Source organism: Pelobates fuscus, chromosome 9 (genome assembly GCF_036172605.1).
Source record: "Pelobates fuscus isolate aPelFus1 chromosome 9, aPelFus1.pri, whole genome shotgun sequence".
NCBI lineage: Eukaryota > Metazoa > Chordata > Amphibia > Anura > Pelobatidae > Pelobates > Pelobates fuscus.
In genome coordinates this window covers 169,027,892-169,099,980 of record NC_086325.1, presented here as the reverse complement: position 1 = coordinate 169,099,980, position 72,089 = coordinate 169,027,892, and the positions used below count along the sequence as shown (strand labels likewise).

General features: G+C 44.3%; 2 protein-coding genes across 3 annotated transcripts in view; one reads left to right on the top strand and one right to left on the bottom strand.

The window, feature by feature from the left end:
• The window catches only part of LOC134573366 (tubulin alpha chain, testis-specific), a 21,038-nt gene extending 1,836 nt beyond the window's left edge, over positions 1 to 19,202 (bottom strand). Inside the window, exons 1-4 of the mRNA XM_063433072.1 lie at positions 19,093 to 19,202; positions 14,948 to 15,170; positions 10,535 to 10,683; positions 1 to 250 (exon numbers count right to left, since the gene is read on the bottom strand). The exon at positions 1 to 250 is cut by the window's left edge and continues 431 nt beyond it. Coding sequence (XP_063289142.1) covers positions 1 to 250; positions 10,535 to 10,683; positions 14,948 to 15,170; positions 19,093 to 19,095 — 625 coding nt within the window. The 5' untranslated portion in view covers positions 19,096 to 19,202. The remainder of the gene's footprint in view (positions 251 to 10,534; positions 10,684 to 14,947; positions 15,171 to 19,092) is intronic.
• A 17,189-nt stretch (positions 19,203 to 36,391) lies between these two features.
• LOC134573364 (leucine-rich repeat neuronal protein 1-like) lies at positions 36,392 to 56,742 on the top strand. 2 transcript variants are annotated; one of them, XM_063433070.1, is made up of 2 exons: positions 36,392 to 36,594; positions 51,767 to 56,742. In XM_063433070.1, the coding sequence occupies exon 2, from the start codon at positions 51,815 to 51,817 to the stop codon at positions 53,990 to 53,992; it is 2,178 nt and encodes a 725-aa protein (XP_063289140.1). In that variant the 5' UTR covers positions 36,392 to 36,594; positions 51,767 to 51,814; the 3' UTR covers positions 53,993 to 56,742. The 2 variants fall into 2 exon arrangements, with proteins under 2 accessions (XP_063289140.1, XP_063289141.1); XM_063433071.1 differs by lacking the exon at positions 36,392 to 36,594 and adding an exon at positions 51,009 to 51,056.
• The last annotated feature ends 15,347 nt before the right edge of the window (positions 56,743 to 72,089 follow it).

Below are 72,089 nucleotides of genomic sequence, written 5' to 3'. Positions count from 1 at the left end.
TTGCTTCATTGTCCACCATAAAAGCACAATCGGAATGCTCCAGAGTTGTGTGTGTTGTAAGGATAGAGTTATATGGCTCCACTACAGCTGTTGATACTTGCGGGGCTGGGTAGATGGCAAATTCCAGCTTCGATTTTTTACCATAGTCAACAGAAAGTCTTTCCATCAGGAGAGAAGAAAATCCAGACCCAGTACCACCACCAAAGCTGTGGAAAATGAGGAAGCCCTGTAGACCTGTGCACTGATCAGCCTAAAAAATACATTGGGAAGGGATGAACAATCAAATTTTAAATGAATGATTGTAGAGTACCAAGTTTTATATTTTTTACAAGTGTATTTACTCTGAGATGTTTAGCGTTGCACATAATGTAATGTGTAAATACATTTTATTTGTGTCAAGTCACCAGTTAAAGACAAACTCTCACTTTTTTTCTTATTATGATCTCTTTTCTTTCAAATTAATATTAAAGGGTTACTCGAACCTTTCTGCCTTTAGAAAGGAACCTGTATGTGCAGTATTTCTGTTAGAAGCTTGGCACATACAGATATGTGCACCCCCAGCACACGTGACTTAGGCAGTCTGTTCTCTGTTCTGCACTATGTAATGTTAAATTAGGGCACTGGCAATGTCCCTCAATTCACCTCTTTCTGTAATGCCAACACTGTTTACCTCCAATTCCACCTCCCTCCCTAATTCCGCCTCCTTACAACAAATTAAATGTATCCATTTAAGGCTGCTTCCCCTCCCATGTTAGCAAACTGGTCCACGCTTTTGGCACTCCACACTCGCTTCCTCATTCTGCTACCGTGCTTTAAATGGCGCAATAGTGGTGTTTGCAGAACATGCGCTAAGATCCATCAATGTTTCTCTCCGAGAAGCATTTGATTGAACCTCGACCCCAAAAACGATGAATTGGGATTGACGATAAAGATGGAGGGGAAACAATCAAGAAAACCTTGTACCGGTGCTAGGGTGCTAGGGTGTTAATCCTTTTAACTTGGAGTTGTGGATAAAAGGCATATTGCACAGTCTGTTGCTCTACATAATTAATTTTCTGCACTTTCAGAGTGTAGTGGTGTCGTGCAGAGAGGCACTGAGGCTAGTGGTGTCGTGCAGAGAGGCACTGAGGCTAGTGGTGTCGTGCAGAGAGGCACTGAGGCTAGTGGTGTCGTGCAGAGAGGCACTGAGGCTAGTGGTGTCGTGCAGAGAGGCACTGAGGCTAGTGGTGTCGTGCAGAGAGGCACTGAGGCTAGTGGTGTCGTGCAGAGAGGCACTGAGGCTAGTGGTGTCGTGCAGAGAGGCACTGAGGCTAGTGGTGTCGTGCAGAGAGGCACTGAGGCTAGTGGTGTCGTGCAGAGAGGCACTGAGGCTAGTGGTGTCGTGCAGAGAGGCACTGAGGCTAGTGGTGTCGTGCAGAGAGGCACTGAGGCTAGTGGTGTCGTGCAGAGAGGCACTGAGGCTAGTGGTGTCGTGCAGAGAGGCACTGAGGCTAGTGGTGTCGTGCAGAGAGGCACTGAGGCTAGTGGTGTTGTGCAGAGAGGCACTGAGGCTAGTGGTGTTGTGCAGAGAGGCACTGAGGCTAGTGGTGTTGTGCAGAGAGGCACTGAGGCTAGTGGTGTTGTGCAGAGAGGCACTGAGGCTAGTGGTGTTGTGCAGAGAGGCACTGAGGCTAGTGGTGTTGTGCAGAGAGGCACTGAGGCTAGTGGTGTTGTGCAGAGAGGCACTGAGGCTAGTGGTGTTGTGCAGAGAGGCACTGAGGCTAGTGGTGTTGTGAAGAGAGGCATTGAGGCTAGTGGTGTTGTGCAGAGAGGCACTGAGGCTAGTGGTGTTGTGCAGAGAGGCACTGAGGCTAGTGGTGTTGTGCAGAGAGGCTTGAAGACTATGGTGAGGCTTAATAGAAAGCAGTTGGTGGGGGATTCCATCATAAGAGGTGTGTAGATGGACAATGGTGGTCTTGTGAGGTGTCTTCCCGGAGCTACTGCTCACAGAGACAGGAGACGTATCTGTAATATTGTTAAGCAAGCAAAGCAGGAAGGGGAATTGGATGTACTTGTCCATTTAGGGACAAATGACTTGGCTTGCAATGAGGTTTCAGAGGTTAAGGAAGTTTTTAATGTTTTTGCCAATGATATACGGCAGGTTGCTTCCACACTGTCATTCTCTGAAGTTCTGCCTGTGCATAACACTCAGAATGACAGGCGGATGCGTATTAGGGACTTTAACTTGTGGCTTGGTGAATGGTGTCGGGAGCAAGGATTTGGCTTTATTGCTCATGGTAGCTCTGTTTGGAATGGAAATAAACTGTACAAAAAAGATGGTTTGCATCTTTCTCAAAAGGGAACAAATGTTCTCAGTGAGCAGTTCAGAGGTTTTGCTAGGATGTATTTAAACTAGGAGGGGGGGGCAAAAGGGTGATAAAACATCAATCCAATTGTCCCCCAAAACAAGGACAGAAGGTGCCTGTAGCAAGTGTGTTAAAAAATGATAAGCTTAGAGTCATGTCTACAAATGCTCGCAGTTTAGGGAATAAGATCCATGAACTTGTGGCAATAATGGCAACTGATAGTGTAGATTTAGTCGCTGTTACTGAGACATGGTATAATGAGAAAAATGACTGGGACATAGCAATACCAGGGTACTCTTTATATAGAAAAGACAGGGAAGGCAAGAAAGGGGGAGGGGTGGCCCTGTATGTAAAGAATAGCATAAAATCTAGCCTAATAAAGGTTAGTGAGGCGAACATAGAGTCCGTTTGGGTTACGTTAGAATTTGGTAATCACACAGTAACTCGTGTAGGTGTGATTTATAGGCCCCCAGGACAAATTGAAGAGTTAGATAATCTACTAGTTGAAGAAATAGCTAAAATGACAATGAAGGGGGAAGTTATCATCATGGGTGACTTTAATCTTCCTGATGTAAATTGGAAAACAAAAATAGCTACTTGTGCCAGGAGCACACATATTCTAAACTCCCTACTGGGATTGTCTCTAAAACAAGTCGTTGAGGAGCCAACTCGTAAAGAGGCCATACTAGATTTAGTGTTAACAAATGGAGATTTGGTATCAGATATTACTGTAGGTGAAAGTTTAGGATCCAGTGATCATCAGTCAGTGTGGTTTAATATAAGAACAGTGACTGAGTCACACCACACAAAAACAAAAGTTTTAGACTTTAGAAAAACAGACTTTTCTAAAATTAGAATATGTGTAAAGGAGTCATTATCAGACTGGAGCAATTTAAATGGAGTCCAAAAGAAATGGGATTTAAAAGTTGCACTACTGAAGGCAACAGAAAATTGCATTAGGCTTGTCAGTAAAAGCAAAAAATTCAAGAAACCACTGTGGTACTCCACAGATGTAGCCAAAATAGTAAAAAACAAAAAGTTAGCATTTAGTAATTATAAAAAAACCCAGAGTGAGGAAGACAGAATGACCTATAAGATTAGGCAGAAAGAGGCTAAGCAAGTTATAAGAGCTTCCAAATCACACACAGAAGAGAAAATAGCACAGTCAGTAAAAAAAGGGGGACAAAACCTTTTTTAGATACATAAATGAGAAAAGAAAAGTAAAACAAGGATTAGTTAGATTAAAAACAAAAGAAGGAAGGTATGTAGATGAGGATAAAGGTCTAGCTGACTGCCTCAATGAATATTTTTGTTCGGTATTTACAGATGAAAATGAAGGAAAGGGACCTCAGTTAAGAAAAAGGATAAATGAGTCATTTATTACACGTGAGTTTACAGAGGAAGAGGTTCTATTTCAACTGTCAAAAGTAAAGACAAATAAGTCAATGGGACCTGATGGAATACACCCAAAGCTATTAAAAGAGCTTAGTGGTGTACTAGCAAAACAATTAACAGATTTATTTAACCAATCATTGATAACAGGAGTAGTCCCAGAAGATTGGAAGTTAGCGAATGTTGTGCCCATTCACAAGAAAGGTAATAGGGAGGAGTCGGGTGTAACGGATCGCCTGGCACCCCGACTGAGTACCTCCGTTAATGGATGCTCCTAGTGCTTCCTGAGGACTCCAAGCACTCTGGCAGACACCACAATCACCGAATCCGAGAAAACCTTTAAATTCTCCCAAGCATATGAATGCTGTAGACCATTGAATAGGAACCATATGAATAGGCTTGTACTCCTAGCAGTCAACTGGAACAGCATGCAATAAATCCTTCCCCCCAATAATGAGACGACACATCACTTTGAGGGTAAAACAGGAACTCTGGACTGGCTCATCCAGCCTAGCTTTTATTACACTTGTACACTTACAGGCCACACCCAGGGGGAGGCATAAAATAACCAATCACATACATGGTTCAGCCCACACATCCCCTCCCCTCAGATAACATTAAACCCAATTATCCGGTACACTTTTCCAGCCAAGTTCTGGATGTACCCCAAAAACAGGGGGTACACCTTTAAATCCAGCATCGCTGGATAGCCCTTATTCAGGGGGACAACATATCCAAAATTCAAGTCATTCGGATGAACAGTTCGGGAGATATGAGGTTCCAAAGATTTGACCGACCGCATGGGTAAAGTATCCGAAAACAGTTCCATGCATTTTGGCCCTGCGGTTGGTCACAAACAAGGGAATGAAAACAGACGAATTGCCTGTGTTATAGAGCCTAGAGAGGGTTTGAATGAATTCCCTTGTTTGTGGGGTTCTTTCTACCGAACGGCTGGTCATTCGGTAGTTTCTATACGAATTTCTGGAAGTATGGAGGTCTCAGCGGTGTTTGCCTAGTCAAGTGTCCGATTTTAGTTCCAGACACTCGACGGCAAAACACCGCTGTTCGGTAGTTTAAGATGGCCGCCGCCACGTGTTTGTTTCCCGAATGGCGGCCACCCAGAGGACACAGAATATATTACACTGATTGCCAATTACCCGTTTGCAACATTGTTGCAAACTGTAATTGGAGGCACACTTATTCCTGGGTGGTCTGGTTGTTCGGTAGTTTCACTCAATATAATGAATGGAGTGATTCTACCGAACAATCAGGTGAATGCTGCATACATATCCCAGGTTAAACTCAACACATAAATACATATGTAATATTAAAGGCAGTATACTGGAATATGCTCCACAGTCTTAAAGGGACAGTAGTCCCAAAAGTCCCAATATGTCCATCGCTGATTTTAAAGGGCCAGTAGCAGCAATATAAAGTACAATATGCCCCAAATAACCCAGGGGCCATAGTCAGCAGGTAGGAGGCTAGCAAACAGGCTTCTCCAGGGCCCAGTGGCGAGGTTGGTTTCGCCACATTTCTCCCCTTTTCCAAACAGACTAACAGGGTACCTGACCTCTTGCCGGTCAGTGCCCTTGTTAGTCCAGCAGCCCACCCACAAAACAGAAACAGCAGTACAGCCCACCCACAATAAATGGTTACTACACCTGAGTAATGGAAAAACTTGTCCAGGTCCAGGTGCCTCACCCCGGCTGTGTGGGGGACTGGTAGGCTGTTTTGGTGGGTTGCTGAGTGGGCAGAGACCAGCGGTACTCTGCCCTGGTGCCAGCACTACTACAGGAGTAGTCTGGTTGGAGCCTGGTTGCTGGAGACCGACTGTCTCCCCTTTAGCTGCGCAGCTCTGCTGCTGGAGACCGACTGTCTCCCCTTTAGCTGCGCAGCTCTGCTGCTGGAGACCGACTGTCTCCCCTTGAGTTACACAGCTCTGCTGCTGGAGACAGACTGTCTCCCCTTTAGTTACACAGCTCTGCTGCTGGAGACAGACTGTCTCCCCTTTGGCTAAACAGCCCTGTTGTGGGGGGGCAGGACCGACCGTCCCTACCCCCTGTGCTGGAAGTGCAGAGACCACGGTCCCATCTGCACAGGTGTGGGGCTTACAGTCTCCCCCTGGTACATTAAGCTGTCGCTGGGGAGAGGTGGTAACCAGCTCCTCTCCCATTAGAACACTCTGCCCATCGATGATCCGTCGCTGGGGAGAGGTGGTAACAATCTCCTCTCCCATGCCTACTTTCAGTCTTTGTGGAGGGAGACCGACTGTCTCTCCTCCCAATTCAGTGTCCTGTTGCTGGGGAATAGAGACTGGGCTCTCTATTCCCAAAAAATCATGCTGCTGCTGGGGGGTAGGACCAACTACCTCTGCCCCCTGTAACTCAGCCTTCCGCTGGGGAGGGAGGACGCTGCTCTCCTCTCCCTGCACTTCACACTGCCTTCCCGGCATATCACTCTGCTGCTGGGGGGAAGGACCAACTACCTCTGCCCCCTGTAACTCAGCCTGCCGCTGGGGAATGGAGACTGGGCTCCCAATTCCCTGTGATTCACACTGCCGCTGGGGAATGGAGACTGGGCTCCCAATTCCCAACAAATCACACTGCCGCTGGGGAGGGAGGACGGCCCCTTCAGCTCCCTGTAACTTGGGCGCAGAGACCACGGTCCCATCTGCGCTGGTGAGGGGTTTTCTGTCTCCCCTTGGTGGGTTAGGTTGTCGGTGGGGAGAGGGGGTATCAGGCGCCTCTCCCTGCACTGTAGACTGCCGCTGGGGATCAGGGCTGACCCTCTGTACTCCCTGTAGGCAGGGCGCAGAGACCACAGTCCCATCTGCGCTGGTGAGGGGCTTACTGTCTCCCCTTGGTGAGCTGTGCTGCCGCTGGGGAGAGGTAATAACAGGCTCCTCTCCCTGAACCGTAGACTGCCGCTGGGGATCTGGGCCAACTGCCCAGCATCCCTGTAGGGCCGGTAGAGAGATCTCGGTCCCATCTTCACCTGCCATCTGTGGGTCTCTCCAGGACCATTCTATGAGGTCCCCAACTTCTGCAGCTGGTAGTGAAGCAGGGGGTACCTCAGCCACCTTTTCCCAGCTGTAGGCTAGCAGGTCTGGGTCTGCCACCCAGTTTTCCCGGTCTGCGTCCCTGCTCTGCGGCTGGCAGGAATTTAATAGTTCTACATAGTCCATCTCCAGCTCTCGTTCCATGGCAGCGAAACGGCGGAGGTCTTGTCCCAGTCCAATAGATCTCGGGCCCTGTATCATCTCACCTCGGTAATGAAAGATAGCCCAGTACCGTGACTCTGCTGGACTGCCGAAGTCGACATCCTCCACTAAGGCTTTCCACAACAGGCCAGGGCTCGTGTAGTTCTCCCCCTCTGGCTGGATGCCCTCTGCCCTCCACGTCTCTGGCTGGACAGTGCACCACCACAGTGCCCGGTATGAGGTGTCCAAGCTCAGTTCCCTTTCCACGAGGTACTCGAGTTGTCTTACCCGCTGCCCTCCAGGTTGGTCTCCCAGAAGCGGCATCCGCCAGGCCATTTGTTCCTCCAACCGGTATGCGACACCAGGAAGGCGCTGCTGCCGTTGATACTGGACTTCCTCCAGGGCATCGTACCATAATTCTATCCGGGCATTATCTCTCCATTCTAATTCACTCTCTTCCTCAGGTGTGTGTGTTGCCCAGGGGTCTACGAACCCCATTTTCCCAAATCTTTATGTAAACAGGGACGCTGTATGCACACCAGCGTCGCCCTCAATTGTAAATCCAAACGCACTGTGTCTCCGAGCTGCTTTACCTCGCACTAGGACGCCATCCCACCGCTTGCCACCAATGTAACGGATCGCCTGGCACCCCGACTGAGTACCTCTGTTAATGGATGCTCCTAGTGCTTCCTGAGGACTCCAAGCACTCTGGCAGACACCACAATCACCGAATCCGAGAAAACCTTTAAATTCTCCCAAGCATATGAATGCTGTAGACCATTGAATAGGAACCATATGAATAGGCTTGTACTCCTAGCAGTCAACTGGAACAGCATGCAATAAATCCTTCCCCCCAATAATGAGACGACACATCACTTTGAGGGTAAAACAGGAACTCTGGACTGGCTCATCCAGCCTAGCTTTTATTACACTTGTACACTTACAGGCCACACCCAGGGGGAGGCATAAAATAACCAATCACATACATGGTTCAGCCCACACATCCCCTCCCCTCAGATAACATTAAACCCAATTATCCGGTACACTTTTCCAGCCAAGTTCTGGATGTACCCCAAAAACAGGGGGTACACCTTTAAATCCAGCATCGCTGGATAGCCCTTATTCAGGGGGACAACATATCCAAAATTCAAGTCATTCGGATGAACAGTTCGGGAGATATGAGGTTCCAAAGATTTGACCGACCGCATGGGTAAAGTATCCGAAATCAGTTCCATGCATTTTGGCCCTGCGGTCGGTCACAAACAAGGGAATGAAAACAGACGAATTGCCTGTGTTATAGAGCCTAGAGAGGGTTTGAATGAATTCCCTTGTTTGTGGGGTTCTTTCTACCGAACGGCTGGTCATTCGGTAGTTTCTATACGAATTTCTGGAAGTATGGAGGTCTCAGCGGTGTTTGCCTAGTCAAGTGTCCGATTTTAGTTCCAGACACTCGACGGCAAAACACTGCTGTTCGGTAGTTTAAGATGGCCGCCGCCACGTGTTTGTTTCCCGAATGGCGGCCACCCAGAGGACAAAGAATATATTACACTGATTGCCAATTACCCGTTTGCAACATTGTTGCAAACTGTAATTGGAGGCACACTTATTCCTGGGTGGTCTGGTTGTTCGGTAGTTTCACTCAATATAATGAATGGAGTGATTCTACCGAACAATCAGGTGAATGCTGCATACATATCCCAGGTTAAACTCAACACATAAATACATATGTAATATTAAAGGCAGTATACTGGAATATGCTCCAGTCTTAAAGGGACAGTAGTCCCAAAATGTCCATCGCTGATTTTAAAGGGCCAGTAGCAGCAATATAAAGTACAATATGCCCCAAATAACCCAGGGGCCATAGTCAGCAGGTAGGAGGCTAGCAAACAGGCTTCTCCAGGGCCCAGTGGCGAGGTTGGTTTCGCCACATCGGGCAACTATAGGCCAGTAAGCCTAACTTCAGTAGTGGGGAAAGTGATGGAAACCATGTTAAAGGATAGGATTGTTGAACATCTAAAAACACATGGATTTCAAGATCAGAGACAACATGGGTTTACTTCAGGGAGATCATGCCAAACTAATCTTATTGATTTTTTTGATTGGGTAACTAAAATTATAGATCAGGGTGGTGCAGTAGACATTGCTTACCTCGATTTCAGTAAGGCTTTTGACACTGTTGCACATAGAAGGCTTAACAAACTACAATCTTTGAGTTTGGATTCCAATATTGTTGAATGGGTAAGGCAGTGGCTGAGTGACAGGCAACAGAGGGTTGTAGTCAATGGAGTATATTCAAAGCTTGGGCTTGTCACCAGTGGGGTACCTCAGGGATCTGTACTTGGACCCATTCTCTTTAATATTTTTATTAGTGATATTGCAGAAGGTCTTGATGGTAAGGTGTGTCTTTTTGCGGATGATACTAAGATATGTAACAGGGTTGATGTTCCAGGAGGGATAAGCCAAATGGAAAAGGATTTAGGTAAACTAGAAAAATGGTCAGAGTTGTGGCAACTGACATTTAATGTGGATAAGTGCAAGATAATGCATCTTGGACGTAAAAACCCAAGGGCAGAGTACAGAATATTTGATGGAGTCCTAACCTCAACATCTGAGGAAAGGGATTTAGGGGTGATTATTTCTGATGACTTAAAGGTAGGCAGACAATGTAATAGAGCAGCAGGAAATGCTAGCAGAATGCTTGGTTGTATAGGGAGAGGTATTAGCAGTAGAAAGAGGGAAGTGCTCATGCCATTGTACAGAACACTGGTGAGACCTCACTTGGAGTACTGTACACAGTACTGGAGACCCTATCTTCAGAAGGATATTGATACCTTAGAGAGAGTTCAAAGAAGGGCTACTAAACTGGTTCATGGATTGCAGGATAAAACTTACCAGGAAAGGTTAAAGGATCTTAACATGTATAGCATGGAGGAAAGACGAGACAGGGGGGATATGATAGAAACATTTAAATACATAAAGGGAATCAACACAGTAAAGGAGGAGACTATATTTAAAAGAAGAAAAACTACCACAACAAGAGGACATAGTCTTAAATTAGAGGGACAAAGGTTTAAAAATAATATCAGGAAGTATTACTTTACTGAGAGGGTAGTGGATGCATGGAATAGCCTTCCAGCTGAAGTGGTAGAGGTTAACACAGTAAAGGAGTTTAAGCATGCGTGGGATAGGCATAAGGCTATCCTAACTATAAGATAAGGCCAGGGACTAATGAAAGTATTTAGAAAACTGGGCAGACTAGATGGGCCGAATGGTTCTTATCTGCCGTCACATTCTATGTAACTTTTTGCAAATAACATTAAAATCCAGTTCAGGAAACGCGCACATTGCAAATGAACATGTTTCATTTCTCATCTTCTGTCTATGCTGACTGCCAAGTGTGAAGGACAGAGTTTATAACAATCACTGGCAGGGAGCTAAGTTTGATGTGCCCAGTAACAGGGAAGTGGATTTCTACTTTTAATTTTATTTTTCCCGCCTCACAAATACATGTTTGTTAAATATAGGGATCAGTAAATATAATATTAAAAATCCTGGGACATGAGAGTTCCCTGCTGAGAAATGTTTGCATACTAACCAATTTTCGGATACGGTCCAAAACAAGATCAACTATTTCCTTTCCAATAGTGTAATGACCACGAGCGTAGTTATTGGCGGCATCTTCCTTCCCAGTGATCAGCTGCTCAGGATGAAATAGTTGGCGATATGTCCCAGTGCGCACTTCATCTGTTTGTAGAAGGAATTGTGTGAGACTAGAAACTATACATTGCAATAATGTTTAGTGTGCGTGGACACTAACTGCCACTGTCTCATCCATCACATTCAGGTTCTGAACAACTGCTATGTGTAAATACAATCCAGTGGAAGTAACTAATCAAACTGGTTTTACAGTGTGCCATAGACAGGGTTATTCACAGACTTCAGCCATGTCTGTTAAATTCTCTAATATTAAGTGCTTTTTACGTACCAAGCAGATAATCTTTTTCAAATGCATCTGCATTAAAGGAATTCTATAGTTTAAGGAATACAAAGTTGTACACTATAGTTCCCGCTGGTTCCCTACTTTCCCCAGCATGGCATGGATAAAAAAAAAAAAACCTTTAAACACTTACACGATTCCAGTGCATTAGGCCCTCCCCATAGGAAAGCACCGACTCATTGCTTTCCTATGGGGATTTAACATACACTGGATGTCCTCATGCAGAGGGGTACGTCTGTCCAGTGTGAGTTAGGTGAAAGTCACTTAACAACCAGGAAGTGCCTCTAGTGCAATAGTTTTCAAACCAGTCCTCAAGGCATGCCTACCAGTCCAGGATTTAGGGATTACCCAGTTGTTAGAAAGAAAGAAAAGAAGCACCTTGACACAACTGGATAATCCCTACATCCTGGACTGGTTTGGAAACCACTGCTCATGGCAGTCTTAGTCCTGAAATGTAAATATTGCAGTTTCTAAAAAACTGTAATAATTACTGCAATGATTTACATTGCAGGACTAAATGGGACTGAGGCACTGCAGCCAGTCCACTTCAATGAGCTGAAGTGGTCTGGGTGCCTATAGTATCCCTTTAATGGCAGAAAAAAGGCACATTGTCAACACACACAATAATAAACCATCCCTTGGCTTCTGTTCAGGGTGAATAAAAATCATTGATCATTGAAGTGGTCTGTGTGCACTGTCCCTGTCCTCTTAGTCCTGCAGTGTAAAACATTGCAGTTTTTGATAAACCCCTATCAGGCAGCCACTAGAGGAGCTTCCAGGGATTTACAGGACTCTAGGTCACCTGTCGCTGGACGTCTTCACACTCTGCATGAGGACATTCAGCGTCTGTAAAATCCCCATAGGAAACATTTATTTAATTACATTTATTTCATTTGGGGAGGGCCTAATGCGCTCACTGCACATGGGCATAAGGTCTCCCCCCCCCATCGGATGAAATTGGAAAAGGCTGAGTAAATAAAGGAATTTATACCCCTTTAAGTACTGCAGGGAGGGCTGCGAGGAGGGTGTTGGTTGGAACAGAGCTTTCTATTGTGTTAGGAATACAACTTTATATTTCTAACACTATAGAATTCCTTTAAGAAAATAAAATTATTTAAATAAATGTTTTAAATAAACTGCATTTTGAGGAAACGGCTTTACGAAGAAAGTTTTCTTTAAACGATACGTCATAGTCTAAATGTCATTCATTGTGAACCAAAGGTTAGTTTCTAGCTATGTAACATTAGACTATATATTCACACCATGTTTAATTTTTTTCTGTAAATTAACTCCACAAATCCATTTACAATGTCACGCTCTCCCAGAGGTTTGTGTAAGATTATTTTGGGCAGTTTTTGTATTTAGAACACATGATGCTTTGATTTTCAGTTCTGAAAACTGGGAATTTGTGTTCACACCAAAAATGTTATAGAATAAAAAAAACATGCAGGGGTCTATTCACTAAACTCCAACGTTTGTACAGATGGTCAAATTTATGTGAAAACTGAATAATTCCAACCAGACTGCCATTCCCATATTTACTAAAGTCAATTTCTGTTGGAATTCAGTCAAGTCGCCCAAATCTGTACCTTTCTGGCGGATTCATTCTGTGGCTAGTTTAAAATAAGTGCAAAGCATCGACAAAGTGAAAAATAATTTTAAATACTATTTGCCAGCACCCCAAAAAAAAAACCAAATCTCCCCGTGTAGCAATGGTTATCAATGTGGCGGCTAGCTATCAAGCTGCATTAAATGGAAAAAACCCTCACTTCGAAGCAATGGTTATCAATGTGGCGGCTGGCTATCAAGCTGCATTAAATGGAAAAAACCCTCACTTCGAAGCAATGGTTATCATTGTGGCAGCTGGCTATCAAGCTGCATTAAATGGAAAAAAACCCTCCCTGCGAAGCAATGGTTATCAATGTGGTGGCTGGCTATCAAGCTGCATTAAATGGAAAAAACCCTCACTTCGAAGCAATGGTTATCATTGTGGCAGCTGGCTATCAAGCTGCATTAAATGGAAAAAAACCCTCCCTGCGAAGCAATGGTTATCAATGTGGTGGCTGGCTATCAAGCTGCATTAAATGGAAAAAACCCTCACTTCGAAGCAATGGTTATCAATGTGGCGGCTGGCTATCAAGCTGCATTAAATGGAAAAAACCCTCACTTCGAAGCAATGGTTATCATTGTGGCAGCTGGCTATCAAGCTGCATTAAATGGAAAAAAACCCTCCCTGCGAAGCAATGGTTATCAATGTGGTGGCTGGCTATCAAGCTGCATTAAATGGAAAAAACCCTCACTTCGAAGCAATGGTTATCATTGTGGCAGCTGGCTATCAAGCTGCATTAAATGGAAAAAACCCTCACTTCGAAGCAATGGTTATCATTGTGGCAGCTGGCTATCAAGCTGCATTAAATGGAAAAAAAACCTCCCTGCGAAGCAATGGTTATCAATGTGGTGGCTGGCTATCAAGCTGCATTAAATGGAAAAAACCCTCACTTCGAAGCAATGGTTATCAATGTGGCGGCTGGCTATCAAGCTGCATTAAATGGAAAAAACCCTCACTTCGAAGCAATGGTTATCATTGTGGCAGCTGGCTATCAAGCTGCATTAAATGGAAAAAAAACCTCCCTGTGAAGCAATGGTTATCAATGTGGCGGCTGGCTATCAAGCTGCATTAAATGGAAAAAACCCTCACTTCGAAGCAATGGTTATCATTGTGGCAGCTGGCTATCAAGCTGCATTAAATGGAAAAAAACCCTCCCTGCGAAGCAATGGTTATCAATGTGGTGGCTGGCTAGCAAGCTGCATTAAATGGGGAAAAAAACCTCACTTCAAAGCAATGGTTATCAATGTGGTGGCTGGCTAGCAAGCTGCATTAAAAGGGAGGTAAAAAAGTAAAAAACCTATGGTGTTCAATATGACCCAGATTAAAGAGTTTTAAAACACATCCAGCCCCCACCCATAGGTGGTGGCCCTAAAAGACAAATGGTGTATTCCCAGGCTAGTCTTGTCTGTCAGAGAGCTCTGATTGGTTGGCTTGGAAGTTCTATCACTCACATTACAAAGTATGACAAAGCCTTTCCTGCCTTCAAATGGCAGTCAGCACAGAGCCCTTGAAGGGCCAACATTGATTGTTTTTATTGCGCTAAAATGTTTTCATTTTTCCATCAAGTTTTTTTTGAGATTCCGGTTTTGTAGGGCTGAAATATTGTAGCTTAAAACTTATTATTCTCTCCCTAAGGAGAAAATTTATAATGGTAGGCCATAAATGAAACCCAGTCTGAAAATATTTTAATAAAGCTCTATCTATAGGTAAGGCAAGCATGCAAAAGCCAAGGACTAGTGAAAAGATATTGTTCTAAAAATAAAACATTCATCTGGTTCTAAATTTTAAAGCGGCTCTGTCAATCTCATATTCAAAATTCATAACGATAAAATCTTGAAATACTCACATTGACTGTCAAAAGATATGACAAAATAGGAGCTTACTTTGTCTCAGTAAAACGCTGAGCTACCCTTTGTCAAGCCATCAGTGGTGGCTGAAGGGAAAAGACCTCTATCTATGGAGCGTCCCACAGAAACCTTCACAGACCTCAGTGTTGCATTCCCGCACAGACCTCAGTGTGGCATTCTCATACAATGCTGATGTAATGTCCTGGTAACTGAAATGCCAGGAGCTGAAGAGGACCGTCAGGAAGAAGATGGTTGTGGTCATGAGGGACACTTTCGAGTTAGTATAACTAACCTTCCCCTACACCCCTCGGTCACAGAACTAACAACTAGTTCTGTAATGACAGTAAAGTTTTATAGTTAAATACATTAAATACATTTAGCAACTAACAGGTGAGTATGAAACATTGTAAATCTAATCCATGTACCGAAACCTCTGATAACGGTCCCATAATGTTTTTATATACTTTAGGTTTGAATAGGATCATCAGTAACAACCAACAACGTTACAGCATATCTATAGCTTAGTGTGCCAATCTCCAAGTGCAGTGCACTTACCCACCACAGTAGGCTCTAAGTCCACAAAGACTGCTCGGGGGACATGTTTCCCAGCTCCGGTCTCACTGAAGAAGGTGTTGAAGGAATCATCTCCCCCTCCAATTGTTTTGTCACTCGGCATCTGCCCATCAGGCTGAATTCCATGTTCCAAGCAATACAGCTCCCAACATGCATTGCCAATCTGAACTCCAGCCTGCCCGACGTGAATAGACAAACACTCTCTCTATATAAACAATGGAAATATTTTAAAATGCACCCATTAATGAAGCTTTGCATAAAAATAAATATATATAAATATTGTTTTAAATAGATGTCAGTGCTCATGTAATTTGTTGTGGCATTAAATATATGACAGAATATGTGGGCTCTGCCCATGAGCTGAGATCTAGCCAATGACGATCATTCATATTAAGTACTTAGCTAGATAGCCCATGAGCTTGCAATATAAAAGTTAAAATAGGGAGTGTTGACAAAAGGTAGCAGGAGGAATTTGGACTTGATGGCCAGGGAGAATTAAATGATAATTGCAGCTTCTAGTAACATAAAAAGAGGTGAATTCTGTGAAATACTGACCCTTACGACGTATTTGTGCCCTTGAGAAAGGCGAATTTTATCGCCGAAACGCACGTTGGGCTATGGGTGTATGTTTTTCCACTACCTTGCATTCTGCCTTTAGGTAATCAGTTACCTTAATTACGTTGTATCTAAGCAGGGACTCTTACTTTTTTCTGCCGGCGGAATCCCTGCGGTTTACTTTTCAGTTTGCATGGATCAGTAAGAACCTTTATTTACTATATTTTTTCAATACCCTTTGGTTTCCAGTATACTTATTTCTTTCTGTCCTTTCGATTTCTTACAATTTGAGATACCTATAGAACTAGTTTAATTTGTATACGTATATTTAGGCACATGATCCTGATTTTTACCTAGGATCAGGCTTTATTAGGGGTACTTTAGGTTCTTATACGTTATTTATCCCATTCATTTGGAATATTTTATATATATTCCGGCTTCTCCTCTATATATGATCAGTTGATACTTTTTGTTGCTACACTCTTAGCCACTTGGTTATTACTTCTAGTGTCAACTGTATCAATTTAATCTAGTTACATCATATTAAGCTGGAGTTTATATCTCTTTTTGTGTTTTGTCCACAATGACTGTTTGATCAGTCCAATGTATTTGAGGCAAGTGGTGCTGCCTTTAAATAATATTATAATCAATAAACTTTTTTATTATTTTCTTTTTGTGGTTTGCACCGTGTCCGAGATACATTTTTCATGAGATTTATATATAGCGCTCCACTGAGGTACTGGTCTTGCTGGGATTTACTTTCTGTTGAGGAAAGTTTCTCCCTCATCTCCTTTAATTTGTATCCTCTGGAGAATTAAATGATAATTGCAGCTTCTAGTAACATAAAAAGAGTAGAATTCTGTGAAATACTGACAATTAATCAAATGCCATAGATGAGAAAACACTATCTTAACCTCCCTATCACTGGGAGCTCTGGGATCCAGTCACAGAATGGCTGTCTTGTCACTGGGAGCTCTGGGATCCAGTCACAGAATGGCTGTCTTGTCACTGGGAGCTCTGGGATCCAGTCACAGAATGGCTGTCTTGTCACTGGGAGCTCTGGGATCCAGTCACAGAATGGCTGTCTTGTCACTGGGAGCTCTGGGATCCAGTCACAGAATGGCTGTCTTGTCACTGGGAGCTCTGGGATCCAGTCACAGAATGGCTGTCTTGTCACTGGGAGCTCTGGGATCCAGTCACAGAATGGCTGTCTTGTCACTGGGAGCTCTGGGATCCAGTCACAGAATGGCTGTCTTGTCACTGGGAGCTCTGGGATCCAGTCACAGCCTGGCTGTCTTGTCACTGGGAGCTCTGGGATCCAGTCACAGCCTGGCTGTCCTGTCACTGGGAGCTCTGGGATCCAGTCTCACAGAATGGCTGTCCTATCACTGGGAGCTCTGGGATCCAGTCACAGCCTGACTGTCCTATCACTGGGAGCTCTGAGATCCAGTCACAGCCTGGCTGTCCTGTCACTGGGAGCTCTGGGATCCAGTATCACAGAATGGCTGTCCTATCACTGGGAGCTCTGGGATCCAGTCACAGCCTGACTGTCCTATCACTGGGAGCTCTGAGATCCAGTCACAGCCTGGCTGTCCTATCACTGGGAGCTCTGGGATCCAGTATCACAGAATGGCTGTCCTATCACTGGGAGCTCTGGGATCCAGTCACAGCCTGACTGTCCTATCACTGGGAGCTCTGGGATCCAGTCACAGCCTGGCTGTCCTGTCACTGGGAGCTCTGGGATCCAGTATCACAGAATGGCTGTCCTATCACTGGGAGCTCTGGGATCCAGTCACAGCCTGACTGTCCTATCACTGGGAGCTCTGAGATCCAGTCACAGAATGGCTTTCCTATAACTGGGAGCTCTGAGATCCAGTCACACAGCCTGGCTGTCCTATCACTGGGAGCTCTGGGATCCAGTCACACAGAATAGCTGTCCTATCACTGGGAGCTCTTGGATCCAGTCACAGCCTGGCTGTCCTATCACTGGGAGCTCTGGGATCCAGTCACAGCCTGGCTGTCCTATCACTGGGAGCTCTGGGATCCAGGCACACAGAATGGCTGTAGTCACTGGGAGCTCTGGGATCCAGTCACAGAATGGCTGTCCTAGCACTGGGAGCTCTGGGATCCAGTCACAGAATGGCTGTCCTAGCACTGGGAGCTCTGGGATCCAGTCACAGAATGGCTGTCCTAGCACTGGGAGCTCTGGGATCCAGTCACAGAATGGCTGTCCTAGCACTGGGAGCTCTGGGATCCAGTCACAGAATGGCTGTCCTAGCACTGGGAGCTCTGGGATCCAGTCACAGAATGGCTGTCCTAGCACTGGGAGCTCTGGGATCCAGTCACAGAATGGCTGTCCTAGCACTGGGAGCTCTGGGATCCAGTCACATAGAATGGCTGTCCTATCAATGGGAGCTCTGGGATCCAGTCACAGAATTGCTGTCCTGTCACTGGGAGCTCTGGGATCCAGGCACACAGAATGGCTGTCCTGTCACTGGGAGCTCTGGGATCCAGTCACAGAATGGCTGTAGTCACTGGGAGCTCTGGGATCCAGTCACAGAATTGCTGTCCTAGCACTGGGAGCTCTGGGATCCAGTCACAGAATGGCTGTCCTAGCACTGGGAGCTCTGGGATCCAGTCACAGAATGGCTGTCCTAGCACTGGGAGCTCTGGGATCCAGTCACATAGAATGGCTGTCCTAGCACTGGGAGCTCTGGGATCCAGTCACATAGAATGGCTGTCCTAGCACTGGGAGCTCTGGGATCCAGTCACAGAATGGCTGTCCTATCACTGGGAGCTCTGGGATCCAGTCACATAGAATGGCTGTCCTATCAATGGGAGCTCTGGGATCCAGTCACAGAATTGCTGTCCTGTCACTGGGAGCTCTGGGATCCAGGCACACAGAATGGCTGTCCTGTCACTGGGAGCTCTTGGATTCGGTCACAGAATGGCTGTCCTATCACTGGGAGCTCTGGAAACCAGTCACAGAATGGCTGTCCATCAGTGGGAGCTCTGGGATCCAGTCACAGAATGGCTGTCCTATCACTGGGAGCTCTGGGATCCAGTCACAGAATGGCTGTCCTATCACTGGGAGCTCTGGGATCCAGTCACAGAATGGCTGTCCTATCACTGGGAGCTCTGGGATCCAGTCACAGAATGGCTGTCCTATCACTGGGAGCTCTGGGATCCAGTCACAGAATGGCCGTCCTATCACTGGGAGCTCTGGATCCAGTCACAGAATGGCTGTCCATCACTGGGAGCTCTGGGATCCAGTCACAGAATGGCTGTCCATCACTGGGAGCTCTGGGATCCAGTCACAGAATGGCTGTCCTAGCACTGGGAGCTCTGGAAACCAGTCACAGAATGGCTGTCCATCACTTGGAGCTCTGGATCCAGTCACAGAATGGCTGTCCATCACTAGGAGCTCTGGGATCCAGTCACAGAATGGCTGTCCTATCACTGGGAGTGTGTTCTCAGTATAGGAAATGAATTCCATTTTAGTGTGTGGCTGTGAGTGCTAGGAGTGTGTGGCTGTCGGGCATTGTTAATCACAGTCTCCCCTCAGTTCTCACCATAGTGAAGGTTCAGTACTGCTCTCGGGGTGCTGTCTCAGTCTCGGGGTGCGGTCTCAATGTGGGCGATCGGTGTCAGGGTGTGGTCTCGGTGTCTCCTGAAGAGATTCCCGCCCTTTTCAAGCCGAACAGCAACCTTGCGCGCGCGCATCTAAATCCTCCTTGCTGATTGGATGAACCAGTGAATGGGCGGGAAAACAGAGTGAATACTCGGAGGGTGGAGCCACATCAATAGCGCGACTTTTAACTGGCTGCTCACATCACTGCGCGGGAAAATTACATGCGGGATGTGGTTATAAGGCTCCACAGCCCTGAGGGAGATCAGAAGGAGAGGTCATTGGAGGGAGATTATAGGGAGAGGTCATTGGAGGGAGATTATAGGGAGAGGTCATTGGAGGGAGATTATAGAGAGAGATAATAGGAGGGAGATTATAGAGAGAGATAATAGGAGGGAGATTATAGAGAGAGATAATAGGATGGAGATTATAGAGAGAGATAATAGGATGGAGATTATAGGGAGAGATCATAGAATGGAGATTATAGGGAGAGATAATAGGATGGAGATTATAGGGAGAGATTATAGGGAGAGATAATAGGATGGAGATTATAGGGAGAGATAATAGGATGGAGATTATAGGGAGAGATCATAGAATGGAGATTATAGGGAGAGATCATTGGATGGAGATTATAGGGAGAGATCCTATAGGGAGAGATCATAGGAGGGAGATTATAGGGAGAGATCATTGGAGGGAGATTATAAGGAGAGATAATAGGAGAGAGATTATAGGGAGAGATCGTGGATGGTGATTATAGGGAGAGATCGTGGATGGTGATTATAGGGAGAGATCGTGGATGGTGATTATAGGGAGAGATCATAGGAGGGAGATTAAAGGGAGAGATCATTGGATGGAGATTATAGGGAGAGATCATTGGATGGAGATTATAGGGAGAGATCATTGGATGGAGATTATAGGGAGAGATCGTAGGACGGAGATTATAGGGAGAGATCGTGGATGGTGATTATAGGGAGAGATCGTGGATGGTGATTATAGGGAGAGATCGTGGATGGTGATTATAGGGAGAGATCGTGGATGGTGATTATAGGGAGAGATCGTGGATGGTGATTATAGGGAGAGATCGTGGATGGTGATTATAGGGAGAGATCATTGGATGGAGATTATAGGGAGAGATCGTGGATGGTGATTATAGGGAGAGATCATTGGATGGAGATTATAGGGAGAGATCATTGGAGGGAGAGATCATAGGAGTGAGATTAAAGGGAGAGATCATAGGAGTGAGATTATGAGAGATGATAGGATGGAGTTTATAGGGAGAGATCATTGGATGGAGATTATACGGAGAGATCATAGGAGTGAGATTATGAGAGATGATAGGATGGAGTTTATAGGGAGAGATCATTGGATGGAGATTATACGGAGAGATCGTAGGACGGAGATTATAGGGAGAGATCGTAGGACGGAGATTATAGGGAGAGATCATTATAGGGAGAGAGCATAGGATGGAGATTAGTAAAGTGGGACTTATTTTATATTTTATATATTTTATCCTTCACTATTTTTTTGTAATATTAAAGTATACTTTTTTAAGTTACTTTTTATAGTTTAACATTTTATTTGGTTTCCTGGATCCTGTATATCCTTGATGGGGATCATACCACCTATGCTGTTTATACCACATTTGCTCTAGATAGTGTAAGTACAATACTATTCACCATTTAATACAATATTAGTACTTACTTCACCATATTGCTGCTATCTTTCTTTCTTTTTTATATCTACCAAGCACATTGCACTTTGAAAACATCTGTGACAACCACTACAAATCCAGAGACGGGGATTGTACCGTCCAAGCGCTTCACAGTAGAGCTCTGTTATAGCTCATTTAAATGTGAGTGGACTGTACAAAGCCATATAACTAGCTGTCTTTAAAATAACATGTACTGTATTGCACTATGATTTTTTATCTTAATTTTTTTCCGAGGTTTTGATTTATCAGAATATTCAAGGATACATGTATGTATTTTTCTGCATATATATATAAATCACTAGGCGCGGTATACGCCACTTCTGTTTTTTCTATTACTCATTCACAAGGTTGGGGAATCCTTGTCTGGTATACTGCTGCCCGATCACTATAGTGAGCGCCTATTATTTCTCTTTTCTTTTCTAGATCATTGGATGGAGATTATAGGGAGAGATCGTAGGACGGAGATTATAGGGAGAGATCATAGGAGGGAGATTATTGGGAGAGGTCCAAGGAGGGAGATTATGAGAGATGATAGGATGGAGATTATTGGGAGAGATCATAGGATGGAGATTATAGGGAGAGATCATAGGAGGGAGATTATAGGGAGAGATCGTAGGATGGAGATTATAGGGAGAGATCGTAGGACGGAGAGATCATAGGGAGATTATTGGGAGAGATCATTGGAGGGAGATTATAGGGAGAGATCGTAGGACGGAGATTATAGGGAGAGATCGTAGGACGGAGATTATAGGGAGAGATCGTAGGACGGAGATTATAGGGAGAGATCGTAGGACGGAGATTATAGGGAGAGATCATAGGAGGCAGATTATAGGGAGAGATCATAGGAGGCAGATTATAGGGAGAGATCATAGGAGGCAGATTATAGGGAGAGATCATAGGAGGCAGATTATTGGGAGAGATCATAGGAGTGAGATTATGAGAGATGATAGGATGGAGATTATAGGAAGAGATCGTAGGATGGAGATTATAGGGAGAGATCATAGGTTGGAGATTACAGGGAGAGATCGTAGGACGGAGATTATAGGGAGAGATCATTGGAGGGAGATTATAGGGAAAGATCATTGGATGGAGATTATAGGGAGAGATCGTAGGACGGAGATTATAGGGAGAGATCGTAGGACGGAGATTATAGGGAGAGATCATAGGAGGCAGATTATAGGGAGAGATCATAGGAGGCAGATTATAGGGAGAGATCATAGGAGGCAGATTATAGGGAGAGATCATAGGAGGCAGATTATAGGGAGAGATCATAGGAGGCAGATTATAGGGAGAGATCATAGGAGGCAGATTATAGGGAGAGATCATAGGAGGCAGATTATTGGGAGAGATCATAGGAGTGAGATTATGAGAGATGATAGGATGGAGATTATAGGAAGAGATCGTAGGATGGAGATTATAGGGAGAGATCATAGGTTGGAGATTATAGGGAGAGATCATAGGTTGGAGATTACAGGGAGAGATCATAGGACGGAGATTATAGGGAGAGATCGAAGGAGGGAGATTATAGGGAAAGATCATTGGAGGGAGATTATAGGGAGAGATCGTAGGACGGAGATTATAGGGAGAGATCGTAGGACGGAGATTATAGGGAGAGATCGTAGGACGGAGATTATAGGGAGAGATCGTAGGACGGAGATTATGAGAGATGATAGGATGGAGATTATAGGATGGAGATTATAGGGAGAGATCATAGAATGGAGATTATAGGGAGAGATCATAGAATGGAGATTATAGGGAGAGATCATAGAATGGAGATTATAGGGAGAGATCATAGAATGGAGATTATAGGGAAAGATCATTGGAGGGAGATTATAGACTAGACGACTGGGTCAGAGCATCGCCAAAATGACAAGTCTTGTGGTGTGTTCCAGGTATACAGTAGTTAGATTCTTATTTTTCGATTTTGGTAATTGAACAAAAATAATCTTGAGATAATATGGTACATATAAGTAGCACAAAGTCGTTAACATCCAGTTAAACTACCAGCAGTAATAAACATCTGTTTTCTGACGTACACTGCTTCCAGTTGTACAAGCAAAAGTGCAGAGTTTAGCAAACAGCGATAGGTTTATTGGACCTAATATGAACAACAGTACTGTGGTGAATTTATCTTTAGGTTATTCATAGCTTATACAAGTCTCCTGGCCCCCAGATTTACAGTAGTTAGTAGCTACAAAACATTGTGCAAGGAAGGACAACCAATGAATCGGCATCAGGGTCACGGGTGCACAAGGCTTATTGATGCATGTGAGGAGCAAAGGCTAGCCATCTGGTCCGATCACACACATCATAGAAGGCTGTCAGAGCAAACAGTGCATTGTAATTTGCAGATTACTGGTGCACATGGTGACCCCTGCCCAGCACCAAAAGCACCTTCGGAACTGAACCATAGGGCAATGGATAAAAGCTGCCTGATCTGATACAACCTACATATAGACAGGGGTGGCGCACCGGCCCAGGGGGCACGATCTCCAGGTGACCGGAAGGAGGAGAGCACCATTCACATCGCTCCTGTCAGTCACTGCGTGGAGCGTGGCCGAGTGGGCAGAACGCTACTTACCCGGTCTGACAGGAAATGCAACAAACTGCTTCCTGTCAGACCAGAACAGGAAACCGGATCCTTTGCCACGGAACTCCAGCTCAGCCACATGGATGGAGGTGCGGAGGGCACAATGAAAGGTATGAAGGGGTAGGTACAGTAGGGGAGGGGAAACAATAATAAAAGGTACAAGAGGGCAGGGGGGACAATAAAAAATACAGGTGACAACAATAAAAGGTACAAGAGGGGAGGAGGACAATAATAGCTACAGGACAGGAGGGGGGAGACAACAAAAGGTACAGGAGGGGAGTGGAAGAAGACAATAAAAGGTACAGGGGGACAATAAAAGGGACAGGGGGATTTTGGAAGATAAAAGTGTGGAGGGGGGGCAATGAAAGGTACAGAATGAGAGGGGGGACTATGAAAGGTTCAGGAGGGGAGACAATAAAAGGTACATTGGTGGGGGGACAATGAAAGGTACAGAAGGGGTGGAGAGACAATGAAAGGTGCAGAAGGGGTGGGGGAACATTGAAAGGCACAGAAGGGCTGGTGGGACAATAAAAGGAGGGAAGGGGGACATTGAAAGGCACAGAAGGGAAAGGGGGGCTATATAAGGTTCAGGAGGGGAGACAATAAAAGGTGCTGGGGGGCATAAAAAGATATACAGGTGGGTTGAGGGGGGACAAATACACAGAGGGGAGGAAGAGACGCACAGAGGGGTGAGGGCCTGGGGGGAAAGATGCTCAGAGGGGCTGTGGGGGAGAAAGAAGCACAAAGGGGCTAGTGGGGATAAAGATGTACAAATGTGTTGGAGAGAGAGAGAGCCACACAAAGGAGCTGGGGGGGAGAAAGAGACACAGAAAGGGGCAGGGGGGCGGAAGACACACAAAAGGGCTGGGGGGAAGTAAAAAATACAAGGGGGTTGTAAGAGACACATGAGGGATAAAATACAGCAAAGGGGAAGCAAGACATTAAAAAAAAAAGGGATATAAACCACTAAAGGGGGTAAGTTAGCCAAGAGGGGGGTTTGAAGATACATTTTTTTTTTCAGTGGGGAGGGGGTGGCAAAATGCATCTTCGCCTGTGTAGTCAAAAATCCTTGCACCGGCACCGGCACAGTACTAGAACCATTAGCTTTGGCAATAAAAACAATGTATCACTATAGACTGAAGCAATAAAAACTGGATATGTTTATCAAAACAATGCCAGTTTATTAACAATTTAAAAGATCTTTGTGTAAGGGGCAAATAGCCGTATATGGAGTAAGGATCCAGCATAAGCGTAGGATAATATAAAGGGAGCAAGTCGGTTGTGGTGTGCCGAGACCGACGATACGGTAGGCCGGTAAATAAAGAGGGCCCACCAAGGAGTAAGAAAGTAAAAGTAAATGGAAAGAAAAGAGAAAGTGTTGAAATGAGGAGTGGGTGGGAGGGTCATTCTGATGCTGACCTCAAACGATATGAGTCAGGTAAGGGGTGTCCCTTATATAGGGGAGTGAATTAATTTAAGCCCCTCCCACAAATACAGGCCAAACGGCCTTAATACTTGTGTAAGGGGCAAATAGCCGTATATGGAGTAAGGATCCAGCATAAGCGTAGGATAATATAAAGGGAGCAAGTCGGTTGTGGTGTGCCGAGACCGACGATACGGTAGGCCTGTAAATAAAGAGGGCAAAAATGAATAATCAAAGATTTAATACAGTCAAATATATACAAATTAACCAGACATTTCCTTAAATGCATTACAGTATTTAATTCCTGGAAGAATTTTGAAGGTAGGAATCTAGGACCGAAAGTGGACACCATTTGTTGTCGGTAAGATAGTATGTTATCTCTACTGTTGGTCCGTGTTGACTCGTTTCGGAATGTGGTAGAGCCAATAGGTAATGATATATGTGTTTGCGTACGTGAGATCGTTGAAGACAATGATCTGTCTGAGTGGTGGTGATGGTAGTGGATTCTCTGGCCCAAGAAAGGCATAAAAGGCAATGTGCATGGCTGGTAATGCCCAACTTGGTAGTATAATTGAATGGTTGTAGATCTAATAGGTCCGATAAGGATGAAAAGTTGAATGGCTATTGGTAATCTCTGAGAGTATCGTGGGGGAATGGATTCCTGAAAACCTCTGGAGTATATTCTTATCTGGTATGATAGCATGAAGTTATGGTAGTTTTGGCCATAGGTTATCCTGTGTTGTTGAATGCCTGTAAAATATATAATTAATGGTGTGTGAGATAGTTTAAGGTGGCAAAAAGAAGCAAAACCTAGGAGAAATGTTATGACACAGGTTGAGCTATGTTGTGTTCCAATTAGATTCTTTAAGCCAGGTAAAACGTTGTGTTATGTGTTCTACAAGTATGGGATGAAAGTGCTAGATGGGATAGTGCATGCTATGCTGCATGAGTATGTCTAATCCATGATTTTGTCTCTGGAACAAAAGAGTGGCCGTGACTGTATGGGCGGCTGTAGGAAGCGTATGATGAACATGCCTGGAATATAAATGAGACAATTGTCGGCAGGGATGTATACCCCCGTCTGGTACATGAAAGTGAAATGTGATAAGTGGCCAACCAAGTGAGTTCCCCAGAAATATTATGACCTTATGGATGAGTAGTGGTGTTTGTTGATGATATGACATGTGCCTAGTTGTCTGAGTAACAACGGATTGATGACCCTGACCATGACTTACCCCATGCCACAGCAGCTGCTACAATGGGGTAGATCTCCCAAAGGGGCTGAGGTGGTGGAAAAAATTCCAAACCTGGATGCCATGGCCAACAGCTCCAAAGCAGTTGTTCCTGGTAGATCGCTGCCAAACCCGTGGTAGATGCCGCATCTGACCATCTGGTTGGAGAAGTGTCAGACAATCCTGGAAGGAACATGCTTTTACCATGCCAAGTGGTTAAGAAATTCCCCCCATGTGCAGGTCTGCTGTTGCTGAGGTGTCTAGGGACATCCTCTGATCGTCATGTTGGAAGTGTGGAAAAAAGGGGAAAGTACTCTGGATGTGAAAGCGTGGTCTTGTGGTATGATTGGCATGGCAAAATTAAGGAACCGGGTAGGGATTGTAGTTCCTTGCATTTGTAAGTACTAAGCAGGAGGTAGTGAATGATGTAGTTTAGAATGTTCCCTATTTGTCTTGTGGTAACTTGCGTGTATGGATGCCGACTCAAGTCATATGCCCAGTAATGTGATGATAGTGTCTGAGCCTTCTGTTTCTTATGGGGTACTGGGACGCCCAAGTGGTCAACCAGACTAAGCTGCCGTGAGGCTTCTAGTGAAAAATATCTTCTAGATAGTGTATGACTAAGGCATCTGGATATGTTATCATAACCAGCACAGAGTATCTGCGAATATTGATAGTAGGCTAATCTACTAGCTCGAAAGATGAGCAGGGAAAGGATTGCCCAATTTATGCCATGTAAGTGCCAGTGTGTAGGGTAGATGGTAGCCGTTTACTGCGTTGATGATATTGGTCTTACTTAACCAAGCTTCAACCCATGCTTGAGTGGTAGCTGTAAAGGTAGATCAATGGTGTTGTATAGTAAGAAAACTCCTCGGAGGGTATGAGCGAGTTGAGACTTGGGGTAGCGGAGGTGTGTGGTGCCAATAAGTCTATGGTTAGTCTTTGTTTAAGGGAAGATTCCTTGTGACAATACCAATGTGTTTGGTGCCATGCTGTAAATGGTGGAGATTGGAAGACCCCTCTGCAAATCTTGGCTATGAGTGTGTTTACAGCCAATGGTTTTGTTGTGCTGACTGTAAGTGAGGGCATGCTATATTCCTTGAAGGTGTGTTTATGATACCTGTATGGGAGCCCTTTGAAGCTCCAGAGCTTTAGTAAATCTACTACAAGTCTGGAAGGGTGATGAGTCAGTAGTGTTGAAAATGCATTAGTGTGTACAGATGGTGAGTACGTTATTTGTAAGTTGTATTGGGACACATGGTTTGTCATGTGCCCTGAACCATTTGAACATATATGCAACAGTCTATATGCAACAGTCTATATGCAACAGTCTATATGCAATGCAACTACTCATATCAATGGTCTCTGGTAGTTCAGAGGTGCTGGTACCTGAAGCCTGAGAGTGCTCGTCCATTTGTTTGGGACAAACTCCCTTCTGTATGGGTACCTGCACAAATAAACATCTCTACATATTCCAAATGCCAACCCAACCAAGGGATGGTCAGTTCCCGATTTACCTGGAATCCCTGGATCTGACCATCACCGATACATATATATGCCTTGCTTCCCCAATGTGCTGGGATCATACGTGCAGGGTTAACGACTTGTGTGTCATAAGAATTGATTGTACCAGGTAACGGTAGAGTTTCGGTTGGTGCTGGTTGTAGAGTAGCGTGAGGCCCAGCCTTGTGAGGGCTGTGGTGACCAACTCGAGATTGCCAGTCTATCATAAATGTTTTATTTTTATTTTTTTTGGCTCATGAGTTTATGAGTGAGGCTAGCATAGCCTGGATGTCACCTGAGTTGATGTAGCTGGGCCTTCCCCTGCCTCCGTGTTGTCCGTTGATGTATGGAGGAGTTTGAATAACTCTGCTTTCCTTGCTGTAGCAGGGTAGGGGATTTGTCACCTCCTTAGGTCGGTGGTAATGTGTGGGATCGTCCAGGATCTGATTGCTGCTGGACTAGCAACATCTCCTCTGCTTGAAGGTGTATCAATTCTAGCCGGGGTGCTAGGAAGAGGTGATTCTTCACCATCTTTTGGAGAAATACTTAAATAACAATAAAGATTGCAATTATTATTTGTACCCAGGGTTCTTGTACTGGCTTTCTAGCTAAGCCGTAAGGCGAAATGATTAGGCTTGGTGTTTTTTTGGTGACTGGTGAGGCCCTGCTAGTTGCCAAGTGGCTTGAGAGGCTCTATCTATGCTTGGCGCGAGGGGATTTTTTGTGGCCACTGAATGTTGTGGCAGGATGTTGGCCTCTCGGTGACAGTAACCAGAAAATAGGAAGGGGAGTGACAGGTGAGGCCCTCTCTATGATACAATGCGAGGCGGCTAGCTCATGAGTGGCCCGAGGGGTGTATGCCTCCGAGTGTGAGGCGGGATGTTGGCCTCGCGGGACCACTAACCGAAGCATAATGCAGAGAAAAAAGGGGGTAATACCTATTGGGCCCTAGAACCCTAATTGCCAGTACACTATTACTATTCCAGGGAAGGTAAGAGATGAATAACTACGTGAGCAGGTGTATGCACCCTGTAGTATGGTATTGAACCTGACAATCCATATAAGTTTTTAGTAGTAACTGTAACCTGAATGGATAAAACCGTATGGCATAAGGAAATGTGGCATAGACCAAGCTTATCTTAATACGTACAGTATATGTGAAAAGTAAAGTGCCGTGATGTGTAAATATTAAACATCGTAGCCATACTGGTTAAATCTTAACCCATTAAGTGCCGTATGTACAAGTGAAAATGTGGTCTGTCCCCACCTTGTAAGTTGTATGTCCCCTTGCTAGGGGAAAGTCTGTTGTGTGAGCAGCGTGCTGTGAAAAATGTATGTGAACTATATTACCAGTGACGTATATACAGATGCGTCTGCTACTGTGTAATAATATATGTATTTATACCAGATGTTGATATAGTGCTTGCTATGTGAATTGTTGTATGTCTTATTGAATGGTAGGGGTCAGTGAACATGGTGTTGCAAAATGCAAGTGCACTGGAGATCTGCCGAGTGCCCTATAGGTGCAGTGTAGTTGGATACTGATTGGTATGTGAAATGTTGTTTGTCTGTTGACCTATAGGTGTCAGTGTTTTGGTGTTTGTAAAACCCCATGAAAATTGTCAACGTACTTGACAGACCTGTAGGTGGCAGTGTTGATAGAACCACTGTTGGTCTTTATGTGAAATGTAAATTATTGTGAATTAAACCTGAAGTTGAGCCCGTGCTGGAGTTTAATTTATGGTTATGTTTAAAACAATCTTATGTGTAATTTATATTGGCTGGTAAATTGTATATGTAAACAGTTTTGCTGTTGACCAGTAGGGGTCAGAAATGCTGATTGTATGTTAAAATACCCTTTAACCCCTTAAGGACCAAACTTCTGGAATAAAAGGGGATCATTACATGTCACACATGTCATGTCCTTAAGGGGTTAATCCTACCGTTTGACAGATAGGAGTCAGTATAAAGGCGAAAATGCTGTAGTTAGTTTGTTTGCTTTTGAAGTGAAATAAAGTCTGAGAAGCCTGTAGTATACCGATTGACCGGTAGGGGTCAGCATGTAGGCGAAAATGCTGTGTTTAGTTGGTTTGTACATGAAATGCAATAATGTCAGAGAAGCCTGTAGTACACTGAATGACTGGTAGGGGTCAGTGTGTAGGTGAAAAATGCAGTGGTTTGTTAGTTTGTACATGAAATGCAATAATGTCCTAGAAGCCTGTAGTACACCGAATAACCGGTAGGGGTCAGTGTGTAGGCGCAAATGCAGTGGTTAGTTGATTTGTACATGAAATGCGATAATATCTAAGAAGCCTGTAGTACACCAAAAGACCAGTAGGGGTCAGTGTGTAGGCGAAAATGCAGTTGTTCGTTGATTTGTACATGAAATGCAATAATGTCTGAGAAGCATGTAGTACACCAAATGATCAGTAGGGGTCAGTATGTAGGCGCAAATGCAGTGGTTCGTTGATTTGTACAAGAAATGCGATAATGTCTAAGAAGCCTGTAGTATACCAAAAAACGGTAGGGGTCAGTGTGTAGGTGAAAATGCAGTGGTTTATTGGTTTGTACATGAAAATGCAAAAAACATCTAAGATGCCTGTAGTACACCAAATGACCGATAGGGGTCAGTGTGTAGGTGAAAAATGCGGTGGTTGTTTGGTTTTTACATGAAATGCAATAATGTCTGAGAAGCCTGTAGTACACTGAATGACCGGTAGGGGTCAGTGTGTAGGCGAAAATGCAGTGGTTCGATGGTTTGTACATGAAATGCAATAATGTCTGAAAAGCCTGTAGTACACTGAATGGCCGGTAGGGGGTTTAAACAAATGATATGCATGAACTTGCAATGGTTTTAGAACAGACTTAGACAAAATGCAGCCGTAAAGTGAGGACCTGACCCGTGCATGGTGCCGTGGGACTGATGCCTGGCGTAACGGGTAGGTCGACTTACGGTTTGTGAGTCACTTGGACACCATCCACGGTGATGGATTGAAGAAAGAAGGTGGTAGGCCGGAAAAGCCTGTGGCTGGATTCCTGACACAGCTCTGCTTAGAAAACCTCATGGAGTAATCAGGTAAAATGGCGTCTGGATGACCCGGAAGTGGAAATCATTCTGATGCTGACCTCAAGTGATATGAGTCAGGTAAGGGGTGTCCCTTATATAGGGGAGTGAATTAATTTAAGCCCCTCCCACAAATACAGGCCAAACGGCCTTAATACATATGAAAAAAAAATTATTAATTAAAAATGCAAAAATGCAGGTCAGATATAGTTCATGAGTGTATTACCAGACTTATTTGAGTCAAATGACAACAAAGACCTTCGGATTGTTTGAAGATGGATTTGGATTGAGTTGACAGGTTGTCTGTATTCCGGCTGCCGGTGAGGACGGCGTAGGTCTGAGTGCACGTCCCGAATAGAAGCCTTTCTTCGGGAGACGTGCAGAACGGACAATTCCAGTTACAGTTACTGCCAAAGGTCCTGCGTGGAAGAATGAACTGCTGCTGGTGAACTCGGTCTGTTTCTGTATTCTGCTATGAGAATCTGTCTTACGCGTTTCGTAGGAGGTGCGCCCTACTTCATCAGAGACGTGATCACATCCCTATGAGCCTAATTGCAGGGTGGGGCAAGGCTTTATAAGCCTTTCCCACGCTCTGCGGAGCTCAGTCTGCGCGGTGCCCTCCATGGGTAAAGATGGATTACTTTTTCAGCGTCACAGGCTGCTCACTGTTTACTAGACATGCCCCTACTCGCGGTATAGCGAGTAGGGGCAGAATTTACTAATACTAAGTAATCTTGACTTAGTAATAGTAAATTTGGCTGAAAGACCAATTTAGGTCTTTCAGCCTTTTGGTAGATAGCTCCCTGATACCGTGGAAATTAGGGAGTTATCTACTTACTCATTCCCATCCATTTACTGGCTAAGTAACTTACAGTTTATATGTATGTGTTATTTGATTGTTGTAAGTGCTGCAAATGCTTACAGCTGAATCCTGGCTATTTTTGTATACTTTTTTTATTTAAACTGGTATACAGTGTAACATTCTTCATTCTTACACTGGGTATATTAGTACTTCGGCAATTCTGTGCTTCGGAACTTCAGCACTTCAACACTTTGGAACTCCAGCAACTTCGGAACTTCAACACTTCGACACTTCGGCACTTTGGAAATTCGGCAATTCAGCTATTCGGACATTCGGAAGTATCCTTAACACCATAAATTGTTTCTGGACTACATTTTCCATGATGCTCAGCTAGTTTTAAAACTCTAAAAGCTAGCTGAGCATCATGGGAAATGTAGTCCAGAAACAATTTATGGTGTCAAGGTTAGCCATTACTGGTATAAAGTGACCAGTCAGTCCTTAGCTTTATCACAAGATCATATGGTGGCTCAGGTCACTTCCACGAGGAACTTATGATGATATCTGCAGTTATCATATCAGCTGTGGATGGGTGACAGATGAATTGATCCAATGCTGGGAAATCCTAGAAATGTTGCTGCTAAAGCACTATTTGCTGACCTATTTCACGAATGAGGATATCTATTGACTTTCTTCCATGGTGGGGGCATTATGAGGGAATACACAATGACGGCACCAAACATCGGATATCTGATTACTAATATTCTAAGAGCGGAGGGGGGAAGGGGATGGGTTCCTAATGGAAGTGTGCTGACAGCCATCTCAAACATAGGATACACCATTCCATCCATCCAACCAACCCCCAATTATCCATCCACCCATCCACTATCCATCCAATCCCCCACCATCCATCAATTCATCCATCCACCCTGCTATTATCCATCCACCCGTCCACTATCCATACAATCCCCCACCATCCATGAATCCATCCATCCACCCCACCATTATCCATCCACCGTCCACTATACATACAATCCCCCACCATCCATCCATCAATCCAGCCATCCACCCCGCCATTATCCATCCACCCGTCCACTATCCATACAATCCCCCACCATCCATGAATCCATCCATCCACCCCACCATTATCCATCCACCGTCCACTATACATACAATCCCCCACCATCCATCCATCAATCCATCCATCCACCCGCCATTATCCATCCACCCGTCCACTATCCATACAATCCCCCACCATCAATCCAGCCATCCACCCCGCCATTATCCATCCACCCGTCCACTATCCATACAATCCCCCACCATCAATCCATCCATCCACCCGCCATTATCCATCCACCCGTCCACTATCCATACAATCCCCCACCATCCATCCATCAATTCATCCATCCACCCCGGCATTATCCATCCACCATCCCATTCATCCACCTCCTCTTAATCCATCCACCTACCCATTCATTCACCCACCATCCATCAACCCTCCACTATCAATCCACTCCCCCGAACATCCATAATTCATCTGACCCATCTAACACTCATCTATCTAACCATCCATCAATGCAGAGTAACAAAGCGAGTAATACAGCATGGGATGCTGATGGTGGCACACAGAGTGTTAACCCCCAGTGGGAGCGTGTGGGATGCTGATGGTGGCACACAGAGTGTTAACCCCCAGTGGGAGCGTGTGAGATGCTGATGGTGGCACACAGAGTGTTAACCCCCAGTGGGAGCGTGTGGGATGCTGATGGTGGCACACACAGTGTTAACCCCCAGTGGGAGCGTGTGGGATGCTGATGGTGGCACACAGAGTGTTAACCCCCAGTGGGAGCGTGTGAGATGCTGATGGTGGCACACAGAGCGTTAACCCCCAGTGGGAGCGTGTGGGATGCTGATGGTGGCACACAGAGTGTTAACCCCCAGTGGGAGCGTGTGGGATGCTGATGGTGGCACACAGAGTGTTAACCCCCAGTGGGAGCGTGTGGGATGCTGATGGTGGCACACAGAGTGTTAACCCCCAGTGGGAGCATGTGGGATGCTGATGGTGGCACACAGCGTGTTAACCCCCAGTGGGAGCGTGTGGGATGCTGATGGTGGCACACAGCGTGTTAACCCCCAGTGGGAGCGTGTGGGATGCTGATGGTGGCACACAGAGTGTTAACCCCCAGTGGGAGCGTGTGGGATGCTGATGGTGGCACACAGAGTGTTAACCCCCAGTGGGAGCGTGTGAGATGCTGATGGTGGCACACAGAGCGTTAACCCCCAGTGGGAGCGTGTGGGATGCTGATGGTGGCACACACAGTGTTAACCCCCAGTGGGAGCGTGTGGGATGCTGATGGTGGCACACAGAGTGTTAACCCCCAGTGGGAGCGTGTGGGATGCTGATGGTGGCACACAGAGTGTTAACCCCCAGTGGGAGCATGTGGGATGCTGATGGTGGCACACAGCGTGTTAACCCCCAGTGGGAGCGTGTGGGATGCTGATGGTGGCACACAGTGTTAACCCCCAGTGGGAGCGTGTGGGATGCTGATGGTGGCACACACAGTGTTAACCCCCAGTGGGAGCGTGTGGGATGCTGATGGTGGCACACAGAGTGTTAACCCCCAGTGGGAGCGTGTGGGATGCTGATGGTGGCACACAGAGCGTTAACCCCCAGTGGGAGCGTGTGGGATGCTGATGGTGGCACACAGAGCGTTAACCCCCAGTGGGAGCATGTGAGATGCTGATGGTGGCACACAGAGCGTTAACCCCCAGTGGGAGCGTGTGGGATGCTGATGGTGGCACACACAGTGTTAACCCCCAGTGGGAGCGTGTGGGATGCTGATGGTGGCACACAGAGTGTTAACCCCCAGTGGGAGCGTGTGGGATGCTGATGGTGGCACACAGAGTGTTAACCCCCAGTGGGAGCGTGTGAGATGCTGATGGTGGCACACAGAGCGTTAACCCCCAGTGGGAGCGTGTGGGATGCTGATGGTGGCACACACAGTGTTAACCCCCAGTGGGAGCGTGTGGGATGCTGATGGTGGCACACAGAGCGTTAACCCCCAGTGGGAGCGTGTGGGATGCTGATGGTGGCACACAGAGTGTTAACCCCCAGTGGGAGCGTGTGAGATGCTGATGGTGGCACACAGAGCGTTAACCCCCAGTGGGAGCGTGTGGGATGCTGATGGTGGCACACACAGTGTTAACCCCCAGTGGGAGCGTGTGGGATGCTGATGGTGGCACACAGAGTGTTAACCCCCAGTGGGAGCATGTGGGATGCTGATGGTGGCACACAGCGTGTTAACCCCCAGTGGGAGCGTGTGGGATGCTGATGGTGGCACACAGCGTGTTAACCCCCAGTGGGAGCGTGTGGGATGCTGATGGTGGCACACAGAGTGTTAACCCCCAGTGGGAGCGTGTGGGATGCTGATGGTGGCACACAGAGTGTTAACCCCCAGTGGGAGCGTGTGGAATGCTGATGGTGGCACACAGAGTGTTAACCCCCAGTGGGAGCATGTGGGATGCTGATGGTGGCACACAGCGTGTTAACCCCCAGTGGGAGCGTGTGGGATGCTGATGGTGGCACTCAGAGTGTTAACCCCCAGTGGGAGCGTGTGGGATGCTGATGGTGGCACACAGAGTGTTAACCCCCAGTGGGAGCGTGTGAGATGCTGATGGTGGCACACAGAGCGTTAACCCCCAGTGGGAGCGTGTGGGATGCTGATGGTGGCACACACAGTGTTAACCCCCAGTGGGAGCGTGTGGGATGCTGATGGTGGCACACAGAGTGTTAACCCCCAGTGGGAGCATGTGGGATGCTGATGGTGGCACACAGCGTGTTAACCCCCAGTGGGAGCGTGTGGGATGCTGATGGTGGCACACAGCGTGTTAACCCCCAGTGGGAGCGTGTGGGATGCTGATGGTGGCACACAGAGTGTTAACCCCCAGTGGGAGCGTGTGGGATGCTGATGGTGGCACACACAGTGTTAACCCCCAGTGGGAGCGTGTGGGATGCTGATGGTGGCACACAGAGTGTTAACCCCCAAGTGGGAGCGTGTGGGATGCTGATGGTGGCACACAGAGCGTTAACCCCCAGTGGGAGCGTGTGGGATGTTGATGGTGGCACACAGAGCGTTAACCCCCAGTGGGAGCATGTGAGATGCTGATGGTGGCACACAGAGTGTTAACCCCCAGTGGGAGCGTGTGGGATGCTGATGGTGGCACACAGAGCGTTAACCCCCAGTGGGAGCGTGTGGGATGCTGATGGTGGCACACAGCGTGTTAACCCCCAGTGGGAGCGTGTGGGATGCTGATGGTGGCACACAGAGTGTTAACCCCCAGTGGGAGCGTGTGGGATGCTGATGGTGGCACACACAGTGTTAACCCCCAGTGGGAGCATGTGAGATGCTGATGGTGGCACACAGAGTGTTAACCCCCAGTGGGAGCGTGTGGGATGCTGATGGTGGCACACAGAGCGTTAACCCCCAGTGGGAGCGTGTGGGATGCTGATGGTGGCACACAGAGTGTTAACCCCCAGTGGGAGCGTGTGGGATGCTGATGGTGGCACACAGAGCGTTAACCCCCAGTGGGAGCGTGTGGGATGCTGATGGTGGCACACAGAGTGTTAACCCCCAGTGGGAGCATGTGAGATGCTGATGGTGGCACACAGAGTGTTAACCCCCAGTGGGAGCGTGTGGGATGCTGATGGTGGCACACAGAGTGTTAACCCCCAGTGGGAGCGTGTGGTAGCGATGGTGTGATCGAGCACACCTATGATCTATATCTGTGATATCACCGTGTGCTCATCTTCTATATCTGCATCTTTACAATAATCTGCTGCCCGTCTGTCCCTTCCCCGTCTCAGGATTGGTCAGACTGCCAGCCAGCTTGCCTTCTGATTGGCTCCGGGGAGCACTTGTCAGATAAGAAGCTCCTTTTATCCATCAGTGAGCAACACGAGGAAGGGAGAGTGAGGAAAACCCAGGATCGAGCTGCGAAAACGGCAGACAAAGGAAGGAGGAACGACAGACAGAGACAGGCAGAGAATGAGACACACCGAGGGATAAACAGAGAAAAAAAGTCCAAGACAGAAACCATAGGAAGGCAGCAGTGCTGGATATCATTACAGTAAGCTGGACGTACCTTGTCAATATATGTCTGTCTGTCTAAAGTCTGTCTGTCTGTGATTGCAATTCTGTCTCTCTATCTCTGTCTATCCCTGCCTGTCCAAGTTATGTACCTCTGTCTGTCTTTGCCTGCCTGTCTAAAGTCTGTCACTCTCTGTTTGTCTATAATGTATGTCTGTCACGGCATGTCTTTCTATGTCTTTCTGTCTCTGTGTCTGTCTGTTAGACCGACCTTCTCTGTTTGTCTGTCTCTGTCTAACTGTCACAGTCTGTCAGTCTCTGTCTGCTTGCCCATGTTTATGTCTGCATGGTGTTAGTTCTTCTGTCACTTAGGTACTTACTTTATTCACAAACCTTTCACTCAACATGACCTCAAACATCAACCTTCCATTCACAATCACCCCAAATATCAACCTTTCATTCACAATCACCCCAAACATCAACCTTCCATTCACAATCACCCCAAACATCAACCTTCCATTCACAATCACCCCAAACATCAACCTTCCATTCACAATCACCCCAAATATCAACCTTCCATTCACAATCACCCCAAATATCAACCTTCCATTCACAATCACCCCAAATATCAACCTTCCATTCACAATCACCCCAAATATCAACCTTCCATTCACAATCACCCCAAACATCAACCTTTCATTCACAATCACCCCAAACATCAACCTTCCATTCACAATCACCCCAAATATCAACCTTCCATTCACAATCACCCCAAATATCAACCTTCCATTCACAATCACCCCAAACATCAACCTTCCATTCACAATCACCCCAAACATCAACCTTGAATTCACAATCACCCCAAATATCAACCTTCCATTCACAATCACCCCAAATATCAACCTTGAATTCACAATCACCCCAAATATCAACCATAAATTCACAATCACCCTAAACATCAACCTTCCATTCACAATCACCCCAAATATCAACCTTCCATTCACAATCACCCCAAATATCAACCTTCCATTCACAATCACCCCAAACATCAACCTTCCATTCAATATCACCCCAAATATCAACCTTGAATTCACAATCACCCCAAATATCTACTTTCCATTCAATATCACCCCAAACATCAACCTTGAATTCACAATCACCCCAAATATCTACTTTCCATTCAATATCACCCCAAACATCAACCTTGAATTCACAATCACCCCAAATATCTACTTTCCATTCAATATCACCCCAAACATCAACCTTGAATTCACAATCACCCCAAACATCAATCTTCCATTCACAATCACCCCAAACATCAACCTTGAATTCACAATCACCCCAAATATCAACCTTCCATTCACAATCACCCCAAATATCAACCTTGAATTCACAATCACCCCAAATATCAACCATAAATTCACAATCACCCCAAACATCAACCTTCCATTCACAATCACCCCAAATATCAACCTTCCATTCACAATCACCCCAAATATCAACCTTCCATTCACAATCACCCCAAACATCAACCTTCCATTCAATATCACCCCAAATATCAACCTTGAATTCACAATCACCCCAAATATCTACTTTCCATTCAATATCACCCCAAACATCAACCTTGAATTCACAATCACCCCAAATATCTACTTTCCATTCAATATCACCCCAAACATCAACCTTGAATTCACAATCACCCCAAACATCAATCTTCCATTCACAATCACCCCAAACATCAACCTTGAATTCACAATCACCCCAAATATCAACCATAAATTCACAATCACCCCAAATATCAACTTTCCATTCAATATTACCCCAAATATCAACCTTGAATTCACAATCACCCCAAACATCAACCTTCAATTTACAATCACCCCAAACATCAACCTTCAATTTACAATCACCCCAAATATCAACCTTCCATTCACAATCACCCTAAATATCAACCTTCCATTCACAATCACTCATTTGCATATTGTCAATATTGTCCATTTGCATATTGTCTGTTAATTAGCACTGACTTCCTGTTGTATTTTGTGAATCGCTCCCCTCTGCCTGGGGGATAATTGAGTCAAGTACTGTGTTAACTCAATTATCTACAGACACTAAAACACACATTTTTATAAAAACCCCAAAATACCTTAAAACACACAATAGCCCTAATCTGGGTGACCAACATATCCAAAAATCACCCAAATCAGTTCAGAGGTTCAGGAATTTCCTGGAAGTCTTATTTTTGACCGACCACAAGAATGGTCCCGTGCCCAAAACAATTCCAGAGAATCACGGCCGTCAGTCTAGTTTAGTAGTTTGGAAAATGAACAAACTACCGAACATAGTCAATGCTCTTACCCTGGAGTTTGTTCCCCCAAATGCCGACGAACAATTTCACCAAACAGTGCCCTTCTAAATTGTATAGAACCGAATGCAGGCGATGATGGAAGTCCAGCGGTGTTCGGGAGTTTCTGTGTCCGATTTTAGTTCCATGAGATTCATGCCCAAACATCGCTGCCTGCGTTCATGCGAACAAGATGGCCACCACCTCGTGGTTGTCCATAGGAATTTGCGGCCATCCAGACGAACAATTAGAACACTGCGGTGAGAAACGTTCCAATGTGTTAATAGGTGTTAACAAGCTCCTCGAACAGGATAGCAAAAAGGCACAAACAAGGTCTTTTATGAGCCTTTTTGCATGGCCCATAGTCCTGGCAAACAGGCCCCTCCGAGAACCAGTGGGGAGGTTACCAGAATCACCTCAAATATTAACCTTCCATTCAATATCACCCCAAATATTAACCTTCCATTCAATATCAACTAAAGAATGTCAACCTTCCATTCAAGATCACCCCATATATTAGCCTTCCACTGCACATGATCTCAAATATCAACCTTTCATTCAACATCACCCCCTTATATCAACCTCCCACTCAACATGAACCAAAATATCAACCTTTCATTCAGACTTACCTCAAAAATGTCAGCCTACCACGTAAAATCATCCCTAAATATCAACCTTTCATGTCACAGTTTCCCCCTAATAGCAACACATTATTAGACAAAGTCTGTAATACGTACTGTGACGGATTCCCTATCCCTGGATTACTATCCTGTTAATTTTTGTTTATTTAATACACTAAATAGTTCGGTATATGAGACTCACCGAACACATGAGACCCATCTAGTTCGTATACCAAACAAACTACCAAACAGCCCGACCACCCAATGGAGGCGTGTGCTGCTCATTGACCCTTTTCATCTTTGTTCGCACCTCAGTAATCGCAATTATTTAAACATTCTGAGTGGTCGGCTGGGTGGCAGCCATTCGTATGGCCAAACACGTGGCGGTGGCCATTTTTAGCTGCGAACGCATACAGCGGTGTTTGGTCGTCTAGTGCATGCGTAGAGACAGCACGCCTGACCCCAATGGTGCAGTTGGGACTGCGGTCTCTGCACCAGACCTACAGGGATTCTGGACGGCCGGTCCAGATCCCCAACCAACACTGCAGAAATGCCAGGAGGAGGAGGTAGGCGATCCCTCCTCTACACAGCAGATCCTCAACCAGGTCCTGGTAGTATCTGCTGACCCCATCCCAGCAGAAGAGCTGGCATCTGGGCAGAGAGCACCTAGCATTCGCTGCCCATGTTATAATATAGAAATGGTTTGTAGGGTACGTATGCCTCCCTGTATGGGTAGTGTGATCTAGGGGCGATATCTCTAGGGGAGTCGAGGAGACCGGTTACCCCACTTAAACGGTACTATAATGCTGTTGCAATGATTAGTGAGCCGGGAGGGGTTGGTGGGGAGGAATCACATTGTCATTATGACCAAAAATAAGCAACCTGTCAGTTAGGCAGTGGAAAAAAGTAGATAATAGATAAAGTATGCAGGTTTTATTAAAACCCTTTTTGAGTGGTAGGAGTAACCCTTTATGTCATTACTTTTTGTGCAAATCAATTCATTTAACAATTTAACTGAGTTTAATGTGCTTGGCCATTCGAGATCTATATAGGGGTAATACGGATGGTATACATAATATCACAGCACTACCAGCTCTTCCATTTTAAATAACTTGAAATATCTTATTGGGGTCCAGGGGACAGTGGGAATTATAGTGATAATTATAGTGATAATGAGGATAATTTTAATAATAATAATGGTGATAGTAGTGATAATGGGGATAATGATAGTCATAGTGGTCACAATGATGGTGATAAAGGGCATAATAGTGTTAATTGTGACAGTGGGGATAATGATAGTGATAATGGTGGCAGTGGTGATAGTGATAATGATGGTGATAAAGGGCATGATAGTAATAATGCTGACAGTGGTGATAGTGATGGTAATGATGATGATAAAGGGCATGATAGTGATAATGGTGGCATGGGTGATAGTGATGCAATGATGGTGATACAGGGCATGATAGTGATAATGGTGGCAGTGGTGATAGTGATGGTGATACAGGGCATGATAGTGATAATGGTGGCAGTGGTGATAGTGATGGTAATGATGATGATACAGGGCATGATGGTAATAATGGTGGCAGTGGTGATAGTGATGGTAATGATGGTGATACAGGGCATGATAGTGATAATGGTGGCAGTGGTGATGGTGATACAGGGCATGATAGTGATAATGGTGGCAGTGGTGATAGTGATGGCAATGATGGTGATACAGGGCATGATAGTAATAATGGTGGCAGTGGTGATAGTGATGGTAATGATGATGATACAGGGCATGATAGTGATAATGGTGGCAGTGGTGATAGTGATGGTAATGATGGTGATACAGGGCATGATAGTGATAATGGTGGCAGTGGTGATAGTGATGGTAATGATGGTGATACAGGGCATGATAGTAAGAATGGTGGCAGTGGTGATAGTGATGGTAATGATGGTGATACAGGGCATGATAGTGATAATGGTGGCAGTGGTGATAGTGATGGTAATGATGGTGATACAGGGCATGATAGTGATAATGGTGGCATGGGTGATAGTGATGGCAATGATGGTGATACAGGGCATGATAGTGATAATGGTGGCAGTGGTGATAGTGATAATGATGGTGATAAAGGGCATGATAGTAATAATGGTGGCAGTGGTGATAGTGATGGTAATGATGGTGATACAGGGCATGATAGTAATAATGGTGGCATGGGTGATAGTGATGGCAATGATGGTGATACAGGGCATGATAGTAATGGTGGCAGTGGTGATAGTGATGGTAATGATGATGATACAGGGCATGATAGTGATAATGGTGGCAGTGGTGATAGTGATGGTAATGATGGTGATACAGGGCATGATAGTGATAATGGTGGCAGTGGTGATAGTGATGGTAATGATGGTGATACAGGGCATGATAGTGATAATGGTGGCAGTGGTGATAGTGATGGTAATGATGGTGATACAGGGCATGATAGTAAGAATGGTGGCAGTGGTGATAGTGATGGTAATGATGGTGATACAGGGCATGATAGTGATAATGGTGGCAGTGGTGATAGTGATGGTAATGATGGTGATACAGGGCATGATAGTGATAATGGTGGCAGTGGTGATAGTGATGGTAATGATGGTGATACAGGGCATGATAGTGATAATGGTGGCATGGGTGATAGTGATGGTAATGATGGTGATACAGGGCATGATAGTGATAATGGTGGCATGGGTGATAGTGATGGCAATGATGGTGATACAGGGCATGATAGTGATAATGGTGGCAGTGGTGATAGTGATAATGATGGTGATAAAGGGCATGATAGTAATAATGGTGGCAGTGGTGATAGTGATGGTAATGATGGTGATACAGGGCATGATAGTAATAATGGTGGCATGGGTGATAGTGATGGCAATGATGGTGATACAGGGCATGATAGTAATGGTGGCAGTGGTGATAGTGATGGTAATGATGATGATACAGGGCATGATAGTAATAATGGTGGCAGTGGTGATAGTGATGGTAATGATGGTGATACAGGGCATGATAGTGATAATGGTGGCAGTGGTGATAGTGATGGTAATGATGGTGATACAGGGCATGATAGTAATAATGGTGGCAGTGGTGATAGTGATGGTAATGATGATGATAAAGGGCATGATAGTGATAATGGTGGCAGTGGTGATAGTGATGGTAATGATGGTGATACAGGGCATGATAGTGATAATGGTGGCAGTGGTGATAGTGATGGTAATGATGGTGATACAGGGCATGATAGTGATAATGGTGGCAGTGGTGATAGTGATGGTAATGATGGTGATACAGGGCATGATAGTGATTATGGTGGCAGTGGTGATAGTGATGGTAATGATGGTGATACAGGGCATGATAGTAATAATGGTGGCAGTGGTGATAGTGATGGTAATGATGGTGATACAGGGCATGATAGTAATAATGGTGGCAGTGGTGATAGTGATGGTAATGATGATGATAAAGGGCACGATAGTCATAATGGTGGCAGTGGTGATAGTGATGGTAATGATGGTGATACAGGGCATGATAGTGATAATGGTGGCAGTGGTGATAGTGATGGTAATGATGGTGATGGGGGCATGATAGTAATAATGATGGCAGTGGTGATAGTGATGGTAATGATGATGATAGTGATGGTAATGATGGTGATACAGGGCATGATAGTGATAATGGTGACAGTGGTGATAATGATGGTAATGATGATGATGCAGGGCATTATAGTAATAATGGTGGCAGTGGTGATAGTGATGGCAATGATGGTGATAAAGGGCATGATAGCGATAATGGTGGCAGTGGTGATAGTGATGGTAATGATGGTGATACAGGGCATGATAGTGATAATGGTGGCAGTGGTGATAGTGATGGTAATGATGATGATACAGGGCATGATAGCGATTATGGTGGCAGTGGTGATAGTGATGGCAATGATGGTGATAAAGGGCATGATAGCGATAATGGTGGCAGTGGTGATAGTGATAATGATGATGATAAAGGGCATGATAGTGATAATGGTGGCAGTGGTGATAGTGATGGTAATGATGGTGATAGGGGGCATGATAGCGATAATGGTGGCAGTGGTGATAGTGATGGTAATGATGGTGATACAGGGCATGATAGTAATAATGGTGGCAGTGGTGATAGTGATGGCAATGATGGTGATACAGGGCATGATAGTGATAATGGTGACAGTGGTGATAGTGATGGTAATGATGGTGATACAGGGCATGATAGTAATAATGGTGGCAGTGGTGATAGTGATGGCAATGATGGTGATACAGGGCATGATAGTGATAATGGTGGCAGTGGTGATAGTGATGGCAATGATGGTGATACAGGGCATGATAGTGATAATGGTGGCAGTGGTGATAGTGATGTAATGATGGTGATACATGGCATGATAGTGATAATGTTGGCAGTGGTGATAGTGATGGTGATACAGGGCATGATAGTGATAATGGTGGCAGTGGTGATAGTGATGGTAATGATGGTGATACAGGGCATGATAGTAATAATGGTGGCAGTCTTGATAGTGATGGTAATGATGGTGATGGGGGCATGATAGTAATAATGGTGGCAGTGGTGATAGTGATGGTAATGATGATGATGCAGGGCATGATAGTGATAATGGTGGCAGTGGTGATAGTGATGGTAATGATGGTGATACAGGGCATGATAGTGATAATGGTGGCAGTGGTGATAGTGATAATGATGATGATAAAGGGCATGATAGCGATAATGGTGGCAGTGGTGATCGTGATGGTAATGATGGTGATACAGGGCATGATAGCGATAATGGTGGCAGTGGTGATAGTGATGGTAATGATGGTGATACAGGGCATGATAGTGATAATGGTGGCAGTGGTGATAGTGATGGTAATGATGATGATAAAGGGCATGATAGTGATAATGGTGGCAGTGGTGATAGTGATGGTAATGATGGTGATACAGGGCATGATAGTAATAATGGGGGCAGTGGTGATAGTGATGGTAATGATGGTGATAAAGGGCATGATAGTGTTAATGGTGGCACTGGTGATAGTGATGGCAATGATGGTGATACAGGGCATGATAGTGATAATGGTGGCAGTGGTGATAGTGATGGCAATGATGGTGATACAGGGCATGATAGTGATAATGGTGGCAGTGGTGATAGTGATGGTAATGATGGTGATACAGGGCATGATAGCGATAATGGTGGCAGTGGTGATAGTGATGGTAATGATGGTGATACAGGGCATGATAGCGATAATGGTGGCAGTGGTGATAGTGATGGTAATGATGGTGATACAGGGCATGATAGTGATAATGGTGGCAGTGGTGATAGTGATGGTTATGATGATGATAAAGGACATGATAGTGATAATGGTGGCAGTGGTGATAGTGATAATGGTGGCAGTGGTGATAGTGATGGTAATGATGATGATACAGGGCATGATAGTGATAATGGTGGCAGTGGTTATAGTGATGGCAATGATGGTGATACAGGGCATGATAGTGATAATGGTGGCAGTGGTGATAGTGATGGCAATGATGGTGATACAGGGCATGATAGTGATAATGGTGGCAGTGGTGATAGTGATGGTAATGATGGTGATACAGGGCATGATAGCGATAATGGTGGCAGTGGTGATAGTGATGGTAATTATGGTGATAGGGGGCATGATAGTGATAATGGTGGCAGTGGTGATAGTGATGGTAATGATGGTGATACAGGGCATGATAGCGATAATGGTGGCAGTGGTGATAGTGAAGGTAATGATGGTGATAGGGGGCATGATAGTGATAATGGTGATAATGAAAATAACAGATATATCATTCTTACCAATTTAGCTCCTCATTATCACCAGCTAATGGGGAGCTAAATTGGTAAGAATGATATATCTGTAATTTTCATTGTGCACCACGCCGATGGTGGGTGATCTGCTAATGTGAAACACCGCAGATGATTCACGCTCTGAAAAATCATGAAATAGTTAATTAATATGGAGACTGGAATGAGTCATGAAGTGTGGGAGAGATTAATTATCGCCATTCTAAGAATGATAATGGTGACAGCAATGTGGGAGAGCCGTGCCTCGCGGGGGGCAATCGCTAAATGCTGAATTAGCTAAGATCCAGTTCAAATGATCAAAATGGAAACAAAAATGTACAATTCTGCTCTTCAGTAAAACAAATCGGACTGTTTGACTGGGATGACGATAATCATTCAGTTTTGTTATAAACCAAGTTTCTTTGCAAAGCAGAAGGGAAAATGAATAGAAACCAAACTGGGCAGAATATTAAATGATGAAACCGTAGTCCTGACTGCTCGGACACAGGCCAAGGGTCACTGTATGGGTGGCACATTAATTGGGGACTGAGATAACAGAGGGCAAGACCCACCTTCCCCACGGCCTGGGCTGATACAGAGGATTCTGTGTGGCCATTTACTGCCACACAGAGATGTGGAATTATGGGTAACGTGAGCTACGTCTACCTGGGTTAGTACAGTGACCAATGCAGATCTAGTCGATTTGGACTTCACACCATAAGCAGTTACCTTCTGGTCTCACAGTGGTCCCGGGGACCACACTCACTTCCTTCTTTATCAGTAATATCCCTTTAGTCAGCCAGGTTTTTAAACCATCACCTGGGGCTCCGGGTGACTGAACAAATTGACAGATCCCAAAATTTCAATGAGATGGAATGGTTTAACACTGAATGGAGGGACAGCGCCAGGGGACTCCAGGCACTATAACCACTTCAATGAGATGGAATGGTTTAACACTGAATGGAGGGACAGCGCCAGGGGACTCCAGGCACTATAACCACTTCAATGAGATGGAATGGTTTAACACTGAATGGAGGGACAGCGCCAGGGGACTCCAGGTACCATAACCACTTCAATGAGATGGAATGGTTTAACACTGAATGGAGAGACAGAGCCAGGGGACTCCAGGCACTATAACCACTTCAATGAGATGGAATGGTTTAACACTGAATGGAGGGACAGCGCCAGGGGACTCCAGGCACTATAACCACTTCAATGAGATGGAATGGTTTAACACGGAATGGAGGGACAGCGCCAGGGGACTCCAGGCACTATAACCACTTCAATGAGATGGAATGATTTAACACTGAATGGAGGGACAGCGCCAGGGGACTCCAGGCACTATAACCACTTCAATGAGATGGAATGGTTTAACACGGAATGGAGGGACAGCGCCAGGGGACTCCAGGCACTATAACCACTTCAATGAGATGGAATGGTTTAACACTGAATGGAGGGACAGCGCCAGGGGACTCCAGGCACTATAACCACTTCAATGAGATGGAATGGTTTAACACTGAATGGAGGGACAGCGCCAGGGGACTCCAGGCACTATAACCACTTCAATGAGATGGAATGGTTTAACACTGAATGGAGGGACAGTGCCAGGGGACTCCAGGCACTATAACCACTTCAATGAGATGGAATGGTTTAACACTGAATGGAGGGACAGTGCCAGGGGACTCCAGGTACCATAACCACTTCAATGAGAGGGAATGGTTTAACACTGAATGGAGGGACAGCGCCAGGGGACTCCAGGCACTATAACCACTTCAATGAGAGGGAATGGTTTAACACTGAATGGAGGGACAGCGCCAGGGGACTCCAGGCACTATAACCACTTCAATGAGATGGAATGGTTTAACACTGAATGGAGGGACAGCGCCAGGGGACTCCAGGCACTATAACCACTTCAATGAGATGGAATGGTTTAACACTGAATGGAGGGACAGAGCCAGGGGACTCCAGGCACTATAACCACTTCAATGAGATGGAATGATTTAACACTGAATGGAGAGACAGAGCCAGGGGACTCCAGGCACTATAACCACTTCAATGAGATGGAATGGTTTAACACTGAATGGAGAGACAGCATCAGGGGACTCCAGGCACTATAACCACTTCAATGAGATGGAATGGTTTAACACTGAATGGAGGGACAGCGCTAGGGGACTCCAGGCACTATAACCACTTCAATGAGATGGAATGGTTTAACACTGAATGGAGGGACAGAGCCAGGGGACTCCAGGCACTATAACCACTTCAATGAGATGGAATGGTTTAACACTGAATGGAGGGACAGAGCCAGGGGACTCCAGGCACTATAACAACTTCAATGAGATGGAATGATTTAACACTGAATGGAGAGACAGAGCCAGGGGACTCCAGGCACTATAACCACTTCAATGAGATGGAATGATTTAACACTGAATGGAGGGACAGCGCTAGGGGACTCCAGGCACTATAACCACTTCAATGAGATGGAATGATTTAACACTGAATGGAGGGACAGCGCTAGGGGACTCCAGGCACTATAACCACTTCAATTATATCAATGGTGCTTCTCTGTAAGATAGTGAAAGCCAGAATACTGGCAGCTAGTTAGCAGGATCTGTCCATGGTGCTGATAAAACACTCACCCTGTCCACCAGAGGGCAGCAAACACATGCAGGGAAGAACAGAATACACAGGAATGCGATCTCTTTAAAATTAACTCCTTAAGGACAACGGGCGTTCTATGCCATCCTTAACCCCTTAAGGACCAAACTTCTAAAATAAAAGGGAATCATGACATGTCACACATGTCATGTGTCCTTAAGGGGTTAAGGGCCTGTGCTGGGGACTTACCTTGTCGCCTCTAATCCGGCGATTGCCATTGGGGAAACTTGCCTGACAGCCCAGGCAGTCCCCCCGCGGCTGATCCGGCCCTCCTGGGCCATGTGATCGCAAGGTCCTCACGATCACACGGCCGGAATAGCTGACTTCAGCAGTGACTGCAGGGGGACCGCCTGGGATGTCAGGCAGCCCTTCTAACGCCTGTAAAGTTAAAAAAAGTTTGAAAAACACCTTATAAATAAAATAAGCGTGCTTCGATTATATATATATATATATATATATATGTAAAAAAGGATAAAATACCTATCTTGTAATACCTTTTTTATTGGGCTAGCAGAATTTTTTTATTGACAAGCCTTCGGGAGAACCTCCCTTTTTCAAGTCAAACTTGAGAAAGGGAGATTCTCCCGAAAGCTTGTCATTAAAAAATTCTGTTAGTCCAATAAAAAAGGTATTACAAGATACGAATTCGTTTTACATCTACATCACTGGACTAATACGGCTACAATCTCTACTTGAACACTATATATTAAAAAAAATATGTACACACACATACACCATCATTATAAGTGCATTTTAATATTAATATATGCATATAATGAGATATTAAGATATGCTTATATTGAAATTAATTATATATGTCTATATCTAAATATATCAAAATAATTAAGAATAATTATATTTATATATCCTCGAGGGTCCAGCACTCGTTTTCCTAGACTTGTAAATACCTGGGTGTAAAATTTAGGCAAAATATAGTATGGATGAAAAGTGCACTTACGGGTCTTTGTAACAGTATAATCTCTTTATTGTGTCCAAAAAGAGAAGCGAACCGAGGTGTATCCAAAGAGATTATACTGTTACAAAGACCCGTAAGTGCACTTTTCGTCCATATATATATTTCAGTTCTACGTGTATATTTATGTAATCTTTTGACACAATTAAGTAATTTTATTAATGACAATTTGAGGGACCTAATGTGTAAGCACTATATTTAACCCTGTAACTTTACAAAACACCATAAAACCTGTACATGGGGGGTACTGTTTTACTCGGGAGACTTTGCTGAACACAAATATTAGTGTTTTAAAGCAGTAAAACGTATTGTGGCAATATCATCAGGGAAACTGCCTTTGGGTTTGAAAAATGCAAATAACAAATATGAACGCTACCTTTGGCCAATGTTTTTTGGCTTAGTGGCTTCTAAAAAAAGACTGGACATACCCCATTTTGAATACTCTGGGTTGTCTATTTTTACAAATTGTATGCCACGATGAGGTTAAATTGCATTCCTGGGCTACCATACGGTCTCAAAGGCAACAGGCCCAGCAAACGAATCTAGCAAACTGAAATGGACTAGCCTTTTATTGACCCCCTGACCTTCCAAAACCCCATAAAACCTGTACATGAGGGGTACTGTTATACTCATGAGACATACCTGGACACAAACGTGTATTTTATTGCAGTAAAATCTAACAGTATTATGACAGTCACAGCTAAAATGACATGCAGACTAAAAAAAACAACAAAATATACATTTCTCACACTTTTTAGATTTTATACATAAAATATAGCTAAATATTGGATGTTAAATGAAAGCCCTGTTTCCCCTAAATAAAATTATATATAATAACTGTGGGTGCACGAAATATGAAAGAGGTGAATTGTGGTTTAACAGACACATTAGTCAAATTCCAGGTTTGCTGTTTCAGTGCCCAGAGTCCCTCCTTAATAATAAAATGTACATTATTCCTTTTTCTAGCTGTCCGTTACGTAGTGTTGTGACCTGATTCCTTGGCAGAGATATCACACAGTGTAAGGGGTGTACGGGAACCAACTAAACAATGGGCTTTATCTGCTAAACAGCCGAAACAGACACGTTGTATACACTATGAATTACAAACAATTCGCTGTTTACTGAATAACTCACACAGTTTATTCACTAACTCACTGGCTAATTGCAAATTTTAGGCTGAAATGAGATCAACTAAAAAAAAATTACCCAAAACAGCTGCAATCCCCCCCAAAATGTGCATGTGGACTCGCTGTTTATTTAAGATTTCACCGGGTGTTAATAGCGAAGGCAGAGCTCTGATCTGGACAGCTTTTACAGCCCTGAAAGGGGCTTTTCAAGCACAATATTAAATGTCTCTCCAAATCCCCAGCAATTGATCCTCTCCTAACTTCCAGCCTGCCATGAATTCGGCCATTATACAACTACAACTCCCACGATGCATTGCAAGGCTGGCAAACCAGCAGGGAAACTGAATTCCCCTATTAGCTGGAGATAGACAATATAAATCGCTATGCAATACAAGTATTACGATGTTGTCATGTGGGTGATTGTAGAATTCATTGGACGTCATCTGACGGACTGAGGATTGGTTTCCTTTCAATAATTATTTAATTTATTTATAAAATATTTTACCAGGATGGATACATTGAGATTTCTCTCGTTTTTCCAGTATATCCTGGGTAATAATACGCTGCATACAATGCTTTAAGCAGGTGATTATCTATCATCTGTGCTTCAATACGCATAAAATTCCGCTTCGATTCGGTCTTTATTAATCCTGAAATGTCACTGGAGCAAAACATATACATAGCAGTAATTAAAGGGTTAAAGCTTGTGTTAATTGCCAATATTAATGAATGAGTCAGTGGGCTGACACCGAGGTGACCCCTCCAATAGCCGTGGTGTGGAAAGGGTTAATCAGATGGGCTTTTTTTCTCTCTCTCTGTATGGGAACGAGAAGGTGCTCAGGGTGTTACCATGGAAACATGTGAGTCTGTCGGAGACTTAGCCGGGGAACAGGGATTGGCCAGAGCAGAAGGAATTCTGGGAAAAAGCACTGACAGGCGACTGCGAGTTCACGGCCGCAGGGTAAGGAGGGGGGGAATGAGTAAGAAGGAGGACAATAAAGGGGTGAGATAAATCGTGGAGGAGATGGAGGGGTCGATACACAATTATTCAACTGGAAAAATTAGATTTTGGTTAATCTGTAAGAATAAATATGGTGTTCTGTGGAGTAACAGGATGCAGGAATAAGGAGGGGATGAAATCACAAGATGGGCAGATAATCTCGAAATCATGAATCCTTATAACATACTATTAAAGCAAAAAAAAAAGAAATTGTAATTACCGGCCATGTAGATTGAATAGCTAATAATGTGAATAAATTGCAGCATTACAGGATTGCAAGGAAATGAAAGCAGATTCTCAGAGGGACGGCTAAATATTAGGATTAACGAGGAAGAGAACTGACAGTGTATTCAGGATTCACATGGTTTGCACTGGACGGCTACACACAAGAAGTGATGCTATTTAGGTCATTAAGGATGGAATCGTTCTGACATTTAGTGAACGTGTCACCAGGGTCTGTAAACAGTCTGTATCCGATGCTTGAGATAAGTAATTCAACCTTTAATCACATTTTGTGTCAATCTGTAAACAGCCAAGGACAATATACAGATAAAATATTATAAATATATATATTTGCAGGATATTGGCATTCATTTTACTCCATTTCATCTTCAGACTGAGTGATTGTCATATTCTTTGACTCACAGTTTAATTATGTCTTTTCTTTCCAGGTCCTGGAGACAGGTTCTCTTCAGAATTAGTGTTTTTCGGGTGTGAGGATGTATCCAGCTTTTCCTTGGACCAAGCTGTGCTTCCTTCTGATACTTCTACAATCAGTCTTCTTCAACAGCGATGGATTCTGCCCCCCTCAATGTGTCTGTGAGACAAGACCTTGGTTTACACCACTATCTGTCTACCATGAAGCCAAAACAGTGGACTGCAATGACCTCTTGCTCACCCATATCCCGGAGAACCTTTCCATTGACACTCAGGTTCTACTGCTTCAGAGTAACAAGATCTCACGTTTGGGATGGGAGCTCCAGGAATTAACTAATCTGACCGAACTGGATTTGTCTCAGAATCACTTTCAAAGCATTGAGGATCTAAGTGTGTCAAATCTTTCCCATCTGATCACCCTTTATCTGGAGGAGAACCAACTGACGGAGTTACCAGACTACTGTCTAAAAGATCTGGAAAATCTGGAAGAGTTGTACATTAACCACAATCAGATCAATTTCATTGGTCCCCGTGCCTTCTCTGGTTTAGGAAAGCTTTTGAGACTCCATCTAAATGCTAATCGTCTAAGTATCATTAATCCAAGATGGTTTGAAGACCTACCAAACCTAGAAATATTGATGATTGGAGAGAACCCTGTAAGTAGTCTTCAGAACTTGAACTTTCAACCGTTAGGTAGTTTACACAGTCTTGTTTTGGCTGGGATGGAGTTGGAATATATTCCAGAAAATGCCTTTTTTGGATTAGACTATCTTGAGAGCCTCTCATTTTTTGATAATCGACTGACGGAAGTTCCCAAGGAAGCACTAAAAAAACTGAACGTATTGAAGTTCTTGGACCTTAACAAAAACCCAATTCATAAAATAAAGAATGGTGATTTTAAAGACATTCTTCACCTTGAAGAACTCAGCCTTAATTCAATGGAAGAATTAGAACGTGTTGAGTCTGGTGCCTTTCAGAACCTGCCCGAGCTGATTAAACTGGAGATTTACAACAACCCCAGATTAACCTACTTGGATCCTGATGCATTTGTTTCTAATGTGGGTTCATTGAAAACTTTACTTCTCAATAATAACAGACTACCCATAGTGCCCCAAAAAGTGTTCAAGTCACTGCCAGGGCTGACCGAGGTCAGCTTATACAGCAACCCTCTTCGCTGTGACTGCCAAAACAACTGGAAGGGTCTTTCCTCCCTAAGACTGATTGAGTCCCAGGCCACACTATGCACTAGTCCACCACTGGTAAGTGGACATCTTTTCCAAGAAATCCAGGGCCAAGCATGGTTGAGCAGATGTCCACCTTTAATAGACACACACTCTTTTCCTCATGAGCTTCATCTTTCCAAACACCAACAGGTGACTCTCACTTGCCATGCCAGTGGCAACCCAAAGCCTGAGATCTACTGGGTAACTCCTCATGGAGAAAGACTATCAGGGACAACTGGAAGAGTCAGAATGCATCCTGAGGGTTCGCTACAAATCATGGATGCTCTAGAAGAAGACTCTGGGTCCTACATGTGCCAAATATGGAACTCTGATGGAACGGACAGTAAAAGTGTGGTTATCTACATCAATGGCACTCAAGAGAAAGAGATGGGATCACTTGCAATGGTTACCAAACAAGTGCATTCAAACTTTGTGGTTGTGGAGTGGAAAATTTTGGGTGGGTCGGGATCTGCACCAAGAGTTTTAGCCCCTGTCCAGTGGTCTTCAGCGACTATGAGAATACATAACCCTCACATCAGTTACACAGCCAAGGTTCCTCTGGAGATACAAGAATATAACCTAACACACCTTCAGCCGGCCACAAAGTATGAGGTATGCCTCACAGTGTCTTCTCTATCCAGACCAAGTGAACAGTCGTGCCTCAATGTTACCACTAAGGAACCTTCATTCACTGTAGCAGTGGCTGGTAGGCCAGTAAGTATCGCCCTCTCTGCTGCCCTTATTGCTGGTTTATGCATGGCTGCCATTATTATTTACGCCGGTTATCACCTCAGACACAAAAGCTGTGGACACTCCTTGAAGAAGTACATGCAGAGAGCATCTTTCATTCCGCTCAATGAGTTCTATCCTCCACTCATCAGCCTGTGGGAAGCAGAAAGTGAGAAGGATAAAGAGAGTAGTTTGGAGCAGCCAACTTTGCCACCCCCATTGGAAGTGAAGACATTGCCCCCAGCGGGACAGATTGACACCTCAAAGACATACATGTGGCAGCCGTGAACCTCAATGGAACTGAGCACACGACCGTAGCAACGTAATAAACCTCCATGTGTAGGCACTCTGTGGATGTCTTAGAATTGGTTGTAAAAACAGCAAAAAGGAGGTGATTTTAGCACAATCTGTCAGTCGCAGAGGGTGTTGAGGTGCTGGGACCGCGCACGTAGTCAGACACCTGTCATTCAACCGATATTAGAAAGGTTAAAGAGACTTTTCTTTGACTTCAATACCAGCCTCAGAAAACACAAACTCTTCCTGTGTGTTTTTAAAAACTTTAGATGATTATCTGGGAACACTGCTCGGAACTGAGAGAGAGATTCTGTGCAGGGCCTGCATGGAACTGAATGGTGATTAGTTTGTGGTAAATGCCAAAACAGTCAGGTGACCATCAGTTTACTCAAACATGTCATCTCTATGACCAAACTGCACTAACATGAAACATGTCCCACGCACACAGACACACATAACTTTCAGCAAACAAAACTGAACAATTAACACGGCTGTCACATGTTACAGAAACACACATCATTGCCACTAACATGTCATAAAAGCCTACAGCATATCCTCTAACATATAATTTGTGGCAGAAACAAGCAGCATCTTCTCTAACATGTAACATGTCATAAAACACATCGCATGTTACAGAAAGAAACAATCTCTACTAACATGCATCATGTCATAAACACACCCTCCATCTCTACTGACACATAACATGTCATAAACACACACCATCTCTACTGACACATAACATGTCATAAACACACACACCATCTCTACTGACACATAACATGTCATAAACACACACACCATCTCTAGTGACACGTAACATGTCATAAACACACACACCATCTCTACTGACACGTAACATGTCATAAACACACACACCATCTCTACTGACACGTAACATGTCATAAACACACACACCATCTCTAGTGACACATAACATGTCATAAAAGAACACACAATCTCTACTGACACATAACATGTCATAAACACACACACCATCTCTACTGACACATAACATGTCATAAACACACACACCATCTCTACTGACACATAACATGTCATAGAAACACACACCATCTCTACTAACATGTAACATGTCACAAAGGACCACACCATCTCTACTGACACATAACATGTCATAAAAGTACACACCATCTCTACTAACATGTAACATGTCATAAAAATACACACTATCTCTACTGACACGTAAAACGTCATAAAAACACACACCATCTGAACTGACACATAACACGTCATAAAAACACACACCATCTCTACTAACATGTAACATGTCATAAAAATATACATCAACTCTACTAAAATGTAAGAAATAAAAACACACTCGTTACCAAAAGCATATTATGAAAACACAAATGTATAACATGTTAGTATGGCAGAAAAACAAATACTCCCCATTAACATGTAACATAAGCACACATCATCTCCGTTAACATATAACAATAAGCACACCTATCCTCTCTAGCAACATGTAACATGTCTTAACTCCACACATCATCTCTGCTAACATATATTATGTTACGCAAAAATCACACCAACTCCACTAACATGTAACATGTCACAAAAACATTCACTAACTCCACTAACATGTAACATGTCACAAAAACATTCACCAACTCCACTAACATGTAACATGTCACAAAACATTCACCATCTCCACTAACATGTATTATGTTACGCAAAACACACACCAACTCCACTAACATGTAACATGTCACAAAAACATTCACTAACTCCACTAACATGTAACATGTCACAAAAACATTCACCAACTCCACTAACATGTAACATGTCACAAAAACATTCACCAACTCCACTAACATGTAACATGTCACAAAAACATTCACCATCTCCACTAACATGTATTATGTTACGCAAAACACACACCAACTCCACTAACATGTAACATGTCACAAAAACATTCACCAACTCCACTAACATGTAACATGTCACAAAAACATTCACCAACTCCACTAACATGTAACATGTCACAAAAACATTCACCATCTCCACTAACATGTAACATGTTACGCAAAACACACACCAACTCCACTAACATGTAACATGTCACAAAAACATTCACCAACTCAACTAACATGTAACATGCCACAAAAACATTCACCAACTCTACTAACATGTAACATGTCACAAAAACATTCACCAACTCCACTAACATGTAACATGTCACAAAAACATTCACCAACTCCACTAACATGTAACACGTTACAAAAATGTACACCACCTCCATTAACATGTAACATAAACACACACCACCTACACTAACATGTAACAAACACATCACCTACATTAACACAAAAAAATTTACACGAAAAATACACATCACCTCCAATCCATTAGCATGAAACAAACCACATACACACAAATAAATAAATACTCTCCACTGACATGTAACATCACACGTTTTAATGAGGTGATCTGAATTCTTGCGATCAGAGCAGATTTGGTTAGGGGACAGTGAATTTGTACGGGGTAAGGGGATGTATATTGAAGGGAATAAAGAAATACTGTTGTGTAATTGTGTATGTAAAAGGATGGGATAATGTCACAAAACGTGGAACTCATAAACCAGACATTTAGGTTGATCTATAAACTGACATATTGTCGTCATTATAAACTGGCGTAGTATGGGACCCACTGATAGAGAGAGTCTCATGTTGTTGCAACTTCACATTCATCGCTTCTGGAGACAAATAAATACATTATTATAACCTCTGTTTTACAATAATTCTTTTATTACTGTGGAGCTCTGTGATACCCTCATACACACTGCACATTACTGCGAGTTTTATTACTGTGGAGCTCTGTGATACACTCATACACACTGCACATTACTGTGAGTTTTATTGCTGTGGAGCTCTGTGATACACTCATACACACTGCACATTACTGGGAGTTTTATTACTGTGGAGCTCTGATACACTAATACACACTGCACATTACTGTGAGTTTTATTGCTGTGGAGCTCTGTGATACACTCATACACACTGCACATTACTGGGAGTTTTATTACTGTGGAGCTCTGATACACTAATACACACTGCACATTACTGTGAGTTTTATTACTGTGGAGCTCTGTGATACACTCATACACACTGCACATTACTGGGAGTTTTATTACTGTGGAGCTCTGATACACTAATACACACTGCACATTACTGTGAGTTTTATTACTGTGGAGCTCTGATACACTAATACACACTGCACATTACTGTGAGTTTTATTACTGTGGAGCTCTGTGATACACTCATACACACTGCACATTACTGTGAGTTTTATTGCTGTGGAGCTCTGTGATACACTCATACACACTGCACATTACTGTGAGTTTTATTGCTGTGGAGCTCTGTGATACACTCATACACACTGCACATTACTGTGAGTTTTATTGCTGTGGAGCTCTGTGATACACTCATACACAGTGCACATTACTGCGAGTTTTATTGCTGTGGAGCTCTGTGATACACTCATACACACTGCACATTACTGTGAGTTTTATTACTGTGGAGCTCTGATACACTAATACACACTGCACATTACTGGGAGTATTATTACTGTGGAGCTCTGTGATACCCTCATACACACTGCACATTACTGTGAGTTTTATTGCTGTGGAGCTCTGTGATACCCTCATACACACTGCACATTACTGTGAGTTTTATTGCTGTGGAGCTCTGTGATACTGTGGTGGAATCTCGGTAAAAATAAATTTAGTAGGCCGAGATTACCACGTGGCATGTGTACGTGCATATGCTGACGTATCGATCAGTTGGTTGCACGAGGCAAGATACGATCAGTAGTGTACGGAGCATGTGCAAGAATACAGGATATAGTATTCCCCTCCTCCATTGTGCTGGACAAGCCATGCGGTCAAACAGGAAGTTAATTCTTATTTGTGTTGATTGGTTAAGAGAATGTGCGGGTGGAGCTTAATATGGGAGGAGTTATGTGCCTATATAAGGAGCCTGCACTATTGTCCGGGGCTCAGAACTTGCTGTATTTTGGTGACACTAGTCCCTCTGAGTCCCGATCGGTGATCCAATAAAGAATCTCTTCCTTCCTGAAGAAACCTGTGTCCATCTCTCTGTGCTTGGCTTCCGTCAGTTTCTCCGGTATCATTTGGTGCATTGGCTGGGAAGCTCATCGTTCAACGGTAGCTGAGAGGCAGAGGCGTGAGACGGTCTATCTTTGCCCACGTTCTCTACGGCTGCACCCCTGAACTTCTGCGTGGACCTCCCTTCGTCTCGGCGCCACTGGTCTGTTGTCCAGGAGATCATCGGCCTCTACGTGAGAAGTGCTGGGGTGTCCCCGTCGATGAGTGTGAACTCAGGTTCAGGAACGAGGAGGTAAGACAACTGCTGTTTTAGACGGCAGGACCCACTAGGGGTATACCGATTGTGCGGTAGGCCCAAAGGGGTTTTGAATCTGTGTATCTGCCCCCTCTGTCGGAGGGAAGGAGCGAAGGCGCACCGCTCGATCGAACGCTCTTTAGTCAGACCGTTTGATTTTGTTAGTCAGGCGGGGTCCTGGTGTAAATAGCCCTAGCCGGACACCGGTGTCTTGTCTAGACTAGCGTTCTAGGGTGTATATTACGTTCGCTAGGTCGGAGGGACCGGGAGACTAAGCGGCGCCTGTGTAAATTCGGTTCGCTAGCTCTCAACCTATCTGGGCTAAGTGGGAAGGCGTGTAAATTTGGAACCCACTAGACTTTTGATAGTGCGACTAAGAGGCGCCTGTGTAAATTCGGTTCTCTAGCTCGCTATATGTGGTGATTGGGCAGTGTGGCTAACCAAAACGGGTGTATATAGTTTTAGGTAGTCCATCAAGGTACTGGCCAATAGTTTAGTTGGGAATTGTAAATGTGATAAAGATTGTTTAGAAGAGTGTATATCTTGTTAGATAGCGCGAGCTCAGCCGTCTAGCGAGAGTGTTAATAGTGTGTTGCTGTATTATAGTGCACGGTACCATAACCCTGTATATTTACTGACACTGTATATAAGTACTAATCATTGTCGTCCATTGCATGTTTAACACCATAACCACTAATAATTGTATTGTGACCTTAACTTGTGCTTTGACCTATGCTAACCGTACTGTAACCGCTATTTGTAAAAGACGATGTTACTGGGTGTGTTATAGACGGGTAATTCGTATATAGAGAATTATAGCGTGGGTGACTGTATAGTTACGCCAAAGGGCATAATATTGATTATATAGTGACTGGTGTAACAGCTGTGTGTGTACGGGAATTCCCTGAGTGTTTATTGTGTTATTGTGTACGTTTCACTTGGTAACCGTACCACGTGGTGCTGTTGCCAGAGGAAACGGGTGTGACTGTTTAATAGTACGCGTGTATAGTATTCGTTGTCGACGACGTTCCATTGTTAAGTATGGGTGCGTCGCAGTCAACGATTCCGGATCCCTTAGGTTGTATGGTGAAGAATTTTAAAAAGGGATTCAAAACTTGTGATTTTGGGGTTAAAATGTCTCCTGTACGTTTGGTCACTTTGTGTACTAGGGAGTGGCCTACTTTGGTTGCGGCATGGCCACCACGTGGCAGTTTGGATCCAACTCTGGTACAGCGCTTACACGTGGCTGTATCAGGTAGGCCTGAACTTTACGGCCAGTTTCCTTATGTTGATTGTTGGAGACAGGCCGTAAATGACTCGCCAAAATGGCTCCGGACATGCCACGAGGAGCAATGTCGCCTCATGGTAGCTAGGACTTGTTCGTCCACTAGGACTGGTGTTAGGCCCATTTTGGACACGCCCCCTGAGTCCGAGATCCCTTTGCCGCCCCCTTACTTTCCGTTAAGAGGAAGTGACGCAAACGCAGGAAGTCCTGCAGCCCTCCCCTCATTACCCCCATCCACTTCCGCTTCCTCCTCCAGTACAGGATCCACCCCCCCTCGTACTAAATCTCCCCTTCCGGAATCAGAACCAACCCCCATTAAAAACGAATATCCTGATTTGGCGCCACTTCAGACTTCCGGTCAAGCTTCATCTAGCTCGACTCGAAGTGTTCTATTTACAACCTTTTCCCAAAACCAAGCTCCCACATCCCCATACCCTATCTCTCCCCGACTGGAACCCATGACTGACGCCCCTTTACGTAGCCCCATACAGACCCGACAGTTGACCGGTGCCCAACAATTAAGACACTATCAGATGCCTCTTCGTCTGAATCCTGGGTCAGCCTATATCGATGCCGCAGGCCAAATGGCACATGCTGACCCAGTCTTTGTATACGTCCCATTCACGACAACCGATCTTTTAAATTGGAAGACCCACAATTCCTCGTATACTGAGAAACCACAAGCTATGACTGATCTGTTCACCTCAATAGTACAGACACATAACCCGACATGGGCTGATTGCCAGCAGTTATTAATGACTTTGTTTAACAATGAGGAAAGGACAAGAATAAATCAAGCAGCCATTAAAGCACTAGAGGATAGAGCCCGTACTTTAAACCAAGCCAATCCATCAGCATGGGCCGCAACACATTATCCCAACACCGATCCCGATTGGAACGTAAATGGTGCTGATATGGTTCAACTCAGCGCCTATAGAGACGCTATAATTGCTGGCATGAAAGCCGGAGGAAAGAAAGCTATTAACATGTCGAAGACAGTTGAGGTGATTCAGAAAAGCGATGAAGCGCCCAGTGTCTTTTATGACCGATTATTGGAGGCATACCGCTTGTATACCCCCTTTAATCCGGAAGACGCAGACAATTCCCGAATGGTGAACTCCGCCTTTGTCAGCCAAGCTTACGGAGATATTAAGCGCAAGCTACAAAAGTTAGAAGGGTTTGCAGGTATGTCAATCACCCAACTAATGGAGGTAGCGAATAAGGTTTATATGAATAGGGAAACAGAAAGCAAGAAAGAGGAAGAGCGCAAGATGCGTAAAAAGGCTGATATGCTAGCGGTAGCGATCGCAGGCGTAGATAGACGGGGCCCAGATAGAGGCGATAGTAGATGGAGTAGGGAGCCTTTGAGCAGGAATCAGTGCGCGTATTGCAAGGAAGAAGGGCATTGGAGGAACGAATGTCCGCAAAGAGAGCAGTACGAGAGAGACCTACCCAGGGCAGGCTACGGAAACTTTAGAGGCAGAGCGAGAGGTAGAGGAGGCCCCGTAGGGAGTAATGGTTATAGAGGGAGTAATGGGAACAGAGGAAGTGTTAGGGAAGACAGGTATATTCCAGCAGCGCAAAGGTCCCGCGATAGAGAAGGCAGGGACTTTGTAGGATTGGCTGACACGGTCATGGAGGACTATTGATACCGACCGGGCTCCATCCCCCTTGGTCGAGCGGAGCCTATGGTCGATGTATCAATAGGGGGGAAAAGGAGTGCGTTCATGATCGACACTGGTGCTGAACATTCAGTGGTGACTAATCTAGTTGCTCCTCCATCTGGAAGGACTATTACTGTGATAGGAGCAACTGGAAGAAGTGCTGAAAAACCGGTTCTTAAAAGTCGACTCTGTACATTGGGAGGCCACGTAGTAAAACATCAATTCCTTTATATGCCTGAATGTCCAGTCCAATTGCTGGGACGTGATATGCTATCAAAATTACAAGCGCAGATTACGTTCCTACCAAATGGAACAACATCTTTAAAGTTTAATGGACCTTCAGGTATCATGACATTATCCGTACCAAAGGAAGAAGAGTGGCGACTTTATACAGTGTTGACTAGCCAAAACCCTAGGAGTGATGAGACATTATTTAACATACCAGGAGTTTGGGCAGAGAACAACCCACCAGGACTGGCCCGCAATATTCCACCTATAAAAATTGAACTAAAACTTGGGGTTTATCCAGTGAGCCTAAGACAATACCACATCCCGCAGAAGGCTAAGAAGAACATCCAATCCTATCTGGATAAGTTCATACGGTATGGTATCCTAAAATTCTGTACTTCCCCCTGGAACACCCCATTGCTGCCTGTTCAAAAGCCCGGTACAGATGAGTATCGACCTGTGCAGGACTTGAGAGCAGTCAATGATGCGGTTGTTAGTATACATCCAGTTGTACCCAATCCATATAACCTGCTTGCTTTAATTCCGGGCGGGGCTACTTACTTCACAGTCTTAGATCTCAAAGATGCCTTCTTTTGCCTCCGAATTGCCGCAGAAAGTCAATGTATTTTCGCTTTCCAATGGGAGAACGCTGTAACGGGCTCAAAACGCCAGATGACTTGGACAAGACTGCCCCAAGGGTTTAAAAATTCACCTACCCTATTTGGTTCAGCCCTAAGTCAAGATCTACTGGATTTCGAGTCCATCCCAGGAGAGTGTGTATTGTTACAATATGTAGATGACTTGTTGATAGCAGCAGTTACAAAAGAAATCTGTCAGCAAGCAACGCACGATCTACTGCACATTCTCTGGAAGGCAGGATACAAGGTGTCTAGAAAGAAGGCTCAGTTGTGTTTGCCAACTGTTAAATATCTGGGATTCCATATCTCTGAAGGTCAAAGAATTATGGGGCCAGAGAGAAAAGAAGCTGTCTGCCAAATACCAATACCCAAGAATAGAAGACAAGTGCGAGAATTCTTGGGGGCAGCAGGCTTCTGTAGGATATGGATTCCCAGCTATGCGATACTGGCGAAACCTCTGTATGCAGCTATCAAAGGTACAGAGCACGACCCCTTCTTATGGACCCAAGAACAGCAAACGGCATTTGAAGATGTGAAGAAGGCTTTGATGAGTGCCCCAGCATTAGGTCTACCTGATCACACACGACCATTCTACCTGTATGTACACGAGCAAAGAAGAATGGCTGTGGGAGTATTGACACAGTACTTGGGATCATGGCAAAGACCTGTTGCCTACATGTCTAAGCAATTGGATGCAGTGGCCAGCGGACTTCCACCTTGTCTAAGAGCCGTAGCTGCAGCCGCCCTGCTAGTAGCTGAAGCCGATAAACTCACTCTGGGTCAAGAACTTTATGTACGAGTCCCACATGCAGTACAGACGTTGTTGGATTACAAAGGAAATCATTGGTTCAGTAACAGCCGTATGACCAAGTATCAAGCAATGTTGTGTGAAAACCCAAGAGTGCATTTAGAGACTGTAAACACCTTAAATCCAGCTACCCTTTTGCCACAACCTACTGAAAGTCAACATGATTGTTTGGAAGTAATGGATGAAGTATTCTCAAGTAGACCAGATCTTCGTGATTTTCCCATCCAGAACCCCGATGTTCAATATTATACCGACGGCAGTAGTTATGTGAAAGAAGGGATCCGCTATGCAGGATATGCAGTAACAACAATAGACAAGGTGATAGAAGCTCGGCCACTGGCGAAAGGAACATCAGCACAAAAGGCAGAATTGATAGCACTGACACGAGCGTTACAATTGGCTGAAGGTTTAAGAGTGAATATCTACACGGACTCTAAGTATGCGTTTTTAACCACTCATGCCCACGGAGCTTTGTATAAAGAAAGAGGACTACTGAATTCAGAAGGAAAATAAATCAAATACGCAGCTGAAATCCTACAACTATTGGAAGCAGTGTGGGAGCCGAAAGAAGTCGGTATCATACATTGTCGAGCGCATCTGAGAGGAGATGGTGCTGTAACCAAGGGAAATCGGATGGCAGATAGTGCAGCTAAGCGTGCTGCTGAATCAGGAAGACAGGAGTATGTGGGGCATATAGCTGCTCTTATACCAACTCCACTGTCCCAATGGACTCCAGTTTATACAGCTCAAGAAGAGGAGTGGTTAAAGACTGAACCGGGAAAGTATTTGGAGAACAAGTGGTATCAGCTAGAAGATGGAAGAATAGTCATACCAGCATCACTAGCGGTAGAAATTGTCCAAAATTATCACAACGGGACACATTCTGGGAGAGACAGTACTGAAGAATCTCTTAGAAAACATTTCTACATACCAAGATTGTCCAACTTGACTCAGGCCATTGTACGAAGATGTGTAACGTGTGCTAAAAATAATGCAAGACAAGGACCAGTAAAGCCACCAGGAGTCCAGTTTATGGGGGGACTCCCCATGTCCGATCTACAAATAGACTTTACAGTGATGCCTAAATCGGGTGGACATCGTTACCTGCTGGTAATTGTGTGCACCTATTCAGGCTGGGTAGAAGCATGTCCTACTCGTACAGAGAAAGCAGGAGAAGTTGTAAGATTCCTGCTACGAGAAATAATACCCCGATATGGACTACCCTGTTCTATAGGATCGGACAATGGTCCAGCTTTTGTTCATCAGTGCCTACAACAACTGACTCATATGCTTGGTATAAAGTGGAGGCTTCATACTGCATATAGACCCCAGAGTTCTGGTAAGGTAGAGAGAATGAATAGAACTATAAAGAACCAGTTGGCTAAAATGTGTCAGGAAACCCAACTTAAGTGGAACGTTCTCTTACCCATAGCTTTATTGCGAATCCGCAGTACCCCTACCAGAAGGATGGGCCTCTCTCCTTTTGAAATTATGCATGGGCGACCACCTCCCGTACTTGGTAACTTAAGGGGGGATTTGAGTCAGTTGGGAGAAGGAATTACCCGGCAGCAGGTTGTAGAGTTGGGTAAGACTATGGAGGAGGTACAGAAATGGGTACAAGATAAATTACCTGTGAATATTTATCCCCCTGTTCATAGTTATCATCCAGGAGATCAAGTGTGGATTAAAGAGTGGAATAATGTACCGTTAGGGCCCAAGTGGAGAGGTCCTTATGTTGTTCTTTTGTCTACCCCTACAGCGATAAAAGTAGCCGAAGTGACTCCGTGGATACATCACTCCAGGGTTAAGCCAGCAGCAGTCGATTCTTGGCAAGTTACAGCAGATCCAGAGAATCCCTGCAAGATCCGGTTAAAACGCACTACTCAGTCGGAGTAACGAGGAACTATTGTGGATTACAAATTTTATTATTTTTGGGATTTGGTGCGTGAGTGAGAAGGCCATAATAAAGCCTGTCCGCTTACCAACACATAGTATATAAGCCAGGAAAGTCTCGAAGGGACACCTGTGAAGACGAGCAGAACTCCATTCCCTGCAGCCCTCACATCCTGGAAGCTGAGGCGCCTTCGCACGGACGAAGACTGAGGATGACGGCGAAAGATGTGCTTTTGATAGTGTTTATTTATATGTGTTTTTATATTCAGGAAGGTAGAGGTACCGACACTCCTAGCTGTGAGGTATGCATTAAGACTACGAGAACAGGTAACCATATTTCCCAAACCCTAATTTGGCATTCACAATACGAGTGTAAAGGAGATGTATCGAGATGTAGATACTTAAATATAGACTATAGTGTGTGCCATTTAGGAGTAGGAGAACCTAAGTGCTTCAGTCCGGAGTATCAACCTCGTACAATTTGGTTGACTCTCAGGAATGGAGATCCTCAGGGGACCCTAATTAATAAGACGGTGTTAGAATCCGTACATTCTTCGGGTGTTCTGCTATTTGATGCGTGTAAAGCGATATCGAGTGGTAGAAAGCCGTGGAATGTATGTGGGGATCTTAGATGGGAGAGGACGTATGGGTCTAATGATAAATATATTTGTCCCAGTAGTAAAAATAAATATGTAAGTCCTAGATGCCCAAATAAAGACTATAACTTTTGCCCATATTGGTCTTGTGTGGGATGGGCGACTTGGGGACAGACAGTAGATAAAGACATGATAGTGACTAAGTTGCCGACTAGCCCATATTGTAAGTCTATGGAATGTAATCCCATCCATATACTTATAAATAACCCCGATAAGTTCTTAGACAAATATGGCAATTTATTTGGGTTTCAGATATACGGGACGGGTTTAGATCCTGGGACATTATTGTTTATAGGGATAGAGACTGATACGGTATCCTCCCAAACTCATCAAGTATACCATTCCTTTTATGAAGAGATGAGTATAGATAATAAGATCCCCCATAATGCTAAAAACCTGTTCATCGATTTAGCCGAAAGTATTGCCGGTAGTCTTAATGTTACCAACTGCTATGTGTGTGGAGGTACTAACATGGGAGACCAATGGCCTTGGGAAGCAAAGGAGGTAATGTCCGGTTCTGAGGCAGTTGACCAACTAATATCTACACAAGCCGATTATCATATGAGTGTTAGAGGTAAATCTGAGTGGAGATTAAAAACCTCCATCATAGGTTATGTTTGCATAGCAAGGAAAGGAATAATGTATAACACATCTGTAGGAGAATTAACTTGTCTAGGGCAAAAAGCTTATGATGATGATACAAAGAATACAACTTGGTGGTCGGCTTCAAATGTCTCAGAACCATCTAACCCGTTTGCTAGATACGCCAATTTAAAGGATGTGTGGTTTGATTTATCCATCACATCTACCTGGAGAGCCCCAGCAAATTTGTACTGGATCTGTGGTAAGAAAGCCTATTCGGAGTTGCCACAGGACTGGGAAGGGGCATGTGTGTTGGGTATGCTCAAACCATCCTTCTTCTTGTTACCAATTGAAACAGGTGAGACTTTAGGTGTTAAAGTGTATGATGTGAATCATAGGAAGAAAAGGGGACCCATAGAGATAGGCACCTGGGAAGATAATGAATGGCCTCCCCAGCGTATCATAGATTATTATGGGCCAGCCACGTGGGCTGAGGATGGTACCTTTGGTTACAGAACCCCTATTTATATGCTCAACCGAATTATAAGATTACAGGCGGTGGTTGAGATTATTACTAACGAGACCTCACAAGCGCTCAATCTTCTAGCGAAGTATAACACCAGGATGAGGACAGCAGTCTACCAAAATAGATTAGCCTTGGATTACCTTTTGGCAGTAGAGGGAGGTGTATGTGGGAAGTTTAATCTGAGCAATTGCTGTCTTCAAATAGATGACGAAGGGCAAGCAATAGCTGAGCTTACTAGCCATATGGTTAAACTAGCGCATGTGCCTACTCAGGTATGGAAAGGGTACAATCCAAGTAGTTGGTTTGGTAGCTGGTATGAGTGGTTTGGAGGGCTTAAGGCAGTGGTAGGTGGAGTCCTACTGATTTTAATGTTGTGTCTAGTCCTGCCGTGTCTTATACCCTTAGTAGTTAGGTCTGTGCAAAGCCTGATAGAAAATATAGCAGAGAGGAAGGCTGCTGCACAGATAATGGCGATTTATAAGTATAAGGCTCTAGATCAGGGAGAACCAATGCAGGAAGATGAGTGTTAAAAGATTCACATCATAAACTAGACAACTCATAGACTCGTATTTAGCTTGTAATACAGATTGAAGCCACAATGCCTAGATTTTATATCGATGTTTGTAATTACCATTTTTGAGTTACGCTTCATTCCATGTTTTATGTCCCTACATCCTTAAAAGCGAGATTGCTTAATGTATACCTACCACTACAAGCGCAGAATATAAATGAGCATACTAGCGTCTGCATAACTTGCTACCTTAAAATGCATAGCATAACTCAGATATTACACCTATGTGACATAACGTTTTAGTATAATCTTAAAATCGTTAAACTAGTCAACTCAGAATCGTATAGCTTAGTATGTCTAAATATATCTACTACTATCATAAAGCTAGAAGTTCACATGTTTGTTTAAAAAAAAAAAAAAAAAAGTGCTGTCTAATCTGCCACACCATAATATGTAAAAATGTTATGAAAAGCCTGCAGCTGCTATCGTGGCCCTGCACGCCTGTTGTTATTTCATGCACATTGAAAATAAAGAATTTAAAAAAAAAAAAAAAAAAAAAAAGATTCACATCATAAGATAAGTCTGGTCTGGTTCAAGGTAACTTGCGGTGTATGCAAACCAAGGTTAAGTGATGCCTCAAGTAATTGTAAAATATCAAGAGGCATCAAAGGGGGGAATGTGGTGGAATCTCGGTAAAAATAAATTTAGTAGGCCGAGATTACCACGTGGCATGTGTACGTGCATATGCTGACGTATCGATCAGTTGGTTGCACGAGGCAAGATACGATCAGTAGTGTACGGAGCATGTGCAAGAATACAGGATATAGTATTCCCCTCCTCCATTGTGCTGGACAAGCCATGCGGTCAAACAGGAAGTTAATTCTTATTTGTGTTGATTGGTTAAGAGAATGTGCGGGTGGAGCTTAATATGGGAGGAGTTATGTGCCTATATAAGGAGCCTGCACTATTGTCCGGGGCTCAGAACTTGCTGTATTTTGGTGACACTAGTCCCTCTGAGTCCCGATCGGTGATCCAATAAAGAATCTCTTCCTTCCTGAAGAAACCTGTGTCCATCTCTCTGTGCTTGGCTTCCGTCAGTTTCTCCGGTATCAATACTCATACACATTGCGCATTACTGTGAGTTTTATTGCTGTGGAGTGAAAAAGAAATAGTATACAAACTAACCATAGATAATAAATCTGCTATATTGAAAGGGTCCCAGGTGAACCTCACTAACACCCAAAGTAGTAAAACATAAGACAACAAAGTGGAAACCACATTCAATAAGCATATAATGTGAAATACAACCTGGAAAATTTAACCAGAGTAGAGATATTCTATATAAGAATATTGTGAAATCTAAAATGATAAAAAATACAAATCATAGCGTAACACAATATGATGATAATGGTGAAAATGAGATGCTAATTACAAACTCACAAACAAAAGTAAAAATCAGGCCTCTCACCCCCGTTTAAAATAAAATACAATACAATAAAGAATATTGGACTCTTTATTGTATTTTATTTTATTTTTATTTATATTTTATCTATTCCCACTGTTTGCTCTGCTGCTAAAGACTGGAATTGTGCTTCTATGTACCACGCTGCCATCCAGTTCCACTGGGAGTGGAGATATGCTCATTACATCTTCCTGTTTGTAAGTGCAACCAATAAATTAATTTTGTACCTTTTTCTACATACTTCACCATGTATGCCTTTTTTATCCATTTCTCTGAAGATATCCATATATTTGGATCTACTATCAAATTCATCATTACATATACCCCAACGGGGGTGAGAGGCCTGATTTTTACTTTTGTTTGTGAGTTTGTAATTAGCATCTCATTTTCACCATTATCATCATATTGTGTTACGCTATGATTTGTATTTTTTATCATTTTAGATTTCACAATATTCTTATATAGAATATCTCTACTCTGGTTAAATTTTCCAGGTTGTATTTCACATTATATGCTTATTGAATGTGGTTTCCACTTTGTTGTCTTATTTTTTGTGGAGCTCTGTGATACACTCACACACCGCACATTACTGCGCGTTTTATTACTGTGGAGCTCTGTGATACTCATACACACTGCACATTACTGTGAGTTTTATTACTGTGGAGCTCTGTGATACTGATGTGGAATTATTAAAAATCTTTATTGTACTTGTATTGAATTATTGTACTAACTCCATTTTAACTTTATACTGTGACTTCGTCCTCCATTTTGTCCTCCTAACCTGACTTCTTCAATCCTCCATTTTGTCCTCATGACTTAACTTGTTCATTTTAAAACTACATTACGTGACTGAACTTCTCAACCCAATTAATACAGTAGACAAAGACCGTGTTTCCTTCAAGGACAAGTACCAGGAGGTGCTGGCTACTCCTTAAGACTTGCTGGCTACTCCTTAAGAGCTTGTAAGATAGTACAGTTTGAAGGCCACAGAACACAGTAGTAATGAAATGTTCTATTCATAATAGACCTTGCACCTGGACATAAAGCCTGATATCACTGACCGTGTAAAATGACGCTTAGGACCCCCTTGTCCCCCACCCGTGTCCAGAATAATCCCACCTCTGATGGGTGGGCACGGGACTAACCTCTTAATTTTACTAACCAATAGGTAAGACACTAACTCCGTCACTTAACAATTAATCCAATTGATGATGTTTATTTGCTGATATTCTAATAATCAATGATGACGCAAAATGCCTCTTAAAAGGGCCTGCGCGCCCGCTTTTTCTTCACTTGCCAATAAACTTTCTCGAAGTTATTTTAACCTGAACCTCGTGTGTCAGACTTAATTACTTCAGCGTATATACGCAATTTAATTTTATTGATTTGGACAGGAACAGATAGACTTTGAACATTTTGGTTTACTTTCAAAAAGTACCATAACAACTTGGCGCCCAACGTGGGGCATCGGGCTATGTCCGGCCGGTGAGCCGTCCTAAGGAAGACAAGGGTGGACGGAGGAATCCAGGGGGAAGGAAGGGAGACTGATCACCTCCAGATACACGGTAGAGACTTCTGCAGAGCCACCGGTACGTTCCGGCCCCTTTGATTGACCCGTCCACGTGTCTGTGACTGCTTCCCGGGAGGACATCAAAGACAGGTAATATCTTGCCCGGTGTCTCGTTACTCACTTGTTTACCTGCATTTTAGTCTATCTGTTGCCTGGGTGTGTTTGAATTGTTTGCTTGTTTCCCCATTTTGAGATAAAGGGGGGGTGGACCTACAGGGGATTTGCCTGGGGTTCTGTCTTGCTTGTTTTCCCCTTTTTGGGATAAAGGGGGGTGGACCTGAGGGGACTTGCCTGGGTCTTCAGTGTGTGTGTCTATCTGTTTGTATTTTACCTCTTTTGGGATAAAGGGGGGTGGACCTGCGGATTCGTTCCTGGGGGTCTTCTGTTGCCTGTTTTACCTCTTTTAGGAACCACGGTGTTGTGGTTGTAAGGAAAAAGGGGGGTTGACCTGCGGATGCGTTCCTGGGGGTCTTCTTTGCCTGTTTACCTCTTTTAGGAGCCTCGTGGCTGTGGCTGTAAGGAAAAAGGGGGGTGACCTGCGGATGCGTTCCTGGGGGTCTCTGTTGCCTGTTTCACCTCTTTTAGGAACCACGGTATTGTGGTTGTAAGGAAAAAGAGGGGTTGACCTGCGGATGCGTTCCTGGGGGTCTTCTTTACCTGTTTACCTCTTTTAGGAGCCTCGTGGCTGTGGCTGTAAGGAAAAAGAGGGGTGTTGGAACTGTGGATTTTGTGTAGACTCATAATTTCCTGTGATCCTTCTTGTGTCACTTTGAGAGCCTAGCTAGCTTCTTTGTGCACATGGTATTTCTGTTTATTTGTGAGGGGGCTTAGTCTTGTGGCAGAGGACTTTGTTTCCTGGGGGGATTCAAGTAGGCATTGCTTGTTTTCCGCATCACGTGGTAGTGAGACTTATAAGTGGGTTTTATAGGGGCACTACGGGAGTGAGGATAGACGTGGCCACATTCTTGTGGACTGCAGAGTAGAGAGAGGCTGACGGAACTCGGACCGGTGTCAGTTGTTTTCCGTGGCCGCTGGTAGTGAGACTTACGAAAGTCGTTCTCCGAGCGGAGACACTACGGGGTTGAGGGAGGTGACTTTGGAGTAAGCACACGAGTAAAGGAAAGGGATTATTGTTGATTTCATTTGAACTGTGATGCATGCACTGTATTTCAATTGTATTGTTGTCTTGTTTGTCTAATTAGGAGTCTCATGAACTCCTGTGTCTGTCTCTAAGGATTTTCCTTGTCTTTCATCTTTTCTATACTTCCTATATTATTATACTATCCACTCCCATTCCTCTTAAAAAGAGAAGTGATTGGTCACACACTTCTCACTTCGCTCCAATCCGTGTCTACCACCCCGGGTAGGCGGATTCAGTGACTAGTCTACGTTTTGGGAAGACGCACCTGAGAAAATCCCACGATTCTCGGGTGGCAGTCGAGCATTGTAGACGTTCTTGTTCAGTTTTCCCTCTCTCTCCCTATATCTAGGACGCTGGTATAGGGGTAAAGGGATTATGGGACAGGATTTAAGCAAGCCCAGTAAGGGCTGGTTAGCATGTGATTTAGTCGAAGACAGAGAGGGTGAGGAAATGGTTAAAGGTGTTGAAAAAATTGCAAAAGTATGTAGAATTGCTGTACCGACATGTGGAAGATTGCAACCAGAAAGTTGGCGTAGGTTACTGACAGAAAAGAAAGGCAAGCTTACAGATAATGGTTTATTAAAGACTGCTGAAGCATGGTATAGAGTAGCGAAGGCTATTCAGCTAGAAGGTTGGGTTGAGGAAGAGATAAATCACAAAGGTGTGAAATTGTTTGTGTATCATAATAATTGTGTTGCTGGGGTCTATCCTCAGCCAGCGCCCAAAACCGGCGCCCAGGGAATGT

Excerpts from the sequence above, each read along its gene's own strand:
- LOC134573364 (XM_063433070.1), top strand. The coding sequence starts at position 51,815 with ATGTATCCAGCTTTTCCTTGGACCAAGCTGTGCTTCCTTCTGATACTT.